At 36.0% G+C, this 72,089-nt stretch overlaps 2 protein-coding genes across 10 annotated transcripts; both read right to left on the bottom strand.

The window, feature by feature from the left end:
- Nucleotides 1-12,152: 12,152 nt before the first annotated feature.
- LOC122406303 (uncharacterized) lies at nt 12,153-14,164 on the bottom strand. Its single transcript, XM_043411697.1, has 4 exons — nt 13,936-14,164; nt 13,573-13,832; nt 12,930-13,303; nt 12,153-12,842 (listed from the first exon to the last, which is right to left on the bottom strand). Exons 1-4 carry the CDS (start codon nt 14,073-14,075, stop codon nt 12,153-12,155), a joined length of 1,464 nt encoding a protein of 487 aa, XP_043267632.1. The 5' UTR covers nt 14,076-14,164.
- Nucleotides 14,165-28,436: 14,272 nt separating this feature from the next.
- LOC122406532 (uncharacterized) lies at nt 28,437-47,876 on the bottom strand. Of its 9 annotated transcripts, XR_006259996.1 has the most exons (9): nt 33,298-33,900; nt 33,062-33,170; nt 32,426-32,641; nt 31,856-32,140; nt 31,631-31,763; nt 30,333-30,465; nt 29,862-30,240; nt 28,957-29,417; nt 28,437-28,868 (listed from the first exon to the last, which is right to left on the bottom strand). XR_006259996.1 is itself a non-coding variant. In XM_043412035.1 (6 exons), exons 2-6 carry the CDS (start codon nt 33,167-33,169, stop codon nt 30,521-30,523), a joined length of 756 nt encoding a protein of 251 aa, XP_043267970.1. In that variant the 5' UTR covers nt 33,170; nt 33,298-33,900; the 3' UTR covers nt 30,333-30,520. The 9 variants fall into 9 exon arrangements, 2 of the variants coding, with proteins under 2 accessions (XP_043267970.1, XP_043267969.1); XR_006260001.1 differs by lacking the exons at nt 28,437-28,868; nt 28,957-29,417; nt 29,862-30,240 and adding an exon at nt 47,770-47,876 and having other exon boundaries at nt 30,333-31,763; nt 33,298-33,395; XR_006259999.1 differs by lacking the exons at nt 28,437-28,868; nt 28,957-29,417; nt 29,862-30,240 and adding an exon at nt 47,770-47,862 and having other exon boundaries at nt 30,333-31,763; nt 33,298-33,562.
- Nucleotides 47,877-72,089: the final 24,213 nt, after the last annotated feature.

The raw sequence follows: 72,089 nt of genomic DNA on the forward strand, positions 1-72,089 counted from the left end.
CGACAAGGATGGAGAGATAACTTCATTTTTCACCAATTCCCTGACTTGTTTGGTGATTTCGTCCTTATGCATCGGGGGAAATCGATATTGACGCGTGAATACCGGTTGATCGTCCACCGTTTCGATCTTATGGTGGAAGTCCGGGACAAAATTTAGAGCCTCGTTGGGTAGTTGGAATAAGTCTGAATTGTTGTGTATAATTGATTCGACGCTTTCCCGCTCTTCGGAATTTAAATGCTCAAGTCGCAATAATGCTTTTACTTTGTCCGCTCTACTGGTTTTTTGAATTTGGAAGACGTCCCGGAGGAATTCGCCCGGTTGGGACCTTCCGTCGCATAAATACTCGCACGTGAAATCCACCGTGCCTTTTGGATCGTACCCGTCGGGGAACGCGTCGTGGAATTTTGTTGCTTCTACTAAATATGCTCCGTCGACCTCATCGTACTCCTCTACCTCTACCGTCGGAACTTTCACGAGAAGGTCCTTGAGTGTGGAGTTGTGGATAATGAGTTTGGTGATGCCATGGGTAGTGAGGGCGACCACTTGGCCGAAATAGATTCCTGCCCCTAAATCGATGCGCGGAACATAACCGGATTTTACTTCGGGGTTTTTCACCCAAGCAAACCCGACGGTCTTGCTTCTTTTAGCGAGGAAAATTGTGTCACAGTCGGTGAACGGGTATGTCTGGTTGTCCCAGGAGAGGAGTCGTTTCGACCAGTCTAGGGACGCCTTATTATCCGCGAGAAATTCTGCCCCGAGGAGGGCGTGTTGCGGGGTTGGGAAATCGTCTCCTACGACGTGGAAGGTGGTCGGTGTTCCACATAGGCTGACATTAATCCACCCAAATGTGGCGACCGTTTTACCCGCGATCCCGTTGAGTTGGATCGTCTCTCTCTTGTTGATCAACGAGGGGTTAGAGACAACATTGATTTTGGCGATATTTACTTCCGCCCCGGAATCTATTAAAAATTCGGTGAGGCCACTCAACTGGGGACAGTAGAGGGTAACGGAAGGCGATTTTTGCTCGTTACTTAAGCAGATGTTGACGGCACGGATGGTGTCGTCTCCACCAGGTTTACAGGGCGAGATGGTATTTTCCCCAACGTGCCCTGTCCCGCTGGGTGAGCAACCTCGTTTTTTGCGAGGTCGTTTTGTTTTCTGTAACATCTTTCTTCGATGTGGCCTAGTCTGTCGCAGTAAGTGCAATGTGGTCTTGGTCTGTTAGCGTTACCGGCGTGACTGTTATCCTGAGCAAAGTTTCCGTTGTTTCGATTGTAATTGTTACCGTTGCGATTGTCTCTTTTCGGGCGTTTTTCTGGGAATTTTCGCCAACAATTATCTGGTTCGTGGCCTGCCCTGTTGCAATGAGAGCAAGGTACGTTTGACGCGAACGCGGCTCGTATATTGCGCGTAGGTTGATCATCGATTAGGAGTTTTGAAAATTTCTGGTCAGTAACGATTTCTTTCTCGACCATGATAGCTCTTGAAAAAAGCTCTTCTAAATCGCGGTAGTGTTCTAACCGGACGCGTATGCGAAAATCGGGAGGGAGCCCTTTTATAAAACTGTCCATAGTGTCGTTTTCACATTGAGCCCGATGTTCTGGGTTTAACGGCCCCCACGTTTCCGTGTCCATTTCGAGGATCTCGGCATGTAAGTCTTTTACGCGACTAATGTACTGGATAACGTTTTCCGTTGGCAATTTTGTTATCGAACCTAATTCACCGCGATACTCGTTGACTGTTTTTGATGAACCGAACAATAACTTCAGTCTATCGGTGAATTCTTTAACAGAGCACGAGTTGTCGTCCTCGAAAGCCATCTGCGCGAATCCTTTTAGTTTATTTTTGAGGAGCAGGACCAGCGTCGTTTCATGATGCGGACCGAACAGGCTCCGAACTTTTTGACAGGCGCGAACAAAACGGAGAACTGGGTAATTGTATCCGGTGAAAATTGGTACCGATTCGAGAGCGTCCTTGTGTTTAATGTTGGGCAAATTAATTGTATTTTGGGGGTTGACCGAATAGGCTTGATTTTGAGGATTTGAGTTTTCTGGAGTTTGGGTTCGATAGTTTTCGCGTACGAAATTTGTCTTCGCGTTTTGTCCGGATGAGAGGTTCGCTGGTACGCCCCCACCATCTGCCACGAACATTGCGGCTCGTGAACACGGCCTATCGGTTTTCAGATTTTTTATCTCGCTCATTATTCTATCGAGATTTGACTGCATCGCTTTACTAGCGCTTTGTTGCTCGTTAATTAAGTCTAATAGGTGTTTAAATTGGTCGTTTTGACTGGTTTCCGTTTTTTCGGCCTCGTCTTCGTCCACGGCGGCCTGGAGGGACTCGAATTGTTTTACTACGTCTTTTCTTTCCTCGTCCAATATTTCCTCTTTATGCTGCAAGCGACGTTCCTTTTCTACTAGCTCGCGTTCCTTCAGTAGTAACTGTTCGCGGAGGACCTTCAGTTCCTCGGAGGTTAGGTCTTTCATTGTGCAATTTTAATTATTATTGGATTTCACGAAAATTCTACCCGAAAAATACACTATTTACTGCGCTCGTGATTAACGGAGACGTGATTTTATTCTGCTACTATCTTGCCGAAATGAGCGACTAAGTTTTTCGTTTGCAATCTGGAGTTCACGTGCTGAATGGATTTTTAACGCAATTTTGAGAAGTATTATTTTTCAAATTACCATGTGACCGGGGGATAAATTTAAGCTATGAGTTTTTGGAGAGACCAAGTATGAATTTTTACGAAATATAAACCTCTTCCCCTTTTGGTAGATCAATTTTGGTTACGCGAGGCGAGAGGAAAGTTTGTAGTTCGCCAAATGGAAACTTTGTCTAACTGAATGTCCAGTTTTACGGGATGGGTTTTGAGGTATACCGAATCGTTTGAAATGTCGATACATTAAGAGGTTTATCGAAGCAATATTACTGAGTCTAGCGTACTTGAAGGGATCTCGGAATAAAGCAAATCACCATTGATTAAACTCGCGACGGTATCCCACCGCTGCCACCACAAAATATAATAAACCTGTTACGTCGGGTGGTTGAATTCCCGGATTTATCGGAGAAGTTCACGGGGAACCGACGTGTAAGTCTATGTTGGATCCTTACCTTTAAGAGGGGGAGATCTTCCCTCTTGGGAGAAGAACCCGTGTACGCGAAATAATCGTAGGTGATTCGGGGAACGAACGAGTAAAATGAAAGAGAAAAAAGTAAAAACAAGGGGGGAATACCGTTATTTTACTCACCCCTAGTCGAGGGTTACCGTCTCGACGCCTGCAGGTACGATCGGTGCCGGTGGTGTAGGCGGTTCAGCTGTAGCGGCGACGGCGGGGCGAGGGGTCGGGCTTACCACCGCGACCGGTGCGTTCTTTGGAAAATTCGTGAAAGAGATGTGGCGTACCACGTAGGTGGATCCGCCAGGTGTTGACGGTGCGGAGTCTGTCGACACGTCCGAAAGCTCGCCCGATTCGGTGACGGTTGCCGGGGTTGGAAGACCGGTGGTGACGGACACAACGCTAATTGACGCGGAGGGTGAACCGCGACTGGTTATCACAATACGGCTGTTCGGTGTATTTTCGTTGCCGGTTCTCTGACTCTGGGCCTGGTACAGGAGGGCTTTCACCTTGCGAACTTGGAACGCCCTGCCGGCCCGGCGCTTAGGCATGGTACTCGAACATCTTAACAATTTTCGCGGGGATCAGGATCTGCTCACTGTAGGTGGTGGAAGGAATTCTACGCTCCGTGCCGATTTTACAAGGCGCGGAGGGCGAAGAATAAGGGGTCGCAATACGCGCCGATTTGGTAGGAGCAGTGGTTGCGAGGGATGAGAGGGTTTCCTGTGCCGACGTGCCGAATAGTAAGGCACGGAAGGCAGAAATCAGGATTACCCGCGCTTATCGTAACAGCGCAGGTGGTTGAGAGCAGATGATGAACCCCAAAAAAATTGTCAAGAACCAAAAGAGAACTGCTGATGAATTCACGAACCAAAGGATTTAACGGGTAGCCGGTTTTTGGAAATTTGCGGTAAAACCCGGAAGAAAAATGTTGGAAATCGACGGCGGAAATAAATAAAGAGTATTTACCGATAAACGCGAAGGAGCCGAAAATGATTATAAGTGATGCGGAGTATGATGTGCACACTTGTAGTTTATTGTGAATAAAAATGAGCACGGAAGTTAATTCCCATAAGTTAATTTTCCATAAGTTTACTTACGGAATTTTCCATAAGTATTTACGATTTTTCTGCATGCTGTTTTCCCCATTTTTCGTTATTTTTTCCCAAATATGTTGTGGCTTGTCGGCACAAAGATGAAGAATGACGAGGGAGAGAAATTCAAGCGGAACAGGGGTGGCTCAGTTTTCGATTTAACGACTGCTATAAAATATGTGCGGCGACGTCGGTGTGGAATGGAGGCTACCCGTGCAGAAATTTTCTTGGGATCAATTGGGATTCTGATCAGGACTCCCGATCTTCTGATCGGGATCGAGTGTGGAAACCGTATCAGATTCCCGGATGGAATGTAACGCTTGCACACTGGGTCCTGATCGGGATGCCAATTCCGATCCTGATCGGGATACCAACCCTAATCCCGATCTCAAATGCATTAAATTTAAAATTAAATTTAGATTGTATTTTAATTTTTTTAATGCTTTTGTAATGGTCGAGCATTTTGAAGCGTACGGTAAAGAGCGTTAGGAACACTTGGTTAGACTGATGAAAGAAATTAAAATTGATCCACAAGTAAGGTTCGATCCCGGGCCCCTCGAAGTCTGAGTCTGGAGTGCTATCCATTACGCTACAGCTGCTTATATTTAACATAAACCGAATCGTCTATTTTAATGGATACTCGACCGTCACACTTCGTTTTGACCTTTAAGCCGAAACATAGGCTTCAGTCTATAGGATTCGGAATCGACTCCATTCACATGTGATTTTTTCATATAATTCGTTATTGAGAATTCGATTTTTAATATATCGCGTATGACGAAGTGGGCCCTCACTGGGAACGCGTAAGGACACCCGACTTGGGGTTACTCTGCCAAATCCCGGTCAGAATCGGATCGTTAATCGTAAACTTATGGAAAATTAATTCAGGAGTCAATGGGGTTGGAGAAGAAATTTATGAGGGCGTTGATGGAATTCTTGATAATTTAGAAAATGGCGCTGAATTTGTAACCGCATAACAGACTATTCGAATGTATTGATGATTTTTAATCGAACAAAGTAAAATTTAAGTTGGAAATAAAATATGCGCGCGCATGTTTGTTTGGCTGTATAGTACTTAAAACAACTTTAATGTATAATAAAATGATTTTTCAAAAAAACTAATTCTGTGTAAGTTGGATTTTCAATATCGCGTTATCTGGAATTTTTATTAGCCGTAATTTGATATATTTTTCTCTTTCAATGAGGCAGGGAATTTTTTAAAAAATTTCCAAGGTAGGGAAACTAAAAATCTATTTTATTAATTAAAAATTTTTCCGAATACACTGATAGGTAATAATTATAATGCAGGAAATTCTATATTCACTTGTGGACAGACTTATGTCGGTCTTTCTCGTGTTACTACCTTAGGCGGACTACATTTAATCAATTTCGATCCCCATTCTGTAAAAGCAGATGAGTTAGCTATAAGGGAATACAATCGTCTCAGACAGAAGTTTCGTACAGATCTTGTCCTCATAAAGTTTGCCAAACAATGGGCTCCCAAAATTCCAGATTTTGTTTGGGCTATATCCAAAAATGTTATGGAGTGTCAATCAGCGGCAAGTGAATGGAAAAATATGAGCTCCTGGTCTATTAACGGATTAACCAATACGGATGGTGTTTCGTGTTATGCTAATTCTATTATACAATGTATTTTCAATTGCAAACCTCTTAGGGAAGAATTTTTCAGAACTTCGGAGGAGAAAGAAAATCCTATACCTCTTTTACTTCGGTCTTATGTGGAAAGAAATAAATCAGTGAGTTCATGCGTTGTAAGAGAATATGTAGGAGAATCGTTTATTCAAAAAAAAAACAGCACGATGTTTCTGAATTTTTCATGGGAATCTGCAAAAAATCTGATTTACTTCGAAATGCTGTAGAACATAAATTGATTATTAAAGTTCGATGTAAAGCTTGTCAATATACGACCACAGATGAACAAGCAAATAATATACTAGTTTTGAGCTTTCCGCGTGTTAAAAAAGCTTTTACTTTACAGGAATTAATCGAACATAGTTTGTCTCAGTGGAATCCGATTGAAGGTCATCAGTGCAATGCTTGTGGCGGAATGGGAACACTCTTAACAAAAACTTCGCTATCAACTGTTCAAGGCGTTTTGATTCTTCAACTTTTAATATTATCTATAGATGAAAAAACTATGAAACTTTCAAAGATTGATTTTAGTATTAAAGGTATTCCATCCGCTGTAGTTACTGTTTGCGGTGAAAAATATAAAGTCAATAGTGCTATTTTCCATCATGATCGAACAGTATTTGAAGGGCATTATACGAACATGTTAAGATCTGGTACGTCATGGGTTTTTGCTGATGATGCTAAGGTCGAAAAAAGAAGTTGGCCGAGAAACGCCAAGAATAGTTATGTGTATTTCTTGGAACGAACAAAAAAATGAATTAACGATAATAGTTGTGTCGTAACATGTCCTGTGAATTTTTTTCAAGTTCACAGTGCACAAAAAGTAGTCAAATCAAACCGTGAAAACAGCATGAGTGCTGTAAAAAAATTGGAGACAAGTACATTTATGTTTTATGTAACCTCGACTGATGAGTGAAACCCGACGTGTTACTCGTGTAGTCCAAAAAATAAATGCTCGATGATTTATGAGAAGTTGTTCGATCTATTCTCTGGAAACTTGCTTCAATAATGAGCAATTCATTACTAAAGGTTATAAAAAAAAACTATTTCAAACGTAATGAATAAAAAAAATGAATCTGTTAAATCTTGGTAATGTATGAAAAACATTTGGTTCAAAGGAACAAAAGGTTGTCAAATAAATGCAAAAGGGACGAGTACATCGGATGACGAATAAACAAAATTTTTAACATAATGGTATGTAAAAAAAATTACGAAACCAACTGTGTTTGAATAAAACAATTAAGAAAAGCTTTCACAAATCATGAAAAAACATTATATTAAAAAAAATAAAAATCTGGAATTATTTTGTAAAGGAAAAAAAAATCAAATAGAACGTGAAAAATTCATTCTTACGGGAAGTATCCGGAACTTGAGAAAGTTCTAAAACTCGCTTCAAATGAGCAATTCATTACTAAAGGTTATAAAAAAAACCATTTCAAACGTAATGAATAAAAAAAATGAATCTGCTAAATCCTGGTAATGTATGAAAAACGTTTGGTGTTCAAATGAACAAAACGTTGTCAAATAAATGCAAGTGACGAGTACATCGGATGGCGAATGAAAAAAATTAAAAACATAATGGTATGTAAAAAAAATTATGAAACCAACTGTAAATAATTTCAACAACACAATTAAGAAAAGCTTTCACAAATCGTGAAAAAAATATTATATTTAGAAGAAATACAAATCCGTAATTATATTGTAAAGGAAAAAAAAATTCAAATAGAACGTGAGAAATTCATTCCTACGAGAAGCATCCGGAACTTGAAAAAGTTCTAGTGAATCAAAAAGTTACCAAAAAATCGCATCAAAGGTAAAAGTCATTTGTTACTCTATGGTGACAGATATTTAGAAGAAAATCGATTCTTCTCAGACTTTCAGGATCCCTTGGTATTCACAATATTCGATGTCGATTTCGTCTCGGTACAAATTATGTTTAAATATGTGCTAAAAGTACTTGTCCGGCCCATCACTTTTCATTCAAATTGCTCATTCAAATAAAAATCAGGGCTCTTTTAGATCTGATGGATCATATGTATGCCTACAGAGGGAATTGAGAAAATTATCTCCAAGAGATTTTAGCTTAATTGCATTCAATTTTTCTGTAATATACAAGAGATATTATTGTGTATTGATGAAAAAATACCCTTCGGACGATAAAAATTGTCAAGCTTCCAAATGAACTCTCCAGTTTATATTGAAATGACGGCAATTTTTACTTCACATTTCCTTCTTCAACCGAATTTTATTTGTTATAGCAACTAACCTATTCAATTACTGAAGATATTCAACTGATAATAAATCACATTTTAATAAATTTTCGAGAGGATTCGTCTGTATAATCTCGTTTTTTTTTATTATCACATTCACAATTGCACTTTGTTAAAATCAACATAAAAACATGAGTGAATTGTTGCGAAGAAATAGTTGCTGCCGAGCATATATGAGATGATGTTCGAATTCAGGTGGGCGTGTAACGGCAGCGTTAATACTAGTTCCATAGAAATAATACATTAATTAAGGTCCAGTTTGATTCTTATTTGAATGAGCAATTTGAATGAAAAGTGATGGGCCGGACAAGTACTTTTAGCACATATTTAAACATAATTTGTACCGAGACGAAATCGACATCGAATATTGTGAATACCAAGGGATCCTGAAAGTCTGAGAAGAATCGATTTTCTTCTAAGTATCTGTCACCATAGAGTAACAAATGACTTTTTCTTGCTCCCCTAGCCGAAAGTACGCACTTTCCGGCCGCATTTCAGGCCGGGAAGAGCATTTTTCATGGCCGGCTGACGACCGCTCGCTCTGACAGGATTTTCGTGGCCGGCGATATTTACATATGCACGTTATTCTTTTATCTTGTGCTCACTCCTGTCAAAGTCGTGTCGTGGTATCGCGAAGAATTTCGTTCAAGTGTTGAATAAAAAAAATGGAAGAATCCTCATCAGAAGGTTCTGCAGACGAGGAAGAAATGTTAAGGAATTTTGACGAAGAGGCGAAAATAATTGTCCAATCAGAAACAATTGCTAAAAAGTCTTCTGATCGATACCTGCTCATTTACAACACATATAATATGTGGCGAGAAGAGAATAGAAGATCTCTGTCCAGTTCTGAAGAAAATAATTTAATTATTTATTTTCAACAACTGAAAGAAAAGCTCAAACCACCAACTTTGTGGAGCATCTGGAGCATGCTGAAAAAAACGCTAAGTGTAAAAGAGGGCATCAATATTAATAACTTTGTGAGCTTAAAAAGTCTCATAAAAACAAATGCGAAAGGTTACAGACCAAAAAAAGCTTTCGTTTTAAGATGGGACCAAATCATGAAATTTATGAACGAGGCTCCGGATGAAACGTATTTAGCAATGAAGGTAAGAGTCATTTACGTTTTCCCTTCTCGAATAATAGTTTTTAAGTTAGTGCCGTTCAATTTGTTCATTGAAATTTTTACAGGTTATACTGATATTTGGGATTTGCGGTTGCCTTCGATGTGATGAAATAACGAACATCAAGGTTGAAGATGTGGAAGATTTAATGAATAAATATCTGGTGTCCATCAATCAAAATAAAAATGACTATGCTGGGCAATTTGTCATTGGAAAACTTTTTTACGGCACAGTAAAGAAATATATCTCATTGAGACCATCGGAGAAATTCAGTGACCGCTTTTTTATCAAGTATGCAGAAGGTAAATGTGCCCGAATTGCAATTGGACGACATAAAATCGGGGAAGTCCCCGAAAAGATTGCGGCCTATCTGAAATTACCCGAACCAAAGAGATACACTGGTCATTGCTTTCGCAGAACCTCTGCAACGCTTCTCTCCGATTCTGGTGCTAACATGCAAATGGTCAAGCAGCTAGGAAGATGGCGTTCAGATATCATTGCCCAGGGTTACATAGAAAATTCTATGCACAACAGGGAAATGATATATACGCCTCTTGGATATCGTGGCGAAGCTACGGCAACGCCATCGGTCGGCTAACGGCGGCAACTCGGGGTCGTTTTTCTCCTAGACGTCAACATTTAATTCGCATAAAATTCACTACACGTTTTGGATATTTCTTTATTGTACCAAAAAAAGATCGATATTATGAGCCAAATAATTATTAAGTGTGGATTTCAGAATATTTACGCAGACTTTTTTCGCGGAAAATCTGTGTCAAAAGGTAAGTAATTACACGAACCATGAAATCTTCTTTCAAATTCATTGCATATATAATTTTTACCACGTATTCATTTGATTGCAAGATAGCTTATCGTATTGCTAATAACGGGATGTTAAATTTATTAAAAAATATAGGGCATAAACTTTTCCAAAGCCATCATGTTCAGGAGGTCGTCGAAATCCGTAATGGTGGAGAAGGAATCATCCGTGGAAAAGTCATACCACAGACCAGAGTAAGTAATCGACCGTACGACGTGAAACTGGAGGTATGTATTAATTATTAGTTATAAAATGAATTCATAGTAAAGTAATAATGTAAACAAATATATTTTCAGCAACTTTTCAACCATCCATGCAATTTAGAAATGGAAAATAAAGATATATTTCTTTATCAAAGAAATATATATATATATATATTGAAGGAATAAGTATCGTTCGGAAATGTGGAACCGATAATAATTTCATTTATTTACTTATTTATTATTTTATCGTTTTACATCTACAATATACTATAGATACTAAAACAATGAAATAAAAAATAACTTGCACGTGAAACTCTAAAAAATGTCAGATTTATAATTAATCATGATTAACATTCTGCATGTTGGTTTCGATTTTTTTTGTGCTGGTTTTGGTGCGTGTATTGCTTGAAAACATGTAATACCGTCAACACAATAATGAATTTTGAATGCTGCATATTTTGTTTCGCAATTCCTGTGTGTACATACACGTTCGTGTAATTTTTTTGTGTGCTTTTTCCCGCTCTTCCCGTTTTTTTCCCTATAGGAACTGATTGTTTTTAGGTGAACCCAGATCGTACGGTACGAAGGACAGAATGCACTTGCAAGGCGGGTTTATCGGTTCGAGGTTGCAAACATGTAGCAGCGGTCTGCATTTTTATAAATAATGAATGTACGCAATCGAAAACTGATCAACCGCAATGTTGGAATCAGCCTCGAGAAAGTCAAGTGGAAAAATATAAAAAAGGTTGCACTATCGCTCAAATGTTCCCAGGTAAGGAACATCTGATTGATTGTAATGCAACGTATACATTCAACGACGTCCAAAATGTACCGTATGAGACAGCAAGTTCATTGTTTGGCCAGTACATAGAATCGGAGAAAGATATTGAACCGCTAAGAGAAATTGCAAGAGAAGAAGAGAAAAAAAGAAAAGAAGAAGCATATACAAATATGGACAAAATTTATAGATTACAAGAGTCGAGACGAGATTACAGCTGCTATGAAGTTTCGTCACTCGATGATTTGAAAATGCGACTTCAAAAATATACGTGTCCTCGTGAGCTGCGATCGAAATATGAAGAAAAGATTGTAGCAAGCAGGAGTGAGTGTTTGAGCATCAGCGTACTATCGGAAAGTCAATCCGATTGCTTCGAATGGTTTAAAGAAAGAGCAAAACGGGTAACATGCTCCAGCAAGGCTCACCGCATAAAAACGAGGCGAGACGCATTCGAATCTTTGGCGGCACAATTAAAAAATAAAAAATTTGATGGCAAGATGACAGAAGCCATGAAGTATGGTCTTGCAACCGAGCCGCATGCAAGAAAGTGTTTCGAAGAACAAACTGGCTTAAAAGTAACTTCAGTTGGATTAATTATAAATATTACCCAACCGTTTATGGCCACGAGCCCCGACGGAATAATATTAAGCGAATCAACTTTATTGGAAATCAAATGCCCATTTACCTGTAAGAATCAGCAAATCGTGAACCGTGACGATAAAGTTTCGAATGTCCCGTATTTGGAAATAGACGACAATAATGAAATTTATTTGAAGAAAAGCGACAAATATTATACACAAATTCAGGTATCAATGTATATACTCAACCTTAAAAAATGTCATTTCTTTGTTTACTCGAGTCACGATAACGTAGAGGTCATAGTTGAAAGGGATGAACATTTTTTGGAAGAGTTAATTCCCAAAATTGAGTGGTTTTATTTTCAACATTATCTTCCACTATTATTCTAGGCATTGAATAGAATAATACACTTGTATCTGCTTCAGTATTTTTATTTATAAACATATTTGTTTCACGTACGCAGTTCTTTCCTTCTTTATAAATCAAAACTTCCAAAAATTCCTGAAAGCCAACTACGCACTCATTTGTGTTGCTGAATTGGCCGCTTCAGGATTTTTTATAAGTGGTGGCTTGCTATTGGCAATAACGCAGCACATGTGCATAATCGCATCAAGATACGGTAAGAGTGAAATGGGAATTAATTTCAAAATATTGCAGAGTTTTATCCTTTGAATAGCACGTTCTACATGTATTCTAACTGAAGCGATTTTGTACGTTTCATCTATTTCGGAGTTTGTAAACTGTGGATCGAACGCAAACGGAGGTATCACCAAGAGGGCATTGCGTTTGAGCAGTTCAGATTTTATCTGAGGGAAACCTTTGTCGGCTAAAACCGTATCACCCGGTTCTATGCACGATAAAAGTCCACAGTCATTCGTTATAAAACTATCTGTAGCTCTTCCGCCATACCCTTTTGATAATTTACAAACGAAACCATCGGGCGTAATAGCGATCAAATATTTGACGGTAAAACGTGACTTGTAGTTGGAGTACATGAGAACGCGTTGTTCCACAGTAGGGGGAGTTTCAGTAAATATTTCCGTGCAATCGATTATGCATCTGCAATTCGGATATTTTTTGAAACCGATTGGTAAATTTTTTTTTATGCTTTCTCTCGATGGCCAAAAAATCCAAGTCTTTGTCTTCTCAGTCAACGTAGTCAAGATTTCGAAGAAGATTTGAGAAGCAGTTGATTCGTGTATCTTAAAAAAGCAAGCTAGACCAGAAAAAGAAATACCCAATTTCATTTTCATTAAAAAAAGTAATAATCTATTTTGTTTATTCAATACCCGGTAGTAAGCTGGTTGGCCATCTGTTTTCACACTAATCAAGTTGAGCAACACATTGAAAAAAATTAATGAAACCCCGCCTAACTGCAACATAGTTTTGTTTGAACCAATATCAGAGAATCCTGAGAAACCGTAATGAAAAATATCGTCAGGACCACATGACTTGTCGGCAACGGTTTTCAGCTCTTTCACTATGATTCGCTCGTTTTTATTTGGCTTCCCAATGTAAATATTCGTCTGCGTGGAAGCTTCATTTTTATCATTATTCCAACTCCAGAAAGTATTCCCTTCTGCACTGGCTCCTTCGTTGTCACACGCATCAGTTTGACAAGCAATGCACGTACTGCCAGCTTCCGTCGGAGTTTCATTTAATCCTGTAATTAGACGAAATTATTGAAACTTCATTTAAAATAACGCAACATAAAACAATTGTACATTTTCGAAACTTGAAACCGCCTAACATTTACAGATACTTTTAATAGTACATTATAACACTAGGACGAAAAAGTTTTTCGTACGCGTGTTATACGAAATTTTATATTACGAGGTGCGGAAATGGGGGTTTTGTGTACGCGAAGCGTACGCAAAAGCGTCCATTTACGTACCGCGTGATATAAAATATATTTTCAATTTTTGATCGTACCCATTTCAATGTCACTTGCGATATTTTCCTTTTCTTGCGGTTTTGCAGCTGTTGATGTGCTCATTCTTTCTTTTCTTTTCAGAAGTCGTTCGTGTCTAGCTAGGTCCAGTTGTGATTTCTCTCTTTTTTTGTACACAGCGGGGAAAATTGTCGGCACATACGCTGGGCTGTTTTCGACGTTGGATTGCTTGCCTCCAACAAAATGAGCACTGCAGATGCGAGTGTTCGTACTCGGGTGCCACGTCTTGTTATCTAATGTACTAATAAAAATATAACATACAATACACGTACAGAAAATTTGGAGTTTGAATATTTTCAAAACGTTCCTGGTATCAAATCGTCATAATAATAATATTTACTCACATTCTTCTGACAGCTTTTATCCACTTATTTCTTTTTTCAACTTCCCAACTCCGTTTCGGAAACGAATAAAAAGTTAATTCACGATTCCGAGATTGGGAATTTTTACACCCCACAACACAACAGTACCTCGTACCACCCATTTTTTTCCTGTTTGAGAGCACTTTTTAAACGTGATCCGTACGGCTGATCGCACGCAAAACGCCCACGAGTTGCCTAAATCTGCCACAACGCCGCGCCACTAGCGTTATCCAAGAGGCGTATAATGGAGTTACCCAAAAAATTGCCGAAGTAAACATACATTCAAAGCCATCTACCAGCGCGCAGACCATTATTGTACCTGAAAACGATGATTCCGATTTTCATATAGATCTATCGGGTTTTGACGAAGAATTCATTTTTGATGAGGTTACTCAAAGTAAGTAAACAAAATTATACATTCATTTAACTATCAAACGCACCTGTATATCACTGATTATTTACAATAGATTTATTTTCAGATAAAATGGTGCAAAGTGGTTTCACTACAGCAAGAAACAATCCAATCTTTATCCCAATGTCGGATCAAAATAAGCCAGATGTCGGCAAAAAAAACTTGTTTTGGGAAAAACCGGGAGTAAAACTAAATTTTCTAAATAAAGAAAATGTTCAGCCCTCTGCATACAAAAAAAGAAAAAACACTCAAGATTTTGACAGCGAAAATCAAGCAGCTGTTCAGCCACCAATATTTAAAAGAAAAAAAAACAATGAAGATCCAAGCAATAAAATTTACAACGATGTAAGTTCAACACTGAAGACAGACCGTTTAGAATTTTCTAATAGCACTTTTAATAATTGTGTATTCAACATCGTTTCATGTGAATGTAATAAAGAAAACAGGGGTTAAAATCGATAAAAAATGTAGAACTTTCCTTTGATGTTTATATTAGTAATGTTGGTTTTATTTCATCTTGATGTTTTCAATGCCCGCTCCGACCAGCAAAACCTCGGCTTCGCCTCGGTCTTGCAAAAGTCGGGCGGGCATACCCCCCCCCCCCCCCCCCCCCCGCTTTCGCTCGCCTCTCTGCGAGAACATAGCTTCATTACATTTCACGAGATGGCCGGCTGACAGTTGACAGATGACAGCGAACAGCATTAATTGCACGAAATTACATACATTAATTAGGCCCGTACTTTCGGCTACGGGATCAAGAAAAATAGTATACAACCCACGGCCCAAATGTTGGATGCCAGGAAATCCAACTTTCGGGCCTAGGGTCGTAATATACTATTACCTTTGATGCGATTTTTTGGTAACTTTTTGATTCACTAGAACTTTTTCAAGTTCCGGATGCTTCTCGTAGGAATGAATTTCTCACGTTCTATTTGAATTTTTTTTTCCTTTACAATATAATTACGGATTTGTATTTCTTCTAAATATAATATTTTTTTCACGATTTGTGAAAGCTTTTCTTAATTGTGTTGTTGAAATTATTTACAGTTGGTTTCATAATTTTTTTTACATACCATTATGTTTTTAATTTTTTTCATTCGCCATCCGATGTACTCGTCACTTGCATTTATTTGACAACGTTTTGTTCATTTGAACACCAAACGTTTTTCATACATTACCAGGATTTAGCAGATTCATTTTTTTTATTCATTACGTTTGAAATGGTTTTTTTTATAACCTTTAGTAATGAATTGCTCATTTGAAGCGAGTTTTAGAACTTTCTCAAGTTCCGGATACTTCCCGTAAGAATGAATTTTTCACGTTCTATTTGATTTTTTTTTCCTTTACAAAATAATTCCAGATTTTTATTTTTTTTAATATAATGTTTTTTCATGATTTGTGAAAGCTTTTCTTAATTGTTTTATTCAAACACAGTTGGTTTCGTAATTTTTTTTACATACCATTATGTTAAAAATTTTGTTTATTCGTCATCCGATGTACTCGTCCCTTTTGCATTTATTTGACAACCTTTTGTTCCTTTGAACCAAATGTTTTTCATACATTACCAAGATTTAACAGATTCATTTTTTTTATTCATTACGTTTGAAATAGTTTTTTTTTATAACCTTTAGTAATGAATTGCTCATTATTGAAGCAAGTTTCCAGAGAATAGATCGAACAACTTCTTATAAATCATCGAGCATTTATTTTTTGGACTACACGAGTAACACGTCGGGTTTCACTCATCAGTCGAGGTAGCGTAGGTTTCCACGAAAAAAGACCTATTTTTCGTAAAAATTGAACTGGAAATATTTCGTCACAGGTCTGTTCTTGGACTTTGGCGATTTTTTTCCTTGTACTCTAATATGTTTTGTCAATCAGGAACACAAGAGCACGGTCGAAACCGGGTTGGAGGCCGGGATATGATTTTCGACTTATAACGTTGGGTTCCACTAAAAAAGACTTATTTTTCGTAAAAATTGAACTGGAAATATTTCGTCACAGGTTTGTTCTTGGACTTTGGCGATTTTTTTCCTTGTACTTTAATATGTTTTGTCAATTAGGAACCAAAGAGCACGATGGAAAGCGGGTTGGAGGCCGAGATATGATTTTCGGCTTATAACGTTGGTTTCTACGAAAAAAGACCTATTTTTCATCCAAATTGTACTGAAAATATTTCGTCACAGGTCTCTCCTTGGACTTTGGCGATTTTTTTCCTTGTACTCTAATATTAATGTTTTGTCAATTAGGAACCAAAGAGCACGGTCGAAAGCGGGTTGGAGGCCGGGATATGATTTTCGGCTTATAACGTTGGTTTCCACGAAAAAAGACCTAAATTTCGTCAAAATTGTACTGGAAATATTTCGTCACAGATCTGTTCTTGGATATTGGCGATTTTTCCCCTTGTCTTCTAATATGTTTTGTCCATTGGAAACTCAAGAGCATGTAGCAATGCTTGTTGCGGGCTGAGATATGATTTCCGGCTTATAACGTTAGTGAAAAGAAAGGAAAAGAGAAAAGATAGATCAAATTCAAGACACAATGAATCCAACAGAATTGGCCATTTTTAAATGTCGTTTTTGCATTCTGAATCTAGACATTTTCGTGTCATGAAAAACATGCCCCGATGAAATATATTTCCAAAGTTTGCAAGTGGCCGCGGAGATCCAATTATCTACAGTTTGATAGTTGCAGAAAAAAGGCACCCGGAAACATTTATTATGTCAGAATTCAAAGAAGTAAAAAAAACTGAGCGTACTTGATTCAACAGAGCAACGGAATTCAAAGACGTTTAAGTCGTCCTGAATGAAAACAATTTCATTTCAGGATAATTTAGAAATAAATTAGGAAATTCAGAAATTTAGCATAGAATTTAGAAAAAGGAAAATTAAGATAATTAGTAAAGCTGAAAACTTTTGTGAAGAATTTTTGAAATTACATGTTACAGTTGGAGTAAAAAATTTAAATAATTGGCACACATGCTGCGACACAAAAATATCAAAGTTTGAAGGTATTCGCTCCATACCGCAGTAATACAAACTTTAATACTATTTGATAAGAAATACTTTAAAACTTGCTGAACAAAGTTCCATTACATATTACCATAATCAAAGATAGGGGGTGATACTTAGCACATATACTTATCCACGGAAATTTCCAAGTTCGCAGGTATCTGCTGCGTTTCAATGTATCTGCGCAGTGAGTTTGGAAGACAGCAATTTCAAATCCATCCATAAATGAGCAACTGAAGACTTTTGTAATGAATTTTTCACTTGATATTTATGTTACGGTGCGAGTCAAAAAATAAAATGAATGGCACAGTATATAAATTTTATAGTTTGCAGATTTTTGCTGTATTTCAATGACCCAAATCTATAGTATTAGAGTGGAAAGTTGTTAGAAGTCATGATGTTACATTAAAATGACATAGCGCACATAACATTCAGAAATTCTGTAGGTTTCCATGATGTTGGCAGGTATTATACTTAATCGCATCGAAAACTGAGCAACTGTACACTTATCGTAATGAATGTTTTCACCAATAATTCCACATTTGCAGTTTGCAGAATAGGAATACTCAACATACACGTCATTTCATAAGTATTGTTGTCAATATTTGTGTTTGCCTACCGCATTCCGAAGATTCAACTTTTCATATTATCAGCAAAAAAAGCATCCAAAGACTTTTTGGAACAAGTTTCGAAATTTATTACTCGACAGACCAGGTGGAAAAAGAATAACTACACTTATATCAAGACCAGAAACTGTTTTCAGAATCTGATGTACAAAATGTGTGATTGATGATCATAATTGGAAACCTCTTGAATCACGTTACCACAATCAGCATGAAGAAATAGTAGAAAATCATAGGACACATATTAAGCAACCAATTAATAATATGTATCGATCCGCTGCAAACCGATGGAGTCAAAACAAGGATCGGAAAGAGCAGAGCCAAACTCAATAGGAAAAAAAATATGGGAATATTCAAAAATAATGTTGACACAAGAAATAAATTAGAAAACATTTATTCGATTGGAGTTTCTCACATTATACACTAACAGTTCCGTGTGTTCTTGATTTATTAATTATCAACCATAATATTTCATATCGCAAAAAGAGAATTTGACGTTTTAGGTTGACGAACATTTTTCCTTACAACTTCCAGACCTATTTTTGATAAACTGATTTGCCTTATTTATATTATTCACTAACTATGCGAACGTTTGTTACATTTGTCCCGCACTTCATAACATCAAACCCCGGCCGGTTCGTTATTACCACACAGCTATCCAAGGGCACTCGTATATAAACCTACATTATTACACATGATATATAATCACGCAACTGATGATATATTTACACTGCACAATATTCCGCGCACTCTGGTTTAATTGAAGGATTATTTCAGTTAACACTTATTTCCAATCGAACGAAATAATGAAATCTTGGAAAGTTTCGTTCACATACATGCATCGCGCATTTTTTATATTCTTTTTCACACACACATCACAGACTACATTTACGCGGCCGCTTTGATACCGGTTTAATATATCACAAATAACAAAATAAGGAGTAATATGCACTTCTTTTAGATGATGAAAATTATTTTTTTATTGATCCCGCACGCACTTCGTTATGTCGAAACTCTGTTCATACGATCAAAAACTGACACATGGTTTGTACATATATATATGTATATCGGTCGAATTTTATGACTGCTGTTAACCAGCTGTGCTGCGCCGTGTGCTACGTTCTGAAGTTGTCGTCAGATTTCCAATCATCAACAACTAATTTCAACAACCAATCACAACGTCTAAAAATGGATGTCGTCAGATCCAACGAATCAGAAACTCGAGAGCATCAAAGTGCCTTTGATGGTGTTTATAAATACAGACGCATAAATTCTTGAATGTGTTGGTAACTTTTGCATAATCTTGAGCCCGTGCAAAGTTTTTTCTCAGCAATTACAACACCGATCATGCTGATTTAGGGCGGAATTGAAAGAGAATTACTCAATTGGCTTAAACTTCAATTTTCAAGTTGCTATATGGCTCCTGAACTTCGTAATTCAATAAAATCACATGCCAATTTTACCCCCACCACGGCGAATCGTTTTATTCAGAGAAAGTATAGTCTCGGCGAGAGTCTCGGGCCAGCAGACGACAGGGCTGTCAATGTACTTGTCCCGAGACTCTACCGAGTCTCTTGATAGAGAGGGAAAAATCGAACAAAAATCATCACCAATTTTCAGGTTTTTTCATAAAATGGTTTGTTTGTGAGAGCCGTTTGAAAATTCTGTGACGTCATAAAACCGGCATATTCGCGTATATAAGAGTAGCGGCAGGGCTCGCGCTGGCTTTTCTTTTGCGCTGCAGTTTTTCCTTTTAATACTTGACGTCGAGCCGCTACCGCGTCTCTTGATAGAAGCACTCATCCGATCGAAACGAAACCAATTGCAAAATATTCTGCATGTCAAATAACCTACATGACATGTCCAACTTCTTATGCACCCCTATTACATGGGGATGATTCACCCCCTGACATTCATCATTTTTTTGTAAAAAAAAAATTTCCCTTCGATTTTAATGGAACAGACAACATTTTGAAGAGTAAAAAGAATTCAAGTTGACGTGTCTTTTGATTTTACCAAGAAAACAGATTAAGGGGGTAAAACACCTCTACAATCTCAAATTTCATTTTGCGCATTGAAACGATTGAATTGAATTCAAATGGTCTCATTATCATCGCCTATCGACTTATATGCTAAATAATATTTTTTTCGCATATACATTGGCTGCCATCATGAATATATAGAGAATTAAATAGTCCGACATGCTTTATGTTTATACCGAAGTGTTGGTATCCGTTCTATTTATATAAGTTTCTGTTTTGAACGATTTACGATAACAAAAAAAGTCAATTGTCAAGAGTCGCATCAGCAATTCACTGCCCATAATGTAAACGAAGCTGGTTCAAACCTTGTTCTATTCTTATTCATATCAAGAACCGCTATAGTCGCTCGACGCCAAGTATTCTTGAAAAAGCCAGCTCGTTCAGGTTAATGCTTGAGGGATATCTGAATAACAAAAAAAATACTGTTTCCGTGGTGATGTCAGATTAAGCCTCCCACTCAAGATAAAAAAGCTAAAACTGCCTTCATATCACTCCAGAAGTTAAGTTGCTGTTCGACTGTTGATCAGTCATGATCGTGTCCGCTATCGTGAATTTCATATCGTTATCATCATGTCGATCAATCCAATGAACGTAATAAGATTGCTGTTTCTTACATTCGAAGTGATGAACATTCCTGACAGTCCTATTAACAATAATGAAGTGAAATTGAAAGAAAGTTTCGCAAGAATTCTGAAGGCCTCTATTGCAGAGTTCAATCAGTTAGAAATCGTCGAAGATACGACATTAGATTTTCAAGAACCGTTTAGAGATGTCACAGTAGAACCTGTCGAAGATAATGACATCGAATACGGTCTTGGAGAATCTCCATTAAGCCCTGAAACGTGTACTGACGATGAAGAAGATTTGAACTCCGACTACAAACAAAGAGCTGTTGAGTACTGGAGAAGTGCAAAAACAAAACAAAATAGGAAAATAGAAACAGTTCAAAGCCGATTTAAACTCGTTAAATCTGTGCGCCAATTAAGGCGTTGGGCTCAACAAATTAATAAGGGCGGAACTTACAAGGAAACATAGTCGCGCATTTCTGAATATACAATCGATAATCTAAAAAGTGCCATAAAAGCAGGTCTCATTGTACACGACATCGATCTTCGGAGGTGGGCATTACAGGCCCAAAAATTGATTGGGCATGAGGATTTGCGTTTCAGCGCTTCGCCAACATGGATAAAAAAATTTTAAAAAGTTCATCGAATAACAAGTAGAAAAATAAATAAATACGTGACAAGAAAGACCCTCGAATCAAAAGACATTACAAAACGATGCTAATAAATTTGTCTCCGCAGTTCAATTGAAAATTGCGGAATATGGCTTGGAAAATATTTATAATTCTGATCAAAGTGGTTTCCAATTAGAAATTCATTTAGGGCGAACGTTAACAGAAGAAGGTACAAAACAAGTAGAATGCCTTGTACAGTCCGTTTCAGCGACAACTCATAGCTACACAATCCAGCCAACAATATCAGCAGCAGGAAAATTGTTATCACCCCTTCTGATAATTTTAAAAGAGCCATTCGGTCGATTGGGGCCAATCGTAGAACGAACCATTTTTCGACCTCCCAATGTCTTTATATGCGTTTGAAAATCTGACAAGGCTACATCAGGTACGTTGGTATTTAATATTCAAATATAAAAAATAGATGTGCTATTAATTTTCACGTATTGATTTATAGAACATTTCAAAACTTGGCTTCAAGAAGTGTTTTTCCCAAACGTCGGTGAGAAAAGTGTGCTTTCAATAGACTCATGGAGTGGACATTGCCCCAGGGTTGTCACGGAAGTTACACCACGTACCATTCCGATGAGTTTCATAACAAATTTCGCATTTAATTTAAAGATTTCCACAAGTTAAAGATAGATTTCGCAATTGAAGACGAATCTTGATAAATTTGACAAATTCGTAATTCGCAATCTGAGAGTTTTGATAACTTTCGTAATAAAGACTGTAACGTAATATTTTCCCGCGATGGGTACGATCACGTCCCTTCTCGGCTCACCCGTCTCGTCCTCTCGCACCACTCTCCGGCCATGAGAGTGAATTGGGCGCCAGGTACGAAGTACCGCCGATTACTCGACTTTTAATTTATCCGCTCTCAACGATGGTAACGTCAAATAACGTAATATACAACACAGAGGGCACGAGAGACACGAGTGACCGAGGACGGTCCGGCTACTCAGCTCATCTGAGATACAAAAGGTAGAGGAGGGGATCCTTGGGGAAAAGGTAGCAATTCTCAACGCAAAAGAATAAGCCAAGACAAAGCAGAATTCAGGACAGATTTCAGACTTTATTCGAAGTAGCCGAATAAGTTCGAATACAGCAAAAAAAGATAAATTATAACAGGGTTGGGCTCGATACAAAATAAAGTTTGAGCGAAATTAATTCGGGGAGACGTCAGGTCGCATAACTTTGACCTCTCGCGCAGTAACGAGGGACTTCGCGCGGGGCGCGCCCGAATTCGTCGGGTAATAACGCGGTTAACGATTCGCCTCGTGGTCGCCCGGGTGCCGTAGGTAATCGACAACCGATGCTCTGGCGTGCAGGTAAAAGGTAATCAGCCGTCCGCCAGGCGGATGCTCTAGGTAAAAGGTAAAAGGTAAGCAACGCCAGGACAGCCGGTGCCTTAGGTAATCCAAGATAAAAGGTAATTGACACCCGTTCGACCGCGAGGAGTCCGGCAATACGCGACGAAAGGTAACCGAAGATAACAGCGGAACGAACTTCGGCCAAGCGCGAGGTAACGCCGAAGTTCCTGCGCGTGCAGTGGAGGTAATACGAGCTGACGCGAATAAAGAATACGATCCAATAGGGAAAATGAGCGTCGGATTAATATTTGCGAAGATAACAAAGGTAATGCAACAATACGAGGTAACAATGCTCACAATAAGGTAACAGAAAATTCGGTAAGCGTCACGCGAAATAAAGAAAGAACAATGTAGGCGAAGGTAAAAATAACGGTTGAAAAAGATTTGATACGAAAGACAAAATATAACGCCGTATAAACGATGCTCGCCAGCACGAGCGAGAGAGACAGAGCGCAAACAAACGCGAGGTAACGCTCGCTAGAGCATCGGCGCGTGCAGGGAGAGAGAGAGAGAGGCGTCGTCGCGTGGAATATTCCAGCGCGTACTACGCAATTTCACAAAGACTCTAACTCTATAATTACTCTACTTTACGCGAAACTTTTAAAGAATTAACTGAGACCAAATTAATAACGTAACACTGATCAAGCTGAGCCCCTCAAAACGACATTATCAAAAGACTGGAAACACGGGAAGTATCGGCCGCAATCTCGCTCGATACTTCGCCCTCGTGTCCCACTAAAACGCCACATAATCTATAAGAAACCGGAACTATATTCCGAAACAATACGAGAAAATAAAAGGGCTCGACTGGACCAGTGAATGCGGTGGAGATTAAGAGTTGGACTTACCGAGGAACACGCTCGCTGCACAGAGGGATGGCTCGTTAGACTCGACCTGGCCGCTGACTCACCGGTACGACGTTCGAAATTAGACTAATTGTGCGTGCGAGCGGTCCTCGCGATTCGGCGTTGTCCCCACCACCGGGCCCAGGCGTCGCAGCGCTCTCGCGCTAAGCGCAAGCCCGAGCGTGGACTCTTGGCTCGCGCTTTCACGCGGGGTTTTCAAAAGAGGAGCGCGTAAGGAACGTAATTTTGATTACGCCTTTTGCCCGAACGGGTTAATAACGACTCGCCTTTGGTTCTCACTTCCCTCGCTCACTCGGAACACTCCTCCCGACTTGATAGCCGTGATCCGGGTGTCTTTCCTCTTGGGGATCCGGCGGGCAGCTCCGGGCGGACGAGGGGAGGCCTCCCTCACGACTCCGGACGTCACGGGGACGTGGTGGGCCCACGAAATAAACCACCGGGTACAACAGCACCTCGCCTCCAGAAAAACTCCCCCAGATCCCACCTGACGAGGCGCCGGTGCACACGGACTGTGACACCCGAATCCACGGTAGTGCGGGCGGTGCAACTCTGGGTTGCTCCAACGGGAAGGACACGGGCGGCGTTCAAACTATGGCCTATGCCAGCGTGCTCCTTCAGCCGCCCGCAAGTTCAAGAGTGTTATTCGATGCTCGTTGACGGTGTGAGAGGAACGATCCTGGTGAGCGAAATCGGTTCAAACCATCGGAGTGCCTTAACCAAAATAATGCTGGTGGAGGGGTCTTCGGGGGGCGACAACACCAAATCTCTCCAATATCAAACGAAGCTGTCAAAATAAACGTCATTAGGACTTGAAGCAGGCAAACTAAAATTCTCTCTCTCTTCTTTGCACGCGGAGGTAATAGAAGGTAAACAGGTAAATGTCGCTAGCAAGGTAATACACGGGTTACTAAACTAATACTTAAAGATACGTGACGCTGAGTCTCGTTCCGAACATCTCCCAGTGAGTCGAGGGGCGTCCAAAAATGGACCGTAAATCCGGTCCACTGGTCGACACAAATCGTACGAGTGGCGGGGCAGAAATGTCACGTCACAAGACAAATCTCACAATTAAGTAATTAACTTTCCCAAATAAAGAATTAAACTTCTCACTTAAAGAATTAAATTTCGCACTTAAATTTCGCAAATCGGGAATTAACTTTCGCAAATAACGGATTAAATTTCACAAATAAATTTCGCAGATACTAAATTTGGTTTTGAAATTGAAAAATTATATTTCGCAAATTAAAGAATTAACTTTCGCAAATAAAGTACGCAATTAAAGAAATGACTTTCGCAAATAAAGAATTAACTTTCGCAATTAACTGATTAAATTTCGCAAATACTGAATTTGGTTTTGCAATTAAGGACTTAAATTTCGCAAATAATTAGTTTCGGCCACGTACGCGGTTAGACTTTATGGTTTAATACAAAAGTGAAATAATTTTAAATTGATTGCCTTAAACGTGGCACCCACCACCCGGAATTCAGTCCACCCAGGAATCTTAAGGCAGAACGTACCCGAACTGCCCCCGCCCTCCTGGCATGAAAGGAAGGATTCCCCCAAGAATCTTGTGACCGAACGGAGCCGAACGGTCACCGCCCTCTTGGCAGGAAAAGGATGGGTAATCTGGCAGAAATCTTGGTCCAGAACGAAATCGAACTGTCCCCGCCCTTCTGGTCAGATCGGTGCCCCAGAGTGGAAATCTTGAACCCAAGCGGAGCCGAATGGGGCCTGCCCTTCCAAACTGAGTCGGTGGTGATCTACGTTTTGCAAAGCGGATTCTGAGTTGCGAAGTCAGAATCGGCTGGTGAATTGTGTAAGCGGATCTGAGTTGCTCAATCTGCAGATCAGCGTGCGTAAGCGAATCAAGCGTGATGAGGGCAAGACTGGCTGACGAGACTCGCTTTCGATGCCTTTTTATACTCGGCTGATACAACAACTCGAAATTATCATAATAAATTGGCGGGCTTCGTGATATTTCTGATTCGCTCGCTTATGCGTGTTAAAATTTCTAATTGGCCAATTTTATCTTCGGTGTGCTCTATCATTGGTTGCTTAATTGCGACCAATCGTAAATTTTTATTTTCATGAACTGCGCTTGTGCGACACTCACAATCGCCAATCGAGACTGAGTAATTTTCTCATGTGTCATTCGAGAAACTCGCCTATTGGCTGGATTTTTTGATTCGCTCTTGCGAGCCTGGTCGCAGCAGCGCGAAAACCTGTTTGAATTCAAATTAATCGCTTTGAAATGATTTGATCAATTTTTCTTGTGTTTTGAAGTGAATTTGCTCTGAAGTTGCCACTAATTGATTCGCACAAATATTTCTTCACATCTCCGTTTTTTGTTGTTACCGGAAAATGAATTTCTTAATGAAAATTACTGAAAATTGGTTTTTCTGATGATCTACGTGGCGCGGGTCGATAAGCGAGCCCGTACGCTGGCGCCTCTATTTGAGTGGTACGCGTATCGCTAATTGCCGTCGGTACGGCCGCATGCTCTATTATCTAGTTCGTCTCAATACCAAAAAATTTAAACAAACAAAATTTGGCCATTGTACTTGGCGTTTTACTCGACTTTCGAATTTGTGAGTATAAGATACAGGTAAATTAGATAATATTAGCTAGAAAAAAAACGCCAAGTACAACGGCCAAATTTTTTTTGTTTCAATTTTTTGGTATATAATTTTTTTCGGTCGGTAATTTTTTTGTAAGTTTTATGATCTTAATTTTTTTTAGTCGCAATTTTTTTTTGTAATGTTTTGTCTTTGTATTTTTTGTGGTTGTAATTTTTTGTGTCCTATTTTTCTTCTTTTGTAATTCTTTTGTTCTTTTTTTCTTCTTTTTTGTAAAGAAATATACCTAGACATCGTAATTCTTGGAGCCGTCAACCTAGACATTGAGAATCGTGGAGAAATATACTTAAACATCGAAAACCTGGGAGAAATCTATCTAGACATCGAAAACCATGGAACCATCGACCTGGACATCAAAAACTTCTGAGCCGTCGACCTAGAAATCGAAAACTATCAAGCCACCGACGAGAAATGGATTTTGTTTGTGCCCTTGGTGAAAAGGGGTTGAGATCGTTTCTCTACTGCGTATGCATTGACACATCATTCTAACCTCGTACGTTGACGCGCGTAATTATTTTTTTCCTGCAAATTTTGCTCATACAAAAAATAAAGAATGTACGAATATACATTTAGCGCATTCTTCACTTAAATTCACTCCAATGCTTATCATCAACGATAAGCACGAGTAAAAAAAAGTATCACACCTATTAAAAGAACATTAAAATAAAGATTCGGCCACAATACGTGATTCAGATTTCTTGGAAAAGCAAACATGTGGTATGTCACGTATCCTTTAATCCCCGAATGATTCGATAACATTTTGTGAAATTGACAGCTTAAATTTTTAATACAACGGGCAACTGTCACTTTCCAAATTTTTGAAGCATGAACAGATTCATGGAAATATATAGGTATACAATTTGTATATTATGGCACCAGAACAAAATATATAGTGTAACGTAACGCTCTTGCCGACCTGGCCTGAACGCCGCCACGCGTCGGTTCGAGCTACCTTAATTTTAAAAGGAGCAGGTATGAAAGAAACGTGAGAACGCGGAATTTTGATTTTGAAAAATTTAACAATTCCGATTTATTCAATTTTGATTGATTTCACAGGATAAATTCGTTTTTGATTTGTTGTCGTGAAATATTCGCGATCGCGCTCGCTGATTGGGAGAAATTTTGTTTCACTCGCCGTTTCGAATTTGAACAATTTTTAATTTACGCATTTTTCGCTTATAAAAAAGAAGAAAGTTTCGAAAATTCAAAAGTGTTTTGATTTTATACAATAAAAGAAATTATTATAGGTTTGACGCGATATAACCTCTAATTCGTACCGCGGCCTTTTTAATTATTTAAAATTTACAAGATTTACAAACTTTACAGAAATTTCGGGTTTGTTTGACTCGGACTCGATTTATTTCAACCTTGAATTTAAAAAGAGAATTTTACAGAATTTACAAATTTACAAGAAAAATCATCCCTGATTATAGCAAGCAAAAAGAAATAAAAATTGGTTAAGTTAAGGAACAAACCCCAGGCTCTGGGATTGAAACGTCACCGAATCGCTCCGAGATCCTGAGCATCTGCAAGGTTAAGTTATTTACCGTCCACGGGCTCTGGGATTGAAACGTCACCGAATCGCTCCGAGATCCCGTGCAACGGAAATTTGGAAAGTTTAGAGGTTAGGTGCGGACCCTGGACTCTGGGATTGAAACGTCGCCGAATCGCTCCGAGATTCCAGGCATCCAGGAAAAATTTAGGATAATAGGTTAGGTTGCTTGCCAAAATCAGAATGTTTGAGGTCAGCCTTTTTGTTCCGAGTCAGAATTTTGAGGAAGGACTGCCTGCCGAATGAGTCGCGCAGCGCTTCTTATACCCGTGTCCCCACCATAAAATTATCAAACGCCGAATTTTCGGTTTTCGGATCGGTTCTGCGCATCCATTTCTAACGCCTTCTCTGATTGGCCCGTTGCCATGATTCACGCTCGCCCGTTGGTCGAGCGGGCTAACATATGATGCGCGGACTACCGCTTTTTATGAATTTCAGCTTATTGCGATTTTCAACAACAAAAACTTCAATTTGATCCGTTATTATTTAATTTTCTTCATTTTTTAACATTGTTAGTTGTTTTAATATGATTCGAATAATTACAATTGCTAAAAGTCACGTACGCGTCCTATAGCCCATCAACGCTCCACCCGCGCATGCGTCATAAACACGCGTCTTGTTTTATTTGAATTGATACCAATTTTTTAAAAGAAATTATCTTTTTATTATTTTCCTTCAATCCGTTATAATTTTCCGCTTCATTTGAGTCTAGTTACAATATTTTATGAAATCGCGCTGAATTTTAATTAACAAAACAAAAAAATATAATAGTTCAAGTTTTTAATATGCGGCGCCGCTAGTGTCGCGCTCCGCCGCTTGTATCGGGCCTTTGTATTGCCCTCCAGTACGGCCGCCGCCGGCCAGCAGTGACGCGGCTCCCCGGTCGTTGTACGCGCTCGGTCAAAACATCGCGCCGCGTCGCGCGCGATGTTTTACGTCGCGCGCGATGTTTTACGCGATGTTTACAATGTTGTTCACAATATATATTGTGAACAACATTGTAAACGCTAGCTACCTCAAAAGCCAAAGGGACGTTCATCTTCTGATATCCTGCGGGATTTAGATGTGCAGGCGTCAATTTGTATGCCAATTTTAAATTGGGCTTTGAAAAGTTCTCGCATTGCAACAATGCTTCGAAGTGTTGTTTTTTAACAGTTCCGTCAGGCGTCTGTGAATCGAAAAATTTTTCCGATTAGTCCTATGAAACGATTAATTCAATGAATTGTTAAGCGATAATGTAGATTCAATCCTCCTACCTCGAATGAGGGATGATTAATACATCCAGTGCGAAAGCATTTGATCAAATGTGGAAAATCTGAAGTCATCCACATTCTTTTATTTTCATCACAGGGATGTGGACAACTCAGATTATTTTCGTGGATGCCGAAAATATTCCACATTCCCCGGTTCCACTGAGCTCCATCGGTTACCACACCATCGACGTAAAAACCCACGTTGCCGAGCAGAATCACGCACTCCAAAATTAACTTGTGCAACACCCTACTCGTTACTGAGTCTTTGCTCAGAAAGTAGCCAACGGCTTGTACCCATCAACCTCGAAACGGTTGAAACATAAAAACGAGCGCATGATCTGCTCTCCTGTCTTTGGCAGTTTCCGGAGTATACTGGCCTAGGTTAACGAAACCACCAAACTTCAAAGTCTTTCGATCGAAAGAAATTGCCTCGCTCAGCTTCATCTCATCGACAAGGAGGACGCCTAAACAAAAAAAATCTCACAGATTAGTACACATTATGAGTTTTTAAAACAATGTTCTTTGAAATTTTTTATTTATTTTTGCGGAATTTCTCTTGATTGCAACTCATAATTTTATATCAAATTTATTCCTGTTGACTCGTTTTTTTTTCAACTATTTCAGATATCAAGCATTCAACATCGGAATCGTCACTGGATGGTTTACAGGTAAGTCGTTTTCCTTCAATTTGACATTTTTTCAATCTATTTTTGTCCGTAATGTACATACTAATAACTTATTTTCATGCTAATATGCTACAATATAAATTACTGTAATGATGATCGTGTAGTAATTAATTTTTCAAAAATGTACAAGAATATTGTTTATGAGAGTTCTTGAAAACGTTATAAATTATTAGAAAAATAAATGCTTATGGAGAATAGTTTTGTATTCTTGGGATACGATACCTCTTTTAAAAGATTTTTCCATTCGTGATCCTTTTCTCCGAAGACCTTCAAAAACAGCTTCCTGGAAGCCGTAGGTCGAAGAGCTCATCTTCTGAATATATTGGCCTAATGTTTTGCGACAGGGAAGTGGTAAAATTTTTCGATCCCTAATATGTTCGTACAGCGCTGCATTTTTTATCCTCATCAACAAGCATTCGTAAATCCAGTTCATTATATATCTTCGTCCGTGGGAATTTTTTACATTGGAAGCTGCAAAACACGATTTAATTGCTTCTTGTTGCGCCTCCGGAAAACCAGAAATTTTTTCTTACAGTACGCGGCTGTCGATTGTCGCACACTCAATTTGTAACTGATTGATCGTCGCCTTCATCATCTCGATCTATAAGTAAATGAAAACCACACATTTCAAGTAGAATCGTGCACATAATACTATCTTATTACTCATGTGTAGGACATGAATGGTTGAATTGCCTTTAGCTGCAAACGTAGATTCTTGCGCCGTCCTAACTGCGCGGCGTATTTTGACTTTTCATACTTTGCTTGCAGTTCTTTTGCCTTGATTCTCTGCAATAACTTTTTGCGAAGCCGTCGACAACGAACACACCTTAAGCGCTTCACAGTAACCAAATAGTACGAGAGCCCACGACCAAAATCGTGTCTCATAGCAATACGGCTAAAACTATATAAAATCGTTAGATTATATGATTTAGAACCCGACTAGGTGGGTAGTAACGGTCAAAAGTGTAGCAACTGCGTGGGAGGCCATTTCTGCTATGTCAAAAAAAAATAGGCAGTCGGCGTTACAGCAATACGTCTGATTTACATAACATACATAGGTATTGTCATTTCATGACAAAAAAGTTCGTTTTCAGAAATTTTTCGCGTAGCGTATAGCCGGAGCGCATTTTTGAAAATGTCAAAAAAATTAGCCGACATGTTTTATAGCAACTCGGATTATTATTTTTTTAAAACTTTTCGTATGGCTGTCGGAATTACTGAAAAAATGTTTTCAGAAATTTTCGATGTCGCCTATACCCTAAAAACGAAAAAAACGTTTCGGAGTAACCTGGCAATCGCCTCGGCGCTTGATACGCTCCTATGGCGGGAACGGCTTTTTTTGGCAATTCCATCCAAGTTCCCTTTTGAACTAATTATTTAACTCTCTTCAGTTCGGTTCTACGGATTCGGGTAAATACGATAAAACGGAGTATCGAAAACTTTTCTGATAGAGAAGGACACTATATTTTTCTGAAATTCATTTTTTCTACATCTGCACAACTTATTTTATCATGTCAAACAGTTTTCAGAAATATTGCTATAAAACAAGTCGGTACATTTTTTTGACATTTTTAAAACGTTCTCGAAATGTAATGCGACAACATTTTCTTCTGAAAAATATTTTGTTAGCGTCAACTAACGCACATTTTCTTATAAACAAGATTTTCAGACGTATTGCTATGGGTTTTTTTTAGTCTCGTTTCTAATTTTTTTAAGTAATCCTCCGGGTTCGGGTGACACTATTAACTTCTGAAAAATATGTTTCCGGCATCTTAGAGCTATCATTCAACTACCTTCCAATAATCAGAACTATTGCTATAAAACATGTCGGCTAAATTTTTTGACATTTTTGAAAATTCGGTCAGATTAAACGCTACGCGGAAAATTTCTGATATGGGTATTTTTGAGTTCAGGACAATCGTGGCTATCGATTTAATGCGGTTTTGGTCGTATTGCTATAAGACCGAAATTTTGGTCGTGGGCTCTCGTACTAAAACCTTTCGTCTTCGATGTCCGTCCCTCTGCAAATAGGCTTGAATGAGCTACATTCATGTGTTGAAGAATGTCAGCTGTTCTACCAATGTTGTCCTCCAAATTGACTATTCTGTTTGTAATACTCCGAATCTGTGGAAATGAATGAATGTCGTTATGAGTAAAATTATTCTTTGTTAGAAACATTATATCTAACAAGTCGGTAAGTAATATGGTATGATTACTTGTATCGAGAGATCTTCATGCACAACCAGATGCAGTCGTATTGACATATCCGATCGATCCAAATAAGTAAATAATGCGTCCGAGCCTTGCTGACTCCAAGTCCAGTACTCGGGTAAAAAATTCGAACTCAGATCGCTTTTGAAATCATCAATGGAAAAAATTCGATTGCCATTTAGAGTAACATTTTCGGCCGGCTCTATAATTTCATCATCTACTATTTTCATACTGCAATCCTGGAGAGCGTGCTGCTCAAGTACAGTGTCTACCTCGAAAACGTTATTGTTCTGAAATTTTACGATAACAATGTAAAATATTGGAAACTTTAAATGTTTAGAGGAATTTTAAATATCTTAATAATTTTTTTTTCAATTAATAAAAAGCTACAAATAACAGCAAAGGAACTTTGAAGGTTTAACGAAAAGATTTTTTTCTACCCAGAGATCAAAATGTCGGCTAGTTTTTAAAAAAGTACATTTTTTGGGCACAACCATCAAATATCTATAGGTAAAAATTATAATTAAATGTTCAATTGATTTTATTCAAAAATATGAATAAACCAAATAGTTTACCTCGCTTTGTTCGACGGATCGATTTGGCAGTGTTGGTATAGCATCGTCTACCAATAGCCAGCGCTTGAAAGGTTTGCCCATAACACTACCATCAGGCAATTTGATTTTATAATTTTTTCGAATGTGTTCATCCGCAAAATGTAAATGACAAATGTGCTGGGTTTTGTTTAAATTTTGCTTCAGAGCATTTTCCCATGCTTTCAGCCGGTCATCACTCTGCATCCAGTAATTTCATACACGTTTATAAAACTGTCAAGCACATTTATCAAGCTTTTACGTAGTTATAATGATAAAAATCCAAACAGGTGGTATTGGCGGAGGGAGAAGGGCAAATGAAGCACACGAGGAGGAGTCTCGAGAAGTATTGTGATGAAAATGGAACGAAAGGGGGAAATGGAAATTGGAAAAGAGAAGAGGAAAAGGGAGAGAATAGCAAATAAGAAAAGAAAGATTAAAAAAAGCATAATGAAGTGAGTGATAAGGATGGAAGAGAGTACGTATAGAAAGTCATAGATTAAGAAGATTTAAATAAGGATATAAGCAGCAAAAGTTTAAGCAGTAAAATAATTACGAATAAGAAAAGGTTAATAAAAATTAAGATAGGCAACTGTGGAATATGAATTTTCATTTTCTCACCTTTGGTACAGCAAACAGAGAAATGGGCTGCAACCCTAGCTCAATTCGTCTCTTGCGATCTTGATATTTGCCGCTTTCGCACCCAGGCACACTACAAATTTTCAGCATGCTAGAAAAAAAAATTAAATTTTAAAGGATAGCAATGAGAAGTTTTATAATGAATATGTTTACTCCAATTAATTATGTTCGTGCTGTGATTGCAAATAATGTTAACGCCAAATTACTCCATAAATTACCTTGCTTGTAAAAATAAGTCGAACCACAACTCTAGTTACGCCAGACAATAATTCTCTACGAGATTCGTAAGAAAGTTATCACAAATCCAATTTTGTTTCTGTAAATACGACACAATAACACTTCTTTCATTAACTCTCGGTTTATATAACCTTTAATTGCACAGCAATTGCAGATCTCTGGAGATTTTCATTTTTTTGCGTACGCGCCGAGCGGTCACTTTCACGGTGTGGATAAATTCTATTACTATATGTAGGATTTTTACGCCTGGTGGCAAAAATGAGAACGTAATTAAGACAGGATTTTGAGGACGTCGTTACTACTTATTCTCCTATGCTGTGTCCACTCCTTCCCTCTAGTCTCCCTGCATTGCGCAATCATTGAACAGAAGTTTGAGCTATCTTAAATTTATGTGAGCATGTGGGCAGTTATCGTAATATATACGAAGATAGCACATTTGCGAGATTTCACTTCATGATGACGTTTCAGATTATAATTCCCAGAGTGCCGTTGCGTGCGGAGTGTAAAAAAATAATAATGGTTATTGTCAAGTGGAGGGAATCGATATTATTAATGACGTGACTAATTAGTGTTGAATAATAATATTAATGAGAAAAAAACGTTAGTTCCTTATAACCTCTCAAACGTTCTTTCCAAATAGAAATTTTATGTTGTGTAATTACAGAAAAAATATGTGCAGTTGTATGTAAATGAATTCAAATAAATTTTGAAAAAATTTGGTCAATTAAAAGTGTCTTATCCAATGTATTGTTGTCATATTTTCTTGTATTTAGTTTCGCTGTGTTCACCAGGCCCTTTTTCCCACCTCCTTAGCCTACAGTATATCATCATACCAATTTCTATTCATTCTCTAGACAATATGAGAAATATTCGTATTTCTATTTCTTCATATTGATTCCAACAACATAATTTGAAATATTTACAACAAAAAGGCTTCATGATTGCTTGTTTATACACCCGAGTTTTGAAAAATCTTTGGGTCATGTAAATGCATAGATATTCACTTGAGGTTTTGCATGATGAATTTGGAAATTTATTTCAATAAGTCATTCAGTGCTTAATTTTCATGATATCAAAATTTGTATCTTCGAAATGCAATGAACACCTCTAAAGTTCGACAAAGTGATGAAGCAACATGTAACATTGGGTATTTCCAGACACTATAAAAATACTTCAAAAAAGTAAAAAAAGAACGCCAAGTATTAAAAAACCGCCCCTCTAGTTTCGAATGATCTTTACTATATTTTCAGTAAATGAAAAATTTCCTTACCCATTATTTATTGCTAAAATGACATAGTAGGATGATCAAGATAAGAAAAAAAATATGAGACCATTTTAGCATAGCCAAGGATTTTGAATAAATTTCGATTTCTGCAAAGAATCATGTTACACCTCCAACTGTACTGGCTAAAGAGTTTTGTGACTTCAAGCGTTCCCAGAATGATTTTGCGATTAAGATATTGTTATTCTAATTTAATGCACAAATTCACTGTCAAAATTACACATAAACTTGGCGTGGATGGTTTTCAAATGGAAACTCGGGAAGACACGATTGATCCAATATACTATTCAAAATTAATGGTTTGATGAATCAAATAGATTCCTGAGATAGTGTATAGATGAAAGAGATTAATGAAGAAAATAAAATAATTAGCAAATATGAATGATTTAATGAATTATTACACAATAAATATCCAGGCGAATGGTTTAAATTATTGAATCAACAAACGAATAGAATGTGGAGAAAGTATGGTTTTAGGAATAAAAGAAATAGACAATCTGGTGAATGAATCAGAGAATGGGATACATAATACTTGTGATGAACCAGTATATGGATAGGTAGACAAGTAAAAAATTCATACGTGGCTGGATGAAGGATAACGAAATAAGAAACAAATGAATTAGTGGGCATTGAAATTCGCTCTAGATGCAGACAGATGGAGCATTAGCATTCCTTCGCCGAGCTTCCATTTGAAAACCATCCACGCCAAGTTTATGTGTAATTTTGACAGTGAATTTGTGCATTAAATTAGAATAACAATATCTTAATCGCAAAATCATTCTGGGAACGCTTGAAGTCACAAAACTCTTTAGCCAGTACAGTTGGAGGTGTAACATGATTCTTTGCAGAAATCGAAATTTATTCAAAATCCTTGGCTATGCTAAAATGATCTCATATTTTTTTTCTTATCTTGATCATCCTACTATGTCATTTTAGCAATAAATAATGGGTAAGGAAATTTTTCATTTACTGAAAATATAGTAAAGATCATTCGAAACTAGAGGGGCGGTTTTTTAATACTTGGCGTTCTTTTTTTACTTTTTTGAAGTATTTTTATAGTGATTTCGCTTTTTTTTTAGAAGAGTGACAATTAGTAAATATTTTGGAAAATTATACATTTTTTCTTATCTCCAAAAAATTTTTTACAAATGATTTGTTTAAAGTTGAGTAACTACCTTCAGATGGCGAAAGCAATCAACGTTACTAAATATTTATTTTTTCTATGTTGACGGACAAAAACTGTTTAGTCAATTTCAAATGATGTAAATCTTGTCTATATTAGAATGGTCTTATATTTTTTTCCCTATCATGAAACAAATAATAAGGAAGAAAATTTCAAATTAACAATGATAATATGTGAAGTTCATTTAAAACTAAGGTTGCGGTCTTTCAATATTTGTCGCGCTTTTTTTTACTTTTTTTCATGTGTTTTCACTACCGAGGAAAAATTTCCGAATAAAAGACCAAAAATGTTCCGCGCTCTTTTTTCTTCTACTAGGCCACTGGTTTAGATCTCGGATGCAAGAAGGAGCATTTTAAAGGGAAGAGCTTACTTTGGTTTACTTTGGTTTATTCGAAAAGTCATTACGACCCTTTTTACGGGTGCTACGTCATTTCGAAAGACGTTGATTTTTGGTTTGTTGGATTCCCCTTTCAATTGAACCGCGTTTTCACATGAAATTTTTTCTCCTCAATTCTACGAGCGAATCCTCAAAAGTTGAGGTTTTAGATTCAATTTTTTAATTGGAAACGATTTTTTCGCTCAATCATCGCGTTTTTAGCAAAAGAAAAATTTTGAAAATTCCCACGTATCGCGAGAAATATTAAATTTCACACGATATTTCAAACGTAAAAAGAGTCGCGTCAGCGATTGTTTATTCACTAAATTTTTTTTAACATTTTCCGCCATGCAATTTTCAGTGAAACTTCAAGTACCTCGATTGTCGTAACTCTGAAACAATGAGGTTTTTTAATGAAATTTGAAGGAAAAGTTTTACCTTTTATTCAGTTTCAGCTCATGGGAATGATATCAGATTTTCTTAATTTTTTACTTCAAACAGTTATGGATTGATCTAGGTTTTTCGAGAATCATGAAGTCGTATTAGAATATTCAACGTAGAAAAAGTGTCATTTTTGCTTTTGAATTTTTTATTGATCGATTTCTTTATAATAAGACATGGCACGAAACACTGAAATGCATTCTTGAGAAACTCATAGAAAAAATACTGTGAATTGTGTAAAAAGTACTCATAAAATGTTTGTCTCATATCAAAGAAACTACCTTTGGTGTACAGCACTTTTTTTCACAATTCACGAAATTCACAAGTTTTTAAAAAACGAGCATTGGCATCTCATACCACGTATTCGCTCTGTGTACGTGGGCGAAGCCAAAAATCTAATACTACTGCACTAATAGTATTAGTGTATTCATGCATACTGCCAGCACCACCGTAAATGGAACTCCGGCGTTTTTGGGGGAACACGTATACACGACACACGCTCACTTTCAAAGTAGTGCGAGCGCACTACTTTACGCGCACGGAGCGAATAACCTGTTGACTGGTATATACAAAAAAAGTTGGGTCAGTTCTGGTAATAATGTATAATATGCGTACATATTGAAATCTTGTTTTAAATTTTCAACCGATTGGGATGAAAAAGGGTTTACAAGGATTTTTTGTGTTGCCGAATCGACTTCTGGGCTTAATTTTCACCTTGAAAGAGGTGAAAATCGAGCGTTAAGGCTAACATTGTTAGATTTTTCAATGGAAAGTTATTATGCGATATTACCCGAAAATTCCAAGTTCCACACTAGACTCTTTTGTCGAAATAGAACTAAATTCACTATCCCCGAAGAAATTAAAAATAAGGGTTGGGGTGAAATTTTCAGATTTTTCAATGGGAAGTTTTTATGCTATATTACATAAACAGTATTCGTTTTTGAGGATACCAGATTCTTTTATCGAAATAAAATAAAATTCACCACCCGCGAAAGGATGAAAAAAAAGAGTTGGGGGTGAAATTTTCAGATATTTCAATGTGAAAGTTTTTTACATTACATGAAAATTGCAAGTTTTTTAGGACACGAAACTGTTTTATTGAAATGAAAAAAAAATCACTATTTCCTAAGGGGTGAAAAATAAGGTTTGAGGGTGAAATTTCCAGATATTTCCACGAGAAATTTTATGCTTTTCCACATAGAAACTGTATGTTTTTTTGTAGAGCATGAAAGTCCTTTATCGAAATAAACCAAAACTCCCGATCTGCCAAAGGGTGAAAAATGAGGGTTGGGGGTGCATTTCAATAGAAGAGTCTAGTGTTCTAAAAAACTCAGAATTTTCATGTAATATAGCACAAAAACTCCCTATTAAGAAATCTAAAAATTTCATCCCCAAACCTTATTTTTCACCCTTTCGCAGGTAACGAATTTTATTTTACTTCGATGAAAGAATCTGGTACCCTCAAAAACGAACACTTTTTATGTAATATAACGCAAAAATTTCCCATTGAAAAATCTGAAAATTTTACCTCTAACCCTCATTTTTCACCCCCTCGGGGATAGTGAATTTTATTCATTTTCATGCTAAAAAATTTGGATTTTCCATGTAATATAACATAAAAACATGCCGCTAGCAAAACAGAAATATTCACTTTCAACCCTTATTTTCATCCTTTTCGAAGGTAGTTACATGAAAATTAAGATTGGGAATGAAATCAGCAACCTCGAAAATCCCAAGAAACAAATTTTCATGTATTTCGGTAATTTATTGACTCGTGCCAGTTTTGGCACGAAAACCAGAAAAAAAAGCTTACTAGTCAACCGGTTAATAATAAAAAATCAAATGTAAAAATGAAATTTTTTCCACTCTGTATATTCTAATACGGCTCCATAGTTCTCGAAAATTCCAGATCAATTTATTAACGTACCATGTAGAAATTTTTGGTTGACAAAAATTAGCAAAAAAATCTGATAAAATTTGAATGTGTTGGAATTGAAGAAGTAAAATTTTTTCTCTCCGAATTTTCCAAAAAACCCCGTTGTTTTACTACAGTTACCACAATCAATGTACTCGAGGTTCCGCTGAAAAATAAAAAAAATAAAAATATATCGAAAATTGAGGAGACAAATTGTTTTATCTGAACTTGCGGCCCAGTTGAAAAAGAAATTAAACGAACGAAAATATCAATGTTTGTTGAAACGATGTAGTACCCGTAATGAAAGTCGTAGAGACTTTTCGAATACACCAAAGTAAAGCTAAATGTCTTCTCTTCAAAATGCGCCTTGTTGCATCCAAATATCTAAACCAGCGGTGCAGTAGCATTAAAAAGAACGTGAGAACATTTTTGGATATGCGTATAGATCTCTCGCCACGCTACGACGAGTGGGAGAGAGTCTTCGCGCGCTGTCTCTCGCGCTCGATCGGGCGCGAGTAGAGGGGATATCGCGTTCAGTGGACTGGGCGAAACGAAACGGGACAAAAGTAACGTTTCGTGCAAAGGACGTATGTCCAAAGGTAAACAAACGCTACTTAAGTCTTTCTGACTCCAAGCGACTAGAGCGTACCGAAACATTCGATTTTAATTGCTTAAATCATCATATCTCGGGATTGAGTAAACGGATTTACTTGCAATAAGGATCAATTGAAAGAGAAAAATCGAAAAAAAATTATCACTAATTTTCAGATTTTTAACTACAATGGTTTATCCGTAAGAACGGTTTGAAAAACGTTATGACGTCATAAATCGACATATTCGCGTATATAAGAGTGCGGCAGGGCTCGCGCTGACTTTTCTTTTACACTTTCGTTTTTTTTTTAATACTTGGCGTCGAGCCGCTACCGCGTCTCTTGATCATGTTTGCGATTGGCATTATGGGTTGAAAATTCATGTCTGTAAGTCTACACCTGATCATTTTTGGATGTGATCAAATATTTTGTCTGCGGATAACCATGGAGACATACAAAATTACAGCATTTTGCTTGCTTCAACATGCATCGTATCCATCACTTTTTTCTTGAATGTGACAGAATAATTTTCAAAAATGTGGTTCAGGTAATTTTTAAGTGTTTTTCCCCATAGCACCGAAGTCTGTATGACTGTTCTGTAGCGAGTACCAATGAACTTTAATATTTATGTGAAGTGGCAGGTATGCCAATCTTTTCACTTTTTGGTTCTGACTAATATATGAACGAAGATATTCATTACTAAAGTCTTCAGAGTTACTTATTTCTGAATAGGTCTGAAATTGCTGCCTTCGAAAACCAATGCACAGATACATGAAACAATTTTGATTTCTGTTCACTTTCCAGTGCGCTGTATTTTTTCTTTTTAGTTTTAGCATAATTAATTTCATGAATCTGTGGTACTTTTTTCTGTCTGTCATAACGTAGATGAAGAATTCGCAGCAGTTACAGGAAAACTGAAAATTCTGTGTTGCGGCTCCCACGGGGGGTGACCCCATTAAGCCAAATCAGTTTTTGTGAAAATAAAAATCGTTTTATTGAACATGCAAGTTGGTTAGGTATATTCATACACACTAGAGTGGTCGTTATTTGAGATCAAAATTTTACCGTTTCCGCCCCCTAAATCAGTTCAAAATACATAAAAAATAATGCTGTCATTTTTTCATATTTTTAAAACAATGCATAACCCTCGACTACGAGGGTTGATGTTTTTCGTTTATAATACATGGAATTTTTCTGCGTTTGTGGTCACGATTTTACTGTGGGCCTGAATCCGTTTGGAAAATCTTGAAATTTTCAGAAATTATTTCACAAGCATGTTGCTACACGGAAAAAATTTCCAATACTCCTACCCTCAAGCATATAGCCCTATAGCATCACCATACTAACCCATTAAAGAGCAAAATGATAATTTTGGACACACAATTTCAAGTAAGCAGTTTTAACTGAGGAAGAAATGAAAAATTCTCCAAAATCTGATATAGGGGGTTTTTGAGGGTGCTCTTTCAGAATCTGGCATTCATTTTGTAAAATTAGATCAAAATTTTCAGTATTTGCATTTTGAATTGGAAAGTCAACCATTTTTGACGTTTTTTTTCCTTTAAATCGATTTCCGTTACTGTTGCTGTACTCAAATAATCATACTATCGCCAGCAAAAGTGTTCTCAATGACTAAACTTTCCAGAACACCGGTGATGAACACTTTTTTCTCACTTGATTTTTGCAAAATAATGGCGGTCTTTGCAAAACAGCATGATAAAAATTTGCATGATTTTTTTTCTCGAAAGTCTCAACATAACAAAGAAATGTTTCAGAACAAAAAGTATAGAGAATCATCTAAAGAATACGTGTGATTCTTTTCAAAATTTTTGTAGCTATTTTTGTATTTTTCCATTTCGATGTTTTGTAAAATTTTAAAAGCTCTGAAAAGATTCACACGCATTCTTAGGATGATTCTCAAACAATTTTTGCTATATAACATTTTTTTTTAAGTTGAAACTATTTGAGAACAAAATTATGAACCTATTTATTATGCGATGGAAAATAATTTTTTTTTCAAAAAGTTTTAACTTTACAAAAAAATTTGATATAACAAAAATTATCGAGGATCATTCAAAAAATACGTGTGGCTCTTTTCAGAATTTTAAAAATTTTTCCAAAAATTGTCAAAATTGAAAAATACGAAAATAGCTAGAAAATTTTTGATAAAAATCCGACGTATTCTTTAGATGATGCTCAATACTTTTCGTTCTGTAACATTTCTTTGTTACGTTGACACTTTCGGGAAAAAAAATCACGCAAATATTCATCATGCTGTTTTGAAAAAATCGCCATCTTGGAAAAACTGAGTGAGGAAAGAGTATTTATACATACTTTTATAATACTGGTTACAACCAGTGTTCTGGAAAGGTCAGACAATGAGAACACTTTTGCTGGCGATGATATGGTTATTTGAGTGCAGCAACAGTAACGAAAATCGATTTGAAGGGGAAAAAACGTCAAAAATGGTTGACTTTCCAATTCAAAATGCAAATACTGAAAATTTTGATTTAATTTTACAAAATGAATGCCAGATTCTCAAAGAGCACCCTCAAAAACCCCCTATATAAGATTTTGGAGAATTTTTCTTTTCTTCCTCAGTTAAAACTGCTTACTTGAAATTGTGTGTCCAAAATTATCATTTTGCGCTTTAATGGGTTAGTATGGTGATACGATACAACATTTTGAGGGTAGGAGTATTGGAAATTTTTTCCGTGTAGCAACATGCTTGTGAAATAATTTCTGAAAATTTCAAGATTTTCCAAACGGATTCAGGCCCATAGTAAAATCGTGACCACAGACGCAGAAAAATTCCGTGTATTATAAACGAAAAACTTCAACCCCCGTGATCGAGGGTTATGCATTGATTGAAAAATCTGAAAAAATGACAGCATTACTTTTTATGTATTACGAACCGGTTTAGTGGGCGGAAAGGTCAAAATAAATTTTGACCCCAAATATAACGACCACCCTATTATACACACTAGGGTGTGCGGAAAAAAAACGATATTTTTTTTTACTTTGCATCCAGCCGAAAAAGGTGATTCAAGGTGAAAAAAAAGAATCCCAGAAGGAGAGCTCACCAAAAAATTTTTTCGAATGGCGCTTTGCGTTTGAAAATTTTCCATAAGAATAACCCAGGAAATGATTGAGACCTCCGATCATTGTATCATAACTCTTCAGGAAAAAATCGCACAAAACCGACAATGATATGTTTTTATAGCAAATCGATTCCCCTACAAAAAAAGTCCTTATGAACATTCAGCTTGGAGCAACCATTCCCTTCGAAGTTGGATCGATAGAAAAAAAATTTTCATAAAACTGTCGAAATCAAATTTTTCGTTTCACAAACAAACTTCTATGAACTTGTTCGTAGAAAATTACTTGCTCTTTTAGAAAATCATTATTATTATTCGAATTTTATAATTTGAATAAAATTACACATTTTTTATGATTTTCATTAAATTATTGTAAACATGTTTCGTGCTTGGTTTCCATAGGATAACAATGATTACCACTAAAAAACTCTTAAATATAAACTTTCCATCTCGTTTTCATTACAATTGGGTATGAAACGAAATAATAAAAGAAACGACGTTTATCAATAATCGGGTTTCAAAAGTTTTTACTTTTTGACATGATTTTTTTTCACCCGGTATCATACATAAAATTACAAATGAGGTATATATAAAATTACAAATTAACCCTTTTGCTTACACGAGGTAAGATTAAATAATACCCATTGCTATTTTTAAGTGTGCGTTTATTGCAATTGGAGTATTTTTAACGATAAGCTTGCATTATTTTCAATAAATATTGTAACTGCTCTTTGTTTTTGGTCAATGAACCGTTGTAGGCTTCTATCAAAGCGATGCCATTAGCCATGTGATTGACAATTTTCAAATTAAAAAAAAAATCTAAGCAGCTTAAATAACTGGCATTTTCAGGCCATAAGTCCATATTTACCCTCAGCCATGGGGTAAATTAATTTGGTTGAAAAGGAATAAGGATTCTTGTGTGACGCAATAGCTTATATCCTTTGAAAGCAATGTTTTGTAATCACTTTTTTGAATGATTACTCGCTCTGAAGGAATTTAAGATTTTGCTCGAGATTGCAACATTTTAGCCTTCACACTAACTGGCACAGCATTGTCGAAAAGAGCACTGTTCGAATAATAATAACGATTTTCTAAAAGAGCAAGTAATTTTCTACGAAAAAGTTCCTAGAAGTTTGTTTGTGAAACGAAAAATTTGATTTCGACAGTTTTATGAAAATTTTTTTTCTATCGATCCAACTTCGAAGGGTGATAGCACGAGAATGGTTGCTCCAAGTTCATAAGGACTTTTTTTGTGGGGGAATCGATTTTCTATAAAAATATATAATTATCGTTTTTGTACGATTTTTTTGTGAAGAGTTATGATGCAATGATCGGAGGTCTCAATAATTTCCTGGGTTATTCTTATGGAAAATCTTCAAACGCGAAGCGCCATTCGAAAAAATTTTTTGGTGAGCTCTCCTTCTGAGATTCTTTTTTTTCACCTTGAATCACCTTTTTCGGCTGGATGCAAAGTAAAAAAAAACATATCGTTTTTTTTCCGCACACCCTAATACACACATACAGTACATACACACATGCGGATATATTTTATTTCGAATTTAAATTTTATTTTGTTGGAATTGAAGTGAAAATTCTCCGTTATGATCAATTTAATCTTTTTAATGGAAAAAAAATCCACCAATGCAAAACGAAAAAAATATTGATTGCCTCAGTTTGGATTTGCCAATAGAAATTTTATAATCAAGCACTTTCGAATAATCTGTCATGCGTTTACAGATTATGCATTTATTCTGCCTTTCTATACTTTTGTAGTCCCTTGCTCTCCTTCTTCATTCCTGTTTTGGGTTATTTTATTATATTCTCCAATAATAAACATCGACAAGTCTGAAGATATAATCGGAGAGAGAGAGCTGATGAGAAAGAGCGGAGGCACGGATTTTTTTTCTAATGTTTCGGAATCCTGACTGATCTCTAGTCCCTGTATCTAGATATATATAGAAAAAATCTCTAAACTTTCTAAATATTTTATACCATCAATCCGAATGTCGTTAACAATTTTCGATTTGTCTCCATTACATATAACATTGTTGGATTCCTTGGGCTTTATTTCTCTTTTTTCTTCTTAACTTTTTTCTCACCACTTTTACCAAAACATTGTCCTGCATTTATATATTTTCTACAGAACCGGAAAAATTGGAACAGAGTCGGTGAACTATCAGATTCACGATCTTTATAACCTCATCATCTATGAGCATAAACAACACACCATACGTTATACGTCATGAAAATATATAGGTATATATTTGTATTATAGCACCAGAAAAACAATATATAGGTATATAAAATGTATTATGGCACCAGATTTGTCACTAAATAAAATAAATAAACATCAAAAATGTGTGCGAAAATCTGAGACCATTTTTTGATGCATTTAAACAATAAATAATTAATATCTCTTCAACACGTTAAGCTATAGAGTTCGAAGAGGTCGCAATTGAAAGAAAAAAAAATATGTCAACTTATAATCTTCTCCGGAATGCTATAATTAATTAATTATTGAAGAAACAAATTTTGAAAATTTTCGAAAACAATTGGAAACGCTATCGCTTCGTTAAAGAGTCTCTGCTAGCAACTCGTCAAATATATAAATGTACTTGTCTCAGAGTCGCTGTCGCGACTTTAGATTTTTTGTCAATTGATTTAGCTTTTGAAATAAGATAAAAAGAATGAGGCATCGGTTGTTCTGTTGAAATTATTTACACTTGGTTTTATAATTTTTTTCATGGAATTATTTTTGACACTTTTCGTGATATAATCAGGAAACAAGAGACCATCAATGTACTTGGCCTAACCTTTTTTCCCTAGGGGAACTTTTGGGATTTTATATCACGTCTTTTTTCTCAAAAGTTCAGCAACATTGTTTTTCGGGTTAAATTAAGCTGAGCTAACTACAATCACGCTAAGTTCAAAGAATAAAAATGAAAATTCTATACTCTGCGATCAGAAAATTGAAAATTCGATTAAAGCAATCTTTTAAAAAATATTCACATACGAGACAAAAGTGCTCGTCACATCTATATATTCTTGTACTTCCTTACTCATTTGTTTTGCAAAATCAAGAAAATGAATTGACTGTTAGTAGGCAAGAATTTCAATATTTTCAGTATAATCGTAATATGTAAAAAATTCTCTTTTAAATCTCATGTAACTTACAATTAATGAGCTCAAGAATAAAAATTAATAGAGTGTGGAATACGAAATTGAAATATTGGTTCATCTATCGAGGAATACTCTGCCATATATGCTGAAATAAATAAAATTTTTGTAAATAATGTTTTTATGATTTTTTTAAACCAATAAATCCGAACGCCGTATAATAACAATTAATTATAGTCAACAATTTAAACCATGGGCGTTTGTTTTATATGTCCAATATTTGAAATTCGATTTAAAAGTCTCATTAACGTTGAAAGTACCGCATAATCGGTATATTATTATTATTATTATTATTATTAGTGGATAATATTATTCTCTAATGCTGTAGGATTGTAGTGGATTCAAATATTTTCCAGAGAGAGAATTGTTTCGGTTCTATATCAAATTGTTTTTCTGTGACAGTTTTAAACGATATAAAAAGTTTTTCAATAAGGTGTTTTAAAGTTTTTCAATGTTTTATTGTGATGTTTAAAAATAATTTCTCCAATCATTTTAGTCAAGTTCTGCCCATTTCATAATAATTTTTATATTATTCAAATGTTCGTAGTGATTTCCGTAATTTTTCAACGATTTTGAATGTTTCCACCATTTTGTGAGATTTAAATCATTTTCCGTAATGTTTACGAATTTTTTTCATTTTCGTGAAGTTTTTTCGCCTTATTTATAAATATTGCTTTTTAATTTTTTTGATGAAATAATTTTAAATAAAAAAGATATGAAGGATTTTTAATGAAACAAATGTATTCGTTGATTTTCCCCAAAATTTGACGGAAAGAGAGAGAGAGAGAGAGAGAGAGAGCGAAAAAACATATAATGCCCACCAAATCCACCAGAATTGGCCTTTTTAAGAAAAATAAATTGCATTCCGAAGCTAGAAGTTTTTATTTCATTTAAAAAAATGTTTTCAATAACTTTTTGAAGCATTCTTTTTTATTCATATTACCATACCCAAAGATAGAAAGTTGATACATACATATCGATGCATAAAATTTTCAGTCTGCATGTAGACACCAAGGTTCAACCGCAGAAAGAAAAAGTATAAAACGTGTCACGAGCAATAGAGTTGCTTATTTTTCTATACATAAGCATTGCATTCTGAAACCATGAATTCTTATGTTATTCATAAATCAGCCATCGATGACTTTTTGTAGCATTTTGAATTATTTTTATTACCTATTTTTTTCTATCCACATTCCATAATCAAACATAATCAAATAATAGGAAGTGATTATACTTGGTGCACATGTCAATACACAGAATTTTCATAGTTTGCAAGTATCTGCTGTGGTTTATTCATCTACATTTTCTTACCACAAATTCATTAAATAAATTAATCATGCCAAAACTAAAAGTAAAAAGACAGCGTACTGAAAAGCGAACAGAACTTCAAATTGTTTGATGTATATGTGCATTGGCTTTCAACGATAACAATTTCAGCCCTATTCGCTGAAGTAGTAAGCGGCTGAAGACTTTAGTAATGAAATTCTTTGTTTATATACTACAGTTGAAACCAAAAATTGAAATGATTTGCACCCCGGCCACTTTACAGAAATATCAAAGTTTACAGGTACTCGCTGCATACCAGTAATACAAACTTTGATACTATGAGGAAAAACATTTCAGAATTTCCTGAGTCACATTTTTGAAAGTTATTATGACACATTTAAGAAAAAAAGTGAAAGACATGGTGCATTGATGCAGCAAGCAAAATGGAGTAATTTTGCATGTCTCTATGGTTATACGTAGATAAAATATTTGATCGCATCCAAAAATGATCAAGTGTAGACTTGCAAACATGAATTTGTCAACCCATAATGCCAATCGCAAACATGATGTGGAAATACTCAATATATACATGTCGCTTCATCATGTTGTCAAACTTGAGGTATCCATTGCATTTCCAAGATACAAATTTTGATATTACGAGGAACGAAGCACCCAATGGCTTATTGAAATAAACTTCAAAATTCATCATGTAACAACTCAAGTAAATATTTATGGATTTACTTGGCATAAGGATTTTTTTCAAACTCGGGTGTATAAAAAAGCGATCAGATCAAACAAGAGTTATTCTCATAAATCTTCAAACTATGTTGATGAACTCAATGAGAGAAAATAGAAATACACAACAAACATATAGTCCAGAGAATGAACAAAAATTGGTATGGATACACTGTAAGGTAAATAGGTGGAAAAAAGGGACTGCAGGGCACGGCCAAACTAAATGTAAGAGAATATATGACAAAAATACATTGGATTAGATGACATTTTTATTTGATAAAAGTTTTAAAAAATTTATTGGAATTCATTTACATTCAACCAATTATTCATTCAAATAAATCTATGTTTAAAAACAATTGACGATAGGAAAGGATGACATAATTAACCGATCACCATAAATTTATCCAGCACACGTTACACACATCCCGAACTTCGCATTGTCAAAACAACATAACCCTTTTTCATAATATCTCGGTTATCTATATAGCGACGAGGTGGAGGTACTGGCATGTGACGTCAGTCCACGACACCGCCGCGAAGTTAGCCCCAGGGACATGAGGCATTTGATGGTATTATATACAGACGTCAAACTTCTAATCGCCGTTTTCTCCGACGCGGTTCAAACTCAGTTCAATTTTTTTCATATGGCGACGGCTGAGCAGAACAACATCCTATCCCAAAATTTGCCTCAACATGATCTTATCCTAAAATTTCGTTGAATAACATCACATCTGTGATTTTTTTGCGAAAACATCGTATCTCGAAATTTATCCCAAAAACATCGTAATTCGTATTTTGATTCAGAACCATTGTATTTCACATTTTTTTTCAACAACATCGTATCTCAACTTGAAATTTTACGTGCACAATTTCCAAACGCTACACCCCTGAAGTATGGGAGGTTCTTGGCTTTGATGTTAACATTCTCGCGCATTTTAAATCTAAATAATTTACATATGAATTTATTTTGCTCAATTACTCTATGACTGTTATTATTGCTCATTACAGCACTCATTAATAGACAGGAACGTTGTAAAGTACCGATAAATTTTTTTTTTTTTAATTTTAACACTCTGCCGTCATTTAATTATAACTGTTTGACTATGGTGCATATATGTCACATTATATTTACTCCTGGTATTATCAGTCTTTTCGATTACCGAGAGATACTGACGACGAAAATTTGCCCTTTTGAGATTTAGTGCGTTTTCTTTCGATAAATAAATAAATAAATGCCCCTTTCGTTAACAGAATCAATACTTACCATAAGATTATTTTGTAAATTTCTGATCATCTGTAATATTTTTCCTCGTTTTATATATGATGTTCAGTAATAATCACACAAAACTAAAAAATGCACCAAATTTCGAATCGATTAAAAAAAAAGTAGCAATACATAAAAGTATGCGAATTTTTAATGCCTTAAAATTGTAGGCCGATAATTCAAAATGAAATGAAATTTCGCTGAACTCCAACTATAGAAAGTTGTACATTCATCATATATTTTTCCTGTGGCAGAAGATTTTTTTTCGACATGTTGAGTCTAGAATATCCAGGAAAACAACATATTATGAAAATACGAAAATGAAATCATAAAATTAAGATTGTATTGAAAAAAGTGTGATGAACTCAGATAATAGACAAGTATAGAAAGGTTATGAATGTTGGATTATCACAGTGCCGAATTTAAAAAAAAATTCAGCGTGCGCTCTGCTGTACTCGTATACACTCAAATTTGACAGTTTTCGAACCTTTTGATTGATTAAATCTATAGATATTTGTGTATAAACTGATAATAATAAATATTTCAATCACGATCTTCCGTCGCCTTCTAAAGTTAGATCGGAAAATATTGGATAATAAATGAAAGTAGATGCTTCATAGCAACGAGAAAAATTTATTTCCCATCACACAGTGGAGATAGTTATATTTTTCCAATTTAATTATTTAGAAACAGTATCACGAAAGTGCATGTTACGATTATGGAAGCTGACTGTGAGTAAAATTGAATATTAGTTATTTCAATAAACCGGTTCATCATTTATTTTCTCTTATTCATTGTTTTTACGAATGGCTGCAATTTTTTTCTCAAGATTTCGAACACTGGAAAAATAATTGGCAAATATCATTAGTTCAACCCAATCAAGTAAAAGTCGGAAATTTTGATGGTGGAAATTTGTTCGAATATACTCCAGGTACTCTAGACAGCATTACCAGTCAAATCGAGCTGCGATTTAAAATCGACATGAACAAAATCTTAAAAAGAATAATTTTCATAGATATTCTGGAACTATCGTCAAAAGAAGGCAATAATTTGGGTGTACCACGGTATTCGTCAACTACCGTTCCGACTTTGATTCATAGCGAAGAGAGCTCTTTCTGCTCACCTCGTCATTTTGAGGGGCTTCATTCTCCAGAGCCTCTTGAACCGGAGTTACTGGAAACGCGAACAAAATCGTTGCCTAATACTCCACAAAGCGGAACTAATGATAACGTTATCGTGAACGACATAGGTAACCCCACCTCACCTAAAATTCCTTAAAAATCGCGAAAGCGTACGAACAACCCGTCAAAATGAAAGAGTGCTGTGCCAAAAAAAGCTAAAAATTCTGGACGAAGCGGGGTTTCACTAAGAGGAAAAAAAATTGCGTCTAAAGTTATGGGAAAAGGCTGCGAAAAAACTTGTAGATTTCAATGTCACAGTAAAGTGAATGAAGAGCAAAGACAACTGATATTCAATGCCTTTTGGAGCTTAGGAGATCATACTAGGTAGTGGGACTATATCGCTCGGTTCATTAGCTCTAAAACCAGAGAAAAGGAAGCAGATGATAATTCTATTACAAAAAAACGCTTGAATATCGAATATACGTTCCCAGTGGAGCAGGGTGTGATCAGAGTATGCAGGTCGATGTTCACTGGAACCCTAGGTAAAATACAAATTTTTTTGATCCAAGGGAATCAAGACGAAAGCCTTTATTATTTTCGTGTTGTCAATGAAAACATCAGGATTTTGTACGATCTTTTTTAAATCGAATTTCAATGTTGTTTCCGCACTCAAATAACCATATTAACACCAGCAATGGCGGTCTGGATGTCCGACCTTTCCGAAACCCTAGTTGTGATTTTTTTTTCCCCCTTAGTTCGCCGAAAATGGCGGTTTTTGTAAAACAGCATGATGTTAAATTCCACGATTTTTTTCTCGAAAAGAGTCAACTTGACGATAAAATTTTATAGAACAAAAAGTGTTCGGAATATGATTTTTTTTTTCAGAATTTATGAAACAATTTGTGATTTTAAAAATTTTTACAATTTGTAAAAAATGTATACATTGGAGAAAACTCTCACGTATTCTTCAAATGATTCTGGAAACTTGTTGCCTTTCACAAGTTTTCTCGAAATTTTTTTTGTACAGTTGTTAATTACTCATTTTTCGGGCAAAGATGAAATAATTTTGCAAAAAAAATTGCTCGCAACATTTAAAAAGATAAAAATAGAGCGACTGCTTCCCTTTACTTGTTCCATAGAGAAAACTATTGAAAACAATTTCCACTACTGATGCGCCCAATTTTCAACGGCGAAAAACACGAAAAAGGATAAGTTTAAAAATACATACGTACTGAACAAAAAAAATCTTGTGGAATTTTTATATTAATTTTTTGACTGAGCGATCTAATTTGTAATGCATCTAGAATGATTATCGAAGTGCAGCAACATTAACAAAAATCGATTGAAACAAAAAAACATCAAAAACTGTTCGCTTTTTCAGGTGAAACACAAAAATAATAAAGATTTCGATTTCATTTTACTAAATAAATGCCAGATTTCTGGGAGAGCACCCGCAAAAAATTGCTGTATGAGATTTTGAAAAAAAGAATTGATTTTATTTTTCAATTATTAAAATGGTGTATTTGAAATGGCATGCATAAAACTGTCGTTTTGCGCATTAATGCATTATTGGGAAAGGAAAATGACGTGTACTTCTTTTTTTGATATTTATATCACACATTATGACCAATGGATAATATTACGCTTTTACAAATTCAAAGATACCATAATTACATTAATAGGCATCACCGAACAATGGATCCGAACTGTAACAAAAAAGAAAACCTTATCGTGCAGCACTTCGATTACTCGAGATCTTCGCGGTCACCACTCAAATAGACCGAGACGTACACCCGATGCAATGACGAAAAGTGTCGTGGATCATATTGACCTATTTCCCCGGGTAGAATCGCATTACTGCAGACAAAGTACGGAAGCATTTTATCTCGAAAACGGACTTAATCTGGCTTCAATGTACAGGCTTTATAAAGACTGGATGAAATCGAAAAACGATCCGAATGTTGCTACCGAATATTGCTACAGACACGTGTTCAATTATTCTTATAATCTGAGATTTCATATACCAAAGAAAGATCAGTGCGACATTTGTACTGAATATGAATTTTCATCGGACAAAACTAATTTGGAAGAGGCATACGTGCAACATCAAGAAAATAAAAAAATTGTTAGAGAGTTAAAGGAAAGAGACAAAAAAAATGCCTTAAAAAATAAATCCATCTGCGTCGCATGTTTCGATCTGCAGAAAGTGCTCACCACACCAAAGGCAGAAACATCTGTCCTATATTATCGCCGTAAACTTTCTGTATATAATTTTACAGTATTTAGTATAGGAGCGAAAATTGGGTATTGTTACGTGTGGAATGAGACGACTGCAAAACGTGGAGCGAAAGAAGTCTCCAGTTGTTTGTGGAAATTTATTGAACACACGTATGAAGAGGGAACCAAAGAAATAATTTTCTACAACGACAACTGTGGAGGTCAGAATCGGAATAGAATGGTGTTCGCGACGTATGCTCTAGCCGAAAAAAAAAATTGGTATTAAAATTACGCATCGATTTTTGGAAAAGGGACATACACAATCAGAAGGAGATTCGATGCACGCAGCAATCGAAACAGCCAGTCGACATGAGACTGTTTACACGCAAGAACAGTGGTGTAATATAATCAAATCTGCAAAAAAAAAATCCCCTCTATACAATGTTCATGAAATGACGAACAAAGAAATTTTTAACTTTTCGGCAATTGCTGACAAACAAAATTGGAAAAAAGATGACGACGGGAAAACTGTTCAAATTTCCAAAATTAGAGAGATCAGTACGATTCCGAATACTGATTACGTAAACGTAAAATACAATTACGAAGGACAGGACCAAAATCTAAATTTATTGAAAACAGCGGATACTTGGAAGTATCATAATCTCAAGAGAGCTTATACAGAAAAGCTTGAATTGGATAAGGCAAAAAAAAGTGATTTAGTGTATCTTTGCGAAAAAAATCTCATCCCTGAAAATGCACAACCCTTCTATCGTAGCCTTTTCTAAAGTTCTTTCAATAATCATAATTTTTGTTCCATCATTCGCGAACTATTCGATATGCATGTGAACTGCAAGGCTGTTAGTTAATACATTAATATAAGAATCAACATATAATGAATATTGTTTCATGAGAAAGCGACAATAGATTAATACTGGCTTTCTATTCTTGCAATTTAATCCAATAATTGTCATCAGTTCCTTGGGAAATCACGCCGAAAGTGCTACAAAAAAAATCATAACTTTACAATTGTTTTGAACGTTCCCTGAAAGAATTGCAATTTCTTATTTTTTTTTAACGGATTCAGAAATGCGTAAAATAATACTATGCCAAACGGTTACTACAAATATTATACGTATGATAATAGAGGACAGAAACTGATTCCTAAGAGGAAAGATTTTCCATTTCAAGTATCTCTGGTAATCGGAGAGACCAATAATACCTGAAGGAACTAATGATGATGATAAATAATCAATGTAATTCACTATTATAAATAAATGTCAGCATAGCATTAATATTTCTATAAATAAACAATATATTGGTCTGTAAGAAAATGCCTGTTTATCTAAGAGTGCTGTATTGAACAATAATAACAGCCATAGAGTGATTGAGCAAAATTAATTCATATGTAAATCATTTGGATTTAAAATGCGCGAAAATTTTAACATCATGCCCGAGCCCTTCCCATACTTCAGGGGTGTAGCGTTTGGAAATTGTGCACGTAAAATTTCAAGTTGAGATACGATTTTGTTGAAAAAAAATGTGAAATACAATGGTTCTGAATCAAAATACGAATTACGATGTTTTTGGGATAAATTTCGAGATACGATGTTTTCGCAAAAAAATCACAGATGTGATGTTATTCAACGAAATTTTAGGATAGGATCATGTTGAGGCAAATTTTGGGATAGGATATTGTTCTGCTCAGCCGTCGATGGTTTCGAGATAGGATGAACCGAGTTTAAACTCAGATTAACGTTGGAGAAAACGGGCATAAATGTATTAGTAACTTTTGCATAATCTTGAGCACGGTCTTGTATACAGGTTTTGCAACAACGGTAGTGAGGGATGTCAGCTTAATGGTTGCGCTCTCCTTTTCAATTTACGGCCTCGAGAGGCATGACGATCGAGGAGTGTGCATATGTAACGCATGCGCCTAGCTCGTATTGTTTTATTCACACGTGGACTTGTGTTTATTATATACAAGTAGGACACAAGTTTTTTATAATGGAAATTTATGATTTGTTTTTTATGTTTAAAAATGTAGCTAATTATCATAAAACAAATGAGATAATAGACTAGCCGAACAAACCGGCAAGTCTAATATTTGACCTCAAGCGTGGCAAAATTACTTAAATATTATAGAAGACTATTTATACTCTGTAAAGATATTGTGGTGAGGTTGGTATAAAGCTTGTTTATTATTTTGAAGGTCTTGAGTTCGATCCTCAGTACGTGTAATTTTTTTTTTGCAATGATGATTTGTTTTGAAAATTCGTGAGAACCTCATCACCCTTCAACAGTGCAAACTTTAATGCAAACAATAATTGATATCTCGTAAGGAAAACGATAAAATTACGCACTACAAATGAATTACTATAATGGAAATGAAAATACTTATATCCTGTACATATTTACACTCTTTATGAGCTTTCCACTATGCGTCTTTGTACTTCGTTGAGAATAATAAGATCATTTTTAATGTTTTGTTAGTCGCGAGATTTTTCTTTTTTTCGCGCAATCTTTCGGCTTGTTTACATTTATTTGTTGAGTATACTGCCTCATCCTTAAACGTATATTTTGATTATATGATGAAAATTTATTGATAGAAGGAAAAATACAGATCCTTTTCAGGAGACGGTTCACAGACAACTGACTTCCATATAACATATGACGTACATCATGATTTCATAACTTGAGTAGGCAACGGAATAATCTTCACTTTAAATAAAACAAATAACGATTGAACCAATATATAGCGACACTCCCACTCGTTATTTACTGATGAATTGAAAGTGACGTTCGATTTATTAAAAATTTATCACGAGGCACCGCTTTTGTCAAAATGTCAGCCAATTGCTCTTCTGTGCAAACATAGATGATTTTTATAGCACCGTGTTCAACACATTTCCGAATATAATGATATTTGATGTCGATGTGTTTAGTTTTCTTATGATGCTCCGTATTTTTTGTTAAGCGAATAGCACTTTGGTTGTCCATGTGAAGAGGTGTTGGATTCTTCAAATCAACACAAAGTTCTTGGAGTAGAATTCGGAGCCAAGTCACTTCTTGAGAAGCATCTGAAGCTGCTACATATTCCGCTTCAGTCGTTTAACGCGATATACATTTTTGTCGATGCGATGACCATGTTACGGGACCTCCCGCCATCAGAGTTACATAGCCGGTCATTGATCGCCTTGTATCCACATCACCAGCAAAATCAGCATCGAAATAAGCAGTGAAATCTATATGACTCCCACTGTATTTAATTCCCATATATTTGGTTCCTTGAAGGTACCTTAGGATTCGTTTCACCGCTTTCCAATGTTCTTTTCCAGGATTATTGAGGAATCGACTAACTTGACTCACCACGTACATAATATCCGGTCGTGTTAGAATTGCAGCGAACATAATTTAATCCATCGTCAACATATAGAGCTAGAAAGATTTCTTCCCCATTGATTTTTGCATAGAACACACATTTGTCGGCCTCTAATTGTTTGAAACCTAATTTCTTTAAAAATTCCACAACTTTTTTATTCCAACAGCGTGGTGATTGCTTGAGCCCATATAGACTCTTATTGAGCTTGCAAACAAGATCAGAGTCATTATGGGTAAAACCTTCAGGTTGAGCCATAAAAATTTCTTCTTCTAAATCTCCGTTCAGAAACGCTGTTTTTACATCAAATTGTTTGATTTCAAAATCATTAACCGTAGCTAATGCAAGAAGAACTCGAATTGAATCATACCGAACTACTGGTGAAAAAATCTCTTGATAATCAATTCCTTTTTCCTGCGAATATCCCTTTGCACATAATCTGGCTTTGTATCGATTTATTGTACCATCGGGATTGAGTTTTAATTTGTAAATCCACTTGCAGCCAATGCGTTTTCGTTTTGGTGGTAATGATTGTAGTGTCCAAGTTTCGTTCTTCTTTAATGATGCAATTTCTTCATTCATAGCTTGTTGCCATTCTCTTGCATCTTCACTCTCCATAGCTTCTTTGTATGTCTGTGGTTCTATTGTAGCAGTTAAACATGCTAACTGTGCTACGTATCTATCAGGTCGATTCAAAGTAGTTCGATCTCGAAGTACTCGTTCTTGTTGAGTTCCAGCATTAATTTCAATATTTTCAGGCAAATCTTCTGTGGCATCAAGAAATTCGCCCGACTCGTTAGCTAGAAATTCGCCTGATTCGTTGGCTTCACCGTGATTCTCATTCTCCAAATTGTTTTCTTCTTCCATTTCTCGAACTATTCGTTCTTCTTCTCTCACGTCTGCTGATTTTTCCATATCGAACGACAAATAGCATTTTTTATTCCAACTAATTTCTTTTGGAAACTCTGTGATATCTTGTTCATTGAAGTTTACATCTCTTGCTATTATCACCTTTCCAGAACTTTTGTCGAATAATCTGTACCCTTCATAACCTACGAAAATCAATTTCTTCGATTTACTCTCGAACTTTGAACGAAATTGTTTTGGTACATGTGCATATGCTGTTGCTCCGAATTTTCGCATATACGTTAGAGTTAGTTCTTTTCCTGTCCATTTTTCATACGGTATCTTCGTGTTATTTGGCATGCATGGACGTCGATTCAGTGTATAGACAGCTGTATTTACTACCTCAGCCCATAAAGAACGTGGGAGATTAGTAGTATTAAGCATGGTACTTGTGCTTTCAATAATCGATCTAAGATCACGTTCAGCTCTTCCGGTTTGTTGAGGAGTATACGGTGTACTTGTTTCATGAATAATCCCGTGTTTTTTTAAATGATCTTTAAATTGTTGATTTATAAATTCTCGACCATTATCACTGCGAAACACTTTTATTTTATTACCTGTTTGCTTCTGCACCAATTTTTCAAACTCAAGAAATTTTGAAAATACATCATTCTTGTGTTTGATAAAATATGTAAATCGGTATGAAGTGCAATCATCTTTGAAGAGAACAAAATAGTCTGCTTTACCAACAGAAGTAGTTCCCATTTTTCCACAAACATCTGAATGTATATATTCACCTGGTTTCTTCGCACGTTCTTGTAAATTATCTCTGTATGGTTTGAGATGTAACTTGCCAAATTGACACGGTTCACAAAAAAGACCCTCGATATTTTTAATTTTCAAACCCGGTATTTTACCTTCATCGGCCATCCTTTTCAAATTAGAAAAATTCATATGACCCATACGCTCATGCCACAAGATTGCGGGATTTACTGTTGTGACGTTTGCTTGTTCAGCACTCATTATTCTGAAAAACATTTTGTAACACTGATTTTCCAACTTTATTCCAGTAGCAACTAAGTTCTTGTTTCGAACTTCAATCTTGTTTTTATCGAATTTCACTTGTAAATTCTTATTCGTTACTGCTCCAATTGAGAATAGATTTTTCCCAAGTTTTGGCACGTATAGAGTATCTTCAAGGGTACGTGGTTCCCATCGTCCCTGCACTAATGCCATAATTTGTATCGAGCCAATTCCTTCGGCAAACACAATCGAATTATCTCCGATCTGTACTGGTATCTCACATTCGACTGGTTTTAAACCACGAAACCACTCTTTATGTGAAGTCATATGTTGAGAGGCACCACTATCTGCCAACCAAATATTTTCACAGCCTGTTGCAGATAGATTTTTTATTTCGACAATCAATGCTTGATTTTTATAACTATGGTTATCTTCTTGATAATGAGTGTTTTCTTGTGATCCCAATCTTTTTCTACATTCCGATTTGAAATGACCCTTCTTATGACAAAAATAACATTCTATATTCCTTTTATTCCTTTTATTAATTTTAGGATCTTTTTCTTCTCGCATTTTTCTTAAATTTTCTGACTTTTTCATGTTCAAAGCAGTAAATGCGGTGACTATATCATCACCGACACTTAAACGTTGTTCTTCTTTAAGTAATCTCGCCGTTAAGTTATCAAAAGTTTGTTTCGTTTCGTCATGAGAATCCCAAGCAGTCACAAATGCACCATATTTTAGAGGAAGACTTCCCAACACTTTTGCAACTTTATCAATATCGCTCAATGTTTCTCCTACGTCATTTAACGCTTGAGCCATTGATTCAATCTTGCTTATATGTTGAGCAAATGTGTCTGTTTCGGTCATCCGGTAATTAAAGAATTGTTGTTCAAGTGTTACCTTATTTATCGCAGAACGTTGTTCGTGAATTATTTTCAAACGTTTCCACATATCTGATGCCGTAGCGCAGGCCATAACTGTTTGTAAATGCTCAAATTCCATGCTAGTAGATATTATAAGCATTGCCTTTGCATTTAAATCGTCCCATTTTCGTCTCGCTTCATTATCCAGTTCCGGACGAATCGATACTTCATTTATTACATCGAGTACTCCTTCCACTCGAAAAAGTATTTCCATCTGATATTTCCAGAGCTGGAAATTTTTCCCGTCGAACTTCTGAATGTGAAAATTCTTGAGCTTGTCCATTTTGACCTTGCTATCACAAATTTTATTTTGCTTGTCAACAAAATAAATTTTAATCCGTAGCACACTGCAATGTAACAATTTCTTCTCTTGTTCACTATTCAAACACTGATTATTTGTTCTTGCCCTAAAAGCTCTGGGCCCATAACCTTTTGATTATACGATGAAAATTTATTGATAGAAGGAAAAATACAGATCCTTTTTAGGAGACGGTTCACAGACAACTGACTTCCATATAACATATGACGTACATCATGATTTCATAACTTGAGTAGACAACGGAATAATCTTCACTTTAAATAAAACAAATAACGATTGAACCAATATATAGCGACAGTATATAATATACGATTGCGTAAGATAAAATGTCAGAAGCGTGCTTTGTACAAGGGAACGAAAAGGTGCAAGAAGATATAGTATATTACACACCTAGGGCAGAAAAATAAGGAAATCGGCTTCGCCTCGGCCGACAATTACATGTGATCTGAGACTTTACTTTTTCCTGCCCGAGGTGTGTATACGATTTTTCTGTCCGACGTAGGCGGAATGCGGCAACTTCGGCCCGCGCAGCGGGCCGAAAGTTGCCACTTTCGGCCCGGAGGGCAGAAAAAACTTTTTCCAGTGTAGAGTCGAAAATGTCGCGGTGAGATACCGTATTATTAGCACAAATAAAATTATTAAATAACAACAAAACGGCTATGTACGCTGACCGTTATTTGTGGATGCTTGTGGAGCACTGGCATGCGCAATATACACTGCGCACCACACTCATCGATAGCAACGACATATAGCGGCGTTGACGCGAAAGAAAACTTATGGCATTACCGTGACAATCGCTCACCATTGAAATTGGGCTTCGTCGCAAGACCTGTATACAAGACCGTGATCTTGAGCCTGTGCAAAGTTTTTTCTCACATAGGTACACACGCTATCCACTAGACTACTACAACATTGTTAGATATAAAATCAAAAAGGCATTATATAAGTTGCGACTTAACTCTGTTAGATAATGTTTCGTCTACTCCGATTTTGATGGAAATTGGTATTGAAATGTTTATGGGGTCACTGATTACGAATTTGATTAAAAATTTTCGAAATTCAAAATGGCGGTTCTAATATAACGGACGATTTTTTCAAAAATCGATCGAATTGGCCTGAAACTTGTTACTCGGGGATGTTAGGGACACTGATGACGAATTCGACGTTGGATTTTCAAAATTCAAAATAAAGGATTCTATGGGTACATTCTACTTGGACGCTGATAGCGTTAATAACGCTAAAACATGTTCGATTTGAAGTGAATGCGGTGACGCTGGTTGCGTTCACGTCATGTTCGACCTGGTGCGATTACAAAATGGCGAAACCAACAAGTGATCTTGTTCTTTTTCAATTACTCGACGAAATAAAACTGGATTCATCGAAAAGTGAAGACAGCGAAATAAGCAGTAGTACGATAACAGAGATAATCAATTTATGTCAGTTTCTTTTTTTTGTCCGCCATCTAACATATAACCGCAACATAACTACTGATAATTCACTACAACAAAATACTTTAGTATATCGGTTATCACGTGCAGAATATTATAAGTTAAAAAAAAAGTTGATTGTATAACAATCGAAATTTAAGTGGATTGAAAAAATATGAAGTAATTCATATTAATAAAACTATGTAGTTATATCAACCAAATCGGTTTTATTAGATCAACTATTACGTGTTTAAATTAAACTAAATTTGATTAATTTTAACATATTTTCGTTGATCGCATTTGGTGAGTCAAATTTACCAATCCTTTTTTTCAGTGTATATATATATATTTTAAGTGAGTACTCACGAGATATTTCTTGGTTATTTATCGTGGATTATTTATTAATCAGATTTCTCCTGGTTTCTTTTATCTCTTTCCTTACAATTGAGTCGTCAGTGTTGTACAGGCAGATCGTTGTGTTCGTACGGTTATAATAGCTCGTCGAAGATGGTTTACAATATTGATTAAAATATATTTGATTATAATTATTTATATATATATATATGCCAAAGAAGGGAGGTTTTTTCTAAACGAACGACTTGTGCTCTCGTTATTTTCTCAGACGATTTCAACTTTCAATGTATTCAATCTCATTTTATTCTTCTAATATGTTTCCATTAGGGTGGTCGTTATTTGGGGTCAAAATTTATTTTAACTTTTCCGCCCCCTAAATCGGTTCGACAGATATAAAAAGTCATGCTATAATTTTTTCAGCTTTTTACAATGCTTAAGGAGTTTCGGTACAAAAGTCTAAATATTAAGAAATTGATCAAACTTGGTGATAATGTTGTTCAACATCAAGTGCAAAAACACAATTTTTTTCAAAATTTTCTTCTACTTAGTTATCGAGTAATTACGCATTAAAGCAGATTTCTTATGCCCGGAATGTATACCTATATATATGAAAACGCCATGCTTATACACGTGAACTTTAGTGATCAATTACTCGATAACTGTGTAGAAGAAAAATCTTAAAAAATTTGTATTGCCAAATTTGGCACTAAAGAATATGTTCACCAAATTTTATAAAATTCTAAACTTTTTGAAATTTTTTATGTTTTTAGCATGGTTTAGCATGGCAACATTGTATTGCCTGTACCAAAATTCCTTAACCCTCGACCACGGGGGTTGAAGTTTTCCATCTAAAACACATGGAGATTTTCTGCGTTTGTGGTCACGATTTTACTGTGGGACTCAATACGTTTGAAAAATCTTTGAATTTTCAGAAATTACTTTACAAGCATGTTACTACACGGAAAAAAATTCCAAAACTCCTACCCTCAAAATGTTGTATAGCATCACCGTACTAACTCGTTAATGCGCAAAACGACAATTTTGGACACACAATTTCAAGTACACAGTTTAACCTGAGGAACAAAAGAAAAATTCCTCAAAATCTGGTATAGGAGGTTTTTGAGAGTGCTCTTTCAGAATCTGTCATTTATTTTGTAAAATTAACTCGAATTCTTTATTATTTTTACGTTTTGAATTGAAAAGTCAAGAATTATTTACGTTTTCTTTCCCTTCAAATCCATTTTTATTATTTTTGTTGCACTTAAATAACCATGTTATTGCCAATAAAGGTGTCCTTAATCTCTGTCCTTTCCAAAATACTGGTTATGAACTCTTTTTGTCCTCATTCAGTTTTTCCAAGATAGTGGTTTTTTCAAAACAGCATGATGTAAATTTGCGAGATTTTTTTCTCGAAAGTTGCAACTTAACGAAGAAATATTACACAACAAAAAGTGTTGAGCATCATCTAAAGAATACGTTCGATTTTTTTCAAAAATTTTCTAGCTATTTTTGTATTTTTCAATTTTGACATATTTTGAAAAATTTTTTAAATTCTGAAAAAATTTACACGCATAACACTGGTTATGAACTCCTTTTCCTCATTCAGTTTTTCCAAGATAGCGGTTTTTTCAAAACAGCATGATGTAAATTTGTGTGATTTTTTTCTCGAAAGTTGCAACTTAACGAAGAAATGTTACACAACAAAAAGTGTTGAGCATCATCTAAAGAATACGTTGGATTTTTTTCAAAAATTTTCTAACGATTTTTGTATTTTTCAATTTTGACATATTTTGAAAAATTTTTTAAATTCTGAAAAAATTTATACGCATTCTTTGAATAATTCTAAACAATTTTTTTTGTATACGAATTTTTGTAAAGTTGAAACTTTATGAGAAGAAAATTATGAACCCATTTATTATGCGATGGAAAATAATTTTTTTTCAAAAAATGTCAACTTTACAAAAACATTTTATATAACAAAAAATGTTTAGAATCATCCAGAAAAAACGTGGAATTTAAAAAAAATTTTTTTAATTTTTCAAAAAATTGTCAAAATTGAAATATACATGCTAGAAAATTTTTGAAAAACTCACACGTATTCTTTAGATGATTATTAATACTTTTTATTCTATAAAAATTTTCCGTTAAGTTGAGACTTTCGAGAAAAAATCATGAAAATTTACATCATGCTGTTTTGCAAAAACAACCATTTTGCTAAAATAGAATGAGAAAAAAGTCTTTATAACCAATGCTCTAGAAAGGTCAGACAACAAGAACACCTTTGCTGGTAATAATATGGTTATTAGAGTGCAGCAACAATAACAATAATCGTTTTGAAAGAAAAAAAACGTTAGAAATTTTTGACTTTTCGATTAAAAACGCAAAAAACATGAAGATTTTGATTTGATTTTACAAAATAAATGCCAGATTCTGAAAATGTTCCCTCAAAAACCCCCAATATCAGATTTTGGAGAATTTTTTTTCGTTCCTCAGTTAAAACTGCGTACTTGAAATTGTGTGTCCAAAATTGTCGTTTTGCGCATTTACGGGTTCGTATGATGATGCTATACAACACTTTGAGGGTAGGAGTTTTGGAAATTTGTTCCGTGTAGTAGCAAGCTTGTAAAGTAGTTTCTGAAAATTCAAAGATTTTTCAAACGTATTGAGGACCACAGTAAAATCGTGACCACAAACGCAGAAAAATTCCATGTATTATAAACGGAAAACTTCAACCCCCGTGGTTGAGGGTTAAGCATTGTTTTAAAAATTTTTTTAAATATAGTATTACTTTTTATGTATTTCGAACCGATTTAGGGGGCGGAAAGGGTTAAATGAATTTCGACCCCAAATAACGACCATCGTAATATATGAGGGATTCCCTGTCGAACCAGCCAATTTTTTTTCGACCATCTCAGATCTACCCCATAACTGATAACATCAAAATACTACTAAGAAGAACTCTATGTGAATTTTTTCAGATTTTTAAATTCATAATTTTAGAAAATACCGTTTTTTTCAAATGAATATATCTCAGAAACTTGAAGTAATTGAAAAAAAATGTTTTCACATAAAAGTTGTACTTTCGTGTTAGCTTCCGAGCCAACAACTCGAAATAATTTTTACGTTCTGGTAACGATGACTTTTTACGAAAAAAGGGGAGATTATATTTTTTATTCAGAAACAGCAATTTTTTTCTGGCTGAAAAAATTACAGAGTTTTCCAATATGTCTGACGATATCGCAAAACAATCGCCAGAGTGGCACGGAACGAAGTTCTAGGGTAAAAAAAATAAAATCACAAAAATTAATTTTTTTTTTATTCAAAAATAGGACGGATCGAGGTACCGGTATAAAAAAATTTATTTGTGTGATTTAATTTTTCTTACCCTAGAACCTCGATCTGTGCCACTCTGGCGATTTTTTTGCGATATCGTTAAACATATCGTAACGTAACGCTATTGCCGACCCGGCTTGAATGCCGCCACGCGTCGGTTCGAGCTACCTTATTTTTAAAAGGAGCAGGTATGAACGAGACGAGAGACGAGGATTATGTTGATAAAATAACAAAATGAATTTATTAAACAATAATTTTGTGTTTTTTTTTACAAGAATGATACGCGTTTTCAATTCTGATCTTTATTTGTCCGCGTTGTTTGACCGAATCAGGCGAGAGAAGACTCGAAAGACCCGGAAAAACGGAGCGTTTTTCTGTATGAAAATTTCAATTGAATCTTCAAATTTGTTTTTGTTTGTACAATAAAAAACACTTTATGATTTATTGTGCCCCTTGCTTATTCTATTTTCCTTTCCTTTCCGCTTTGCATGAGATTTTTCAGACAGACAAAAAAAAATGAAATTCGCAACATTAATGATTGACAACCGATGTCCTGGAATCCTAACCGCTTGAGCTTGGATTTTACGCTTCCTGCTAATTCAAGAGTGTTGTACGCTTTTGTTTTTACAATTTTTATGTTTTTGATCGCTTTGACGCTATACAAACTCCAGTCTTACCGCAGCCTCTTGAATTAATGCTTTTATTCGCTTTTTTATTGGTTTTTATTCGTTGTAATTTGTTCGGATGATTTATTTCGACTTTGGTGTCGTACAATGGCCCAAATGCAAAGGATTGCTGACTCAGTTAATTAATAATTGATTCTAAAGCTAATTAGTTCGTTCGACCCAACCAAATCGGATAAATTATGAAACAATCTTGAATTTAATAATAATCAATCATAAAATCATTCATTTATCGCCTCTATTCTCAATAAACCCAAAAAATGCTAGGTGGAAAGTTTGTTCTTGACCACGGGCCTCAAACGTCGCCGAATGGCGCCAATGTTCAAAGACACAAGACAGGTTAGGATGTGAACCCCAGACCACGGGCTCGATACGTCACCGAGTCTCGCCAATGTCCTGAGCATTCACTAGGTTAGGTAATTTTCGTCCACGGACCACGGGATCGATACGTCGCCGAGTCTCACCAATGCCCCGTGCAACGAAAATTCGGAAATTTTAGGTTAAGTGGAATGGACCCTGGACTACGGGATCGATACGTCGCCGAGTCTCACCAATATCCCAGGCATCCACAGGAAAAGTAGGAAAAAAGGATTTTAGGTTATACAAGAATAGAGTGTATTTTGCTATTTGAGTCTGGTCTAGTTCTTCTAGGAGATCCGAGTTGGTTCTAGAGGTAGGGTGAACTGCCTGCCGAATGAGCCGTGCACCGACTCTTATACCCCGTTCCCCACTCTAAAATCTCTCAACGCCGAATTTCCTTATTTCGGACGTGTTCTGCGCATTCCTCTGTAACGGGCCTCTCTATTGGCTCGCTGCCATATTTCGCGCCTTGTTATTGGCTGATCACTATTTTGCCCGATGCGCCGAATTCCGCTTCTGATGATTTTTAGCTCAGCGTGACTTTGAAATAATAAAATTCTAATGAAAATTGCCATTATTTAATTAGTTGCATGATTTGGCCTCATTGTTTTATTTAATATCATTAATTTTAATTTTATTCGGAAAATCGGGAAAAGTCACGTTCGGGTTCCTGAAGCCCATAAACGCTTAGCCCCGCGCATGCGCTGTAATCAAGCATCTCGCTCTATTTGAAATTGTACAAATTTTCCAGAAGATTTAATCTTTTCTTTAATTTTTTTCGATTGCGGCTATTTTTCCCGACATTTTGAGCCTATTTACGCTCATATTGATAAATAAAGAGTTTGAAAACAATTCGAATAAGAAAAATACAATTTAGTTTGATTTCTCGTCAAGTGGCGCTGTTCAGAGCGTTGCCCGCCGGCTCGCTCGGGCCTTTGTGCCAGTAACCAAGATGGCCACCGGTTGGGACACACGCCTGTCCATCGTTCCGCGATGTTTTTAGTTCGCGTGATATTCAAGTCGTTTGAGCGAGTGCTGCCGCGGGCGTTATGTTTCAATATTGGAAAACTCTGTAATTTTTTCAGCCAAAAAATTGCTGTTACTGAATAAAAAAAAAATCCCCCTTTTTTCGTAAAAAATCATTTTACCAGAACGTAAAGATTATTTTGAGTCGTCTACTCGAAAGCTAACACGAAACTACAACTTTTATGTGAAAACATTTTTTTCAGTTACTTCGAGTTTCCGAGATATATTTGTTACGGATAAAGTCCAATATTGGCTAAAACTAGATATAGCCGGTTGAACCTAGTTGTATCCAAAACAGCTGGATAAAGTTGACAAAACTGATGAATTTCTGGTTTTAGCCGGCTAATACTAGCATTTGCCAAGCACCGCTGGATAAAGTTGAGATTGCTAGTGTTGTGAATGTTTTTGTACTAGTCAAACCCAAACAATGACTCATACTTTCCAGTGGTTAATATTATGCTGTGTTTGGTGTGTACTTTCTTTCTCTACTTATTGAATACTCGAATGAGTATTTCATTTTTCAATGTTGTGAATGTTTTTGCACAAGTCGGTAGTGAAGCGTAACGACTTTTAGTGTCAAGAAATTTTTAAAACGAGGTTTTACGACAATTTTGCTAAATTATTGAAGCAAAAAAACATCAAAAAGTTTTTATATGGACGAAGAACTTATTTACAACAAGTTAAAAATGCGAAAGAAGCCAAAAGTTTGACGACGTTATAGCGCCGACGATTGCTGCGATTAGATATCTTTATTATTGGGGGAGTAGAAAAATTGATTGTTCCTTTGAAAAAAGGTGATTGTTTAAACGTGTTGAAAAGTAACATTTTTTGATATATCAAAAATGTATTAAATTTCATAAAACCATATTAAACATTATGATTGCAAGTGAAACAAATATAAAATATTATGTTGCAAATGAAGAACTGTTTGATGTCTTGTATGAAGCTCACATTTCTGTCGGACATGGTGGAAAACATTGTGTTACGAATTGATATTGCCATATGACTTTACAAGCCGCATACCCTCACGAAAATCTGTCGCAATGAAAGAAATATTGAAGCAAAATTTTATTTACGAAAAGATCACGAGGCGAAACTAAACGTTCGAGCGTTAAACGAAAATATCAGATGGCTCGCGATGAAATATAGGGGAGCGAAAAAATCGTAGCTACTGTCCACTGTAGCTTTACATTAAACAAAGATAAAATTCAAGTCTTACACGTGCAAGCAAATATCTATATCAATAAACGTTGCGCCCGGCTGACTCAAGCTTCAAGAATGCAAAAATAACAATAATATAACTCGAGCATTGCAAGATACAGATATACATGACTTATTAGCTTAGACGTGGCTCATCCTAAACGATATACCTATATAATCAAAATCCACCTTCGTTTTCTGGGTCAAGAGGGGAACAAAGCTCGAATCTCGCGATTGGCCAATAATTTTCCTTTCGGTAAAATTTTAAGGGGAAATTCATGTGATGAGTGCAACACGCATCTAAAACTTCGTATGGAAGGGAGAAATTTGAAGGGGGTAAAGTCTACTTAAATCAGGTGCAAAACGCCCTGAGCTTCGTTCGTTCTGCCTCTTGTTCATCGTCTTCACCAGATTTTCTTAACGCAGTTCCGTTATTCGCGAGTCTTTGCGAAAAAGGACTTTGTCCAAATTATTCATAAAATCCCGTCTCAATCCGGACTTACAATATTTTTTTTCTTTTAAGTAATAATTATAGAATTGAAATGCAGTTTCAATTCACCTCTACGAATTCAATCGCTTAATTCTAATCAAGCCACACGGCCAGCTTAAAACCAAATATATTAAAATATATATATATAAAAAGAAAAACTAGCTCTTCTATGTTTGGAATTGAAAGAAAAAACAACAAAAGATCAATCGGATCGATAGTTGAGATACGATTGAAAGGATAAAATGACTGGATTGTTATATAGAGCTGAATAGAAAAAAAGGATGAGGAGATGAGAGAGACGAATCGTTGAGGGAGAATGGCAGATATCTCGTGATGGTCCGGAAGAGTCTGCGCAGCCGGTTACAGTCGGTGGCGTCGGCGTCGCGACGGCGACAGCGTTCGGGTACACCGGTTGGACGGTGATAGTGGGAGGATTTTGGTTTTCTAATCTTTGGGTGTGGTAGAGTGGGGTCGTGCGGCGCGATGCTAGTTGAGAGCAGGGAGGGTTTCGACGATTCGAACTACCCTCATCTCTGTTCTCGTTTCTGTTCTAGTGTTTAGTGACTTCCCGTGGGGCCCATGTGACACGTGCGTGAAACCAATTTGCCTCGCCGGCAAAACGCGAACAATCACTCGACCACTCGTTCGTGCATTTCTTCGTGTACAATTTATCAACTACTTTTTTTTCTTCATTCCAAGCGTCACTGTCACGCTTAAAAGTACTGTGCTGAAACGTTATTAAAACATTTTTTTCTTATATAAATCTACACTCACATGTGCATGTAACAAAAACGTTAGATATACACAGAAACACATCGAAAAATTTCGGAAGCTCTCTCGATTCAAAGTTCGAACCTATTATTCCAAAAACATTATCCAAAAAATTGGTGAAACAGAGTGCTAGACTGTGGATAACTTTGTAACTGACAAGTCTTATTCACAAAGATGTAGCGCTGTTTTGTGACTATTTCTGTGCGATTTACACTGTTCTAAGCTTGACTATTTCCTTGTGTCATAAACTTTCTCCCTCTTTTCTTAATGTTCAACAATTTCATTGAGTGGTATAATCCCTTATTGCTGTCCATTGGTTTCAAGTCATGAAGATGCGGTTTTCTTTAGATTTAAGCAGTTTTGGTTTTTTTTTCTATTGGTTCGAGCTTATTCAGTCAGCCTATCGCTTGCAGATAATAAAGTTCACGCGAATGCCAAAATTCAAACACATTTTTCTCCCGAGTCAGTTCTTTGTTCTAATCGAATTGAAACTTCTACGAATGGGGTGTCGACAACCGAAAAGTAAATACACGTATTTTTCGTGGACACGCTTGATATTTCTAGCAAAATAAGTATACTCCTTTGAGTTATCGACTCTCTACTTATGCAACTGATAGATCATCATAAATATTAATTTTCATATAATAGCTTATTCCTTTTTAAAACGTTTTTTCAATTGAAAAAAGCGTATTTCTTAGATTATTCGTAAAGTTCACGTGAGCTAGTGGTGTTATCATGAATACCAGAAAGAACCCGAGAAAAAAGAAGACAATGCGAGGGAAAAAGACAAGTATGAAGTTCTGACTGATAGTATCAGCGAATCGAAGTATCAGCGCTGGTCACTGAAATGATGTATGACGTATCGTTCGAGGGGTTGTACGACCCTTAAATTCCTTGTCAATTGTGTATTTATTTGTCTCTATCTCTCTTTTCTTTTTTGTCTCTTGTTTCCCCACTCTTTTTTCTCTGCATCTCTTGCTCTGTTTTCTTCGAGTTCTTTTGGGGTGGTGGCTCGTGTGTGAATCATGTTTCAGCTCCGATAAATTCATTCGCCATATTGAGAAAAATAAATAAGAGAAACAGCGAGTTCATCAAATTAAGGGGTATGAACAGTGTAAAATTGAAAAAAAATCACTTTTTTCATAAGTCATCAGTTTACACTTCACAGAATAATATCTCAAATATTAAGAAAAAAATCGAACATTAAGTATTCGGAAAAAGCATAAAAACGGATGCTCGAAAACTGTACTAAAGGGCCCAGAATTTGCTGCCAATGGCAAAAGGCTCGTGCACTTTTGGTATACTTGATTTAGAATATAAAGGTGTATTACAAAAAGTAGTACTGGATACCATCTAATTTATATACACTGGTCACAGCCACGATGTTCTTCTCGATTCAACTCTTCCAAAACTTTAAACGCCGTTTACTGGAAATCATTTTTTTTATCGCATTGAGAGCAATACACACAGAATCTTTATCCTAGCGGCTTGATTCAGAAAATATTTTTTATAGAAAACTTACCTTTTCAGCTGGACGTAGCCGTTTTTTTTTATCTTTTTTAAAAATAAACAATTATACACTTAAAATTTACATAACTTTTCTGTTTATGTTTTTCAAATGGTCACCATTTTTTTAAGCGATAATTGAAAAATACTCTATGCCCGGCTATCGTTAATAGCATATATTATAAGAATCTTTTTTCTATTTTTGCCCTCAAATGTTCCATTTTAGTAAATCGCTGTCAGCGTCACTGAGATTAGATTCAAGAGATGCTGTTTTCAATAGAGCATACATTGTACAAAAATATGCCATTAAATTTTTTTTTTTTTAATTTAAAAAGCACGTAAAATTGCAATGTTTGCATTGTTCATACTTCTTCATGTCTTTCCGCAAAATTCAACGTCTTGCTTCGCTACTTTTTATTTCTGATGAGATAATCCCGAAAAAAGATTTTCGAAGTGCGAAAGTCATTGTTTTTTTCGATAACTATCTTTGTCCTCAAATCTCAGCTAGGTTTAATTGGCAGCGTCCTCGTTGTTGTGGTTGATTTTCATAGTAATCGCTCGGACTCATAATACAATGAGCTTGAAGACCATACAATTTGAGCAGTCCGGGTGTGATAAGCTCAGGGAATTTACAGAAGCACGACTCATATTTTCTGGAGGAAATCTGGCCGTGATGCGTTTGATCGAGACATCTTGACGCATCTTGGCTTCACTTTTTTATTTTAATTCATGATGCCAGTTCTCGGTTAACAGTTTTATGCAGTCTTCTTAAAGACAAAATAGCATCAAAATCAGATCTACTTCCATATACATCAAGGTTTGAGCGTTCGAGATGTTTTCTCACTTTGAGCAGTATCGTCCGGATTGTAAGGAAAACATCGTCTATTATAATATTCCCTTCCCTCGTGTTCTTCTGCTAACTTCCGAAAAACGGCAGTCGATATTCGAAGTGAAATTTACGAAAGTTGAAAAACGCATTCTACCCTATATTTTGTACCGTGAATTCACTATTCTGTCAACGATTGTTCAAAGCATTTCCCACAACTGAACGTTCAAAATTACCGGTATGATCGACTAATCTCGCAAATTTCAACCAAGCCAATGCTTAATTGCAGATTTTTTGTTGATGCTGAATCTCAGCTTTGGTTTTGCCTATAAAATATCTCTGTATTCTTATTTTGGAGCATAATATTTTGTTAAAAAATGAGATTTTTTGAAATGTTTTCGAAAACAGTTCTTTTTCTGCAAGAAAACAAAAAAATATGCAATTATCAGTCATGATAATCAAGATTGGTACTTTTTATCCAATTGCTCAGAGCAATCGAACAATTATGACATTCCAGGTGACTGAACTATACGAAATCCGATACGAGGTCATTTATTCCATGGTATATATGCGTATGAAAAAATAAGGGTGATAGTGGAAAAAGAAATTGAAAATGACACCAGATGCGCAAATTTTATTGATCCATCGAGACTTCCATGATAAGTTCATAATCTAGTTCATCCCGAAACAATTCAAAATACATATATATGCGTTTCAAGAGTATCATCTGTGGTATACGAGTAATAATCCAATCGTTGAGTGAATTCCGATTCTCATTATCGTGTTTCCCGGGAGACACTTTAATCTGTTCACGTCTCTTTTTGGTTTAGGTGAGGTTTCTCATGAGGTCACATTTCGATGAAGAACTTCGAGTTATTGCACCTTTCCGAGCATGATTCTCGATTTATTAGGGATTCTTTTGTATTTAATTTCGGCATAAAAGATACCGATTACGAAAATTGGTTTTTACGGTGAACGGAGAAAACTAATCGGCCAACGTTGATCCATCGATCGGAAACTGAAATAGAAAATGTTGATTAAATTACTTGTTCTCCCTACTGCTATATATAGTAAATTAATACAATGAAAAGAAAAAATATCTATAAAGAAAAGGAACACCGAATCAACGTTCGGCCTAAAATGGTTATACTAGCTTGAATCAATATAGTTAAAGGTGAATAAATTCTTATGAACCAAGAAGCGCATTCTCGAAAGAATATTGTTTTAAGAGAACAAACACTTTTTATCCTCGAATGTATGAGTTTATTTTCTCGTGATTGAAGTGCAAATTTCGCTGCTTCATCTTATTCCTTTCCGGTTTAATTCCCCTCCTCTTTCCCTCTTCACCCTAATTATCGTCATTACAGCATCCAGGATTCTGTCTCCCTTTCGCTCACTTTTATTCGGCTTATTCTGGATTAAGGATCGGAGATTGCTTTAGGCGTTCAATTTATGGAGTACCTGGAGACCCGTATATGATGTACTCTCTCTCTCTCTCTCTCTCTCTCTCTCTCTCTCTCTCTCTCTCTCTCTCTCTCTCTCTCTCTCTTCTCTCTGCGTGCACGAATACGCGCACGAACACGCGCACGCGCACACACACACGCACGCAGGCGAGCACAGGTACGTGAGAAGCTTAAATCGGGCTGTG

The sequence above is a fragment of the Venturia canescens genome, chromosome 2 (genome assembly GCF_019457755.1).
Source record: "Venturia canescens isolate UGA chromosome 2, ASM1945775v1, whole genome shotgun sequence".
NCBI classification, from domain to species: domain Eukaryota; kingdom Metazoa; phylum Arthropoda; class Insecta; order Hymenoptera; family Ichneumonidae; genus Venturia; species Venturia canescens.

Coding starts and splice junctions, on each gene's coding strand:
- LOC122406303 (XM_043411697.1), bottom strand. CDS start 14,075: ATGGGTGGTACGAGGTACTGTTGTGTTGTGGGGTGTAAAAATTCCCAA. Junction 13,833..13,935: donor ATAAAAGCTGTCAGAAGAAT/GTGAGTAAATAT, acceptor TATTTTTATTAG/TACATTAGATAACAAGACGT. Junction 12,843..12,929: donor GCCAACCAGCTTACTACCGG/GTATTGAATAAA, acceptor TGCTTTTTTAAG/ATACACGAATCAACTGCTTC.
- LOC122406532 (XM_043412034.1), bottom strand. CDS start 33,169: ATGCTGAAAATTTGTAGTGTGCCTGGGTGCGAAAGCGGCAAATATCAA. Junction 32,642..33,061: donor CTCTGTTTGCTGTACCAAAG/GTGAGAAAATGA, acceptor TACTGGATGCAG/AGTGATGACCGGCTGAAAGC. Junction 32,141..32,425: donor GATCCGTCGAACAAAGCGAG/GTAAACTATTTG, acceptor GTAAAATTTCAG/AACAATAACGTTTTCGAGGT.